The 71,060-nt window shown below is 34.1% G+C and overlaps 7 protein-coding genes across 14 annotated transcripts; 2 read left to right on the forward strand and 5 right to left on the reverse strand.

Moving 5' to 3' along the window:
• Positions 1-1,271: 1,271 nt before the first annotated feature.
• LOC108980248 (probable WRKY transcription factor 57) lies at positions 1,272-5,121 on the forward strand. Of its 2 annotated transcripts, XM_035686672.1 has the most exons (4): positions 1,272-1,836; positions 3,207-3,350; positions 3,853-4,314; positions 5,038-5,121. In XM_035686672.1, exons 1-3 carry the CDS (start codon positions 1,439-1,441, stop codon positions 4,307-4,309), a joined length of 999 nt encoding a protein of 332 aa, XP_035542565.1. In that variant the 5' UTR covers positions 1,272-1,438; the 3' UTR covers positions 4,310-4,314; positions 5,038-5,121. The 2 variants fall into 2 exon arrangements, with proteins under 2 accessions (XP_035542565.1, XP_035542564.1); XM_035686671.1 differs by lacking the exon at positions 5,038-5,121 and having other exon boundaries at positions 3,853-4,369.
• A 9,732-nt stretch (positions 5,122-14,853) lies between these two features.
• Positions 14,854-18,874, reverse strand: LOC108989350 (zinc finger protein 37-like). 2 transcript variants are annotated; one of them, XM_018962908.2, is made up of 3 exons: positions 18,486-18,874; positions 16,913-18,405; positions 14,854-15,434 (listed from the first exon to the last, which is right to left on the reverse strand). In XM_018962908.2, the coding sequence occupies exons 1-3, from the start codon at positions 18,507-18,509 to the stop codon at positions 15,356-15,358; spliced, it is 1,596 nt and encodes a 531-aa protein (XP_018818453.1). In that variant the 5' UTR covers positions 18,510-18,874; the 3' UTR covers positions 14,854-15,355. The 2 variants fall into 2 exon arrangements, with proteins under 2 accessions (XP_018818453.1, XP_018818454.1); XM_018962909.2 differs by having other exon boundaries at positions 16,913-18,410.
• A 2,416-nt stretch (positions 18,875-21,290) lies between these two features.
• On the reverse strand, positions 21,291-24,428 carry LOC108989381. Its single transcript, XM_018962951.2, has 3 exons — positions 23,692-24,428; positions 23,120-23,267; positions 21,291-22,991 (listed from the first exon to the last, which is right to left on the reverse strand). The coding sequence occupies exons 2-3, from the start codon at positions 23,259-23,261 to the stop codon at positions 21,556-21,558; spliced, it is 1,578 nt and encodes a 525-aa protein (XP_018818496.2). The 5' UTR covers positions 23,262-23,267; positions 23,692-24,428; the 3' UTR covers positions 21,291-21,555.
• A 916-nt stretch (positions 24,429-25,344) lies between these two features.
• Positions 25,345-27,948, reverse strand: LOC108989380 (UDP-glucose 6-dehydrogenase 4). Of its 2 annotated transcripts, none has more exons than XM_018962949.2 (2): positions 27,721-27,948; positions 25,345-27,075 (listed from the first exon to the last, which is right to left on the reverse strand). In XM_018962949.2, exon 2 carries the CDS (start codon positions 27,053-27,055, stop codon positions 25,613-25,615), a length of 1,443 nt encoding a protein of 480 aa, XP_018818494.2. In that variant the 5' UTR covers positions 27,056-27,075; positions 27,721-27,948; the 3' UTR covers positions 25,345-25,612. The 2 variants fall into 2 exon arrangements, with proteins under 2 accessions (XP_018818494.2, XP_035542566.1); XM_035686673.1 differs by lacking the exon at positions 27,721-27,948 and adding an exon at positions 27,656-27,714 and having other exon boundaries at positions 25,370-27,075.
• Positions 27,949-31,671: 3,723 nt separating this feature from the next.
• On the reverse strand, positions 31,672-37,054 carry LOC108989392 (50S ribosomal protein L19-2, chloroplastic-like). 4 transcript variants are annotated; one of them, XM_035686674.1, is made up of 7 exons: positions 36,700-37,054; positions 36,358-36,415; positions 35,071-35,257; positions 33,155-33,406; positions 32,985-33,071; positions 32,737-32,870; positions 31,672-32,026 (listed from the first exon to the last, which is right to left on the reverse strand). In XM_035686674.1, exons 3-7 carry the CDS (start codon positions 35,233-35,235, stop codon positions 31,921-31,923), a joined length of 744 nt encoding a protein of 247 aa, XP_035542567.1. In that variant the 5' UTR covers positions 35,236-35,257; positions 36,358-36,415; positions 36,700-37,054; the 3' UTR covers positions 31,672-31,920. The 4 variants fall into 4 exon arrangements, with proteins under 4 accessions (XP_035542567.1, XP_018818513.2, XP_018818515.2 ...); XM_018962968.2 differs by having other exon boundaries at positions 33,155-33,409; XM_018962970.2 differs by lacking the exon at positions 36,358-36,415.
• Positions 37,055-56,802: 19,748 nt separating this feature from the next.
• Positions 56,803-63,520, reverse strand: LOC108989391 (beta-glucosidase 40-like). Its single transcript, XM_018962966.2, has 13 exons — positions 62,819-63,520; positions 60,730-60,796; positions 60,447-60,505; positions 60,280-60,355; positions 59,911-59,982; positions 59,580-59,667; positions 59,242-59,497; positions 58,830-58,945; positions 58,454-58,677; positions 57,933-57,964; positions 57,594-57,696; positions 57,378-57,486; positions 56,803-57,197 (listed from the first exon to the last, which is right to left on the reverse strand). The coding sequence occupies exons 1-13, from the start codon at positions 62,966-62,968 to the stop codon at positions 57,026-57,028; spliced, it is 1,524 nt and encodes a 507-aa protein (XP_018818511.1). The 5' UTR covers positions 62,969-63,520; the 3' UTR covers positions 56,803-57,025.
• Positions 63,521-66,118: 2,598 nt separating this feature from the next.
• Positions 66,119-70,668, forward strand: LOC108999465 (protein KTI12 homolog). 2 transcript variants are annotated; one of them, XM_035686675.1, is made up of 2 exons: positions 66,119-66,503; positions 69,505-70,668. In XM_035686675.1, exon 2 carries the CDS (start codon positions 69,551-69,553, stop codon positions 70,457-70,459), a length of 909 nt encoding a protein of 302 aa, XP_035542568.1. In that variant the 5' UTR covers positions 66,119-66,503; positions 69,505-69,550; the 3' UTR covers positions 70,460-70,668. The 2 variants fall into 2 exon arrangements, with proteins under 2 accessions (XP_035542568.1, XP_018831904.1); XM_018976359.2 differs by lacking the exon at positions 66,119-66,503 and adding an exon at positions 67,089-67,636.
• Positions 70,669-71,060: the final 392 nt, after the last annotated feature.

Genomic DNA, 71,060 nt, shown 5'->3' on the forward strand with positions numbered 1-71,060 from the left:
AGTTGGGTAGGATAATTTTAAAAAAATTATTCTCATCAATCACTATTCATTATCTTATACCCGACATCTTATTAAAAAAATTATCAGATATTAAGTGTGGAGATAAATAGTGATTGATATATAATATTTCTCTAATTTAAAGTACTATCTTTTCTCATATAAGTAAAGTTAATTAGATTTACCTGATTTTTGGATGAAAAATGTTATTTTGTTGTAAATTTTATTATCCAATCATAGTGTTAATATATCTCATTCTAAATAAATATTAATAATATAATTAAATTAAATTAAAAATGTTTCTTTCCAGATATCTTTAATATGATGCTGTTACTATGTCGTTCATGTGTGTACCGTTGGACTCATAGTGTATTTGCACTTTTTATTATTTATTTTATATATTTTTTAAACATATTTAAATATTTATAAAAAATATAAAAATTTATTAATAATTATTTATTTAATTATTAACAAATTAAAATAAATCAGGAGAAATCCAATGGCATAATATCATTTTCCTCTCTAAGAGCATTCTTATTGGATTAGCTAAAAGTTAAATCAAATGAGAATTTAGCTATTAGGTCATAAAATCTCTCACATTGAATTAGTTATATTCCAAATATTTGGAATATAGCTACAGTAAAGTCTAAACTAATTTCTAAATTTAGAACACACTATTCATTCATCAAATCCCTTTTATATTATTTCTTTCTCTCTCCTTTTAATATCAATTATTTCTCTTTCCATTTTAAATGACAATTGAAAAAATATAATTAGAATACAATTACTAATTAATATATAATATTATGAATAATAAAATATGATAAAATAAAATAAATTCATAATTAAAAAAATTAAAAAATTTTTAAAATTATTAATTACTCATTACTATATAATGAATAAATGGATAATCTAATTTGAAGATTTGATGTGAATAGTTAAAGTTAAATTCAATCTTATACTATTTTATTGTCATATAATGAAAAAATGGCTATTCCAATATAGAAATTTATGTAAATGTAATAACTAAATATTAAATTCATCTTGTATTTATCAAAAATATATTTTAATTTAGCTAATCCAACGTAAGTGGTCTAATGCGAGACTCACTCGTTAACTCAAGCGCGTGGGGCCTCCGCCACTCCATGCTCAAATAACAGCCTCCCGTGCCATTTTTAGACTTAACGGCGATTTTTCTTACTTTATCTCTTTTCCATTCATATCTCTCTCTCTCTCTTTCTCTCTGATTACAATACGATAGCTTTCAAGAATACCTTCAAAAAGTTCGTAAACTAGCTAGCGTCCTTTCCGGACCCGAATGAACGCCAAAACCCTAGCTAATTAACTTCTCCCCATCTCTCTCTCTCGACGGAATTCAGCTGAATTCCCACTCGAAATCCGATTTTCGAGCACTCGGAATAAGAAGATCATATTTTGTATTATGGACGATGGAGATCAATCCGATACAACGATCGTGTTTGCCGGTGACTCAAGCTGGGCTCTCAGGTCTGACTCCGATGGAGTCTACTTCTTCACCAACCACCGAGAAACCAGCATATTCAGTAAGTTCAACTGGAATCTTCATCCGGATGATCAGAACCGGAATATTGGCTTATACGATGGATCTGATTTGGCGGGAGGCTTAGGATTCCCGGACGTCGATAACAAGTGCAACAACAGCAACAGCGCCTTGCAAAGCTCCGACCCGCCCCTTCGAGTTCGTTCAGACAGTAAAGCGGGTGGAACCACAGCCCCGAGCAACCCTTCGGTGTCTTCCTGCTCAAGCGAAGGTCCGCCGGAGAAGTCCACGGGCTCCTGCAGAACACCACCCGTGATACCGTGAGTTAGGTTCCGTGAATACATATACATATACATACATCACTCCATGTAACATACCTAATCCGCACTTTAACTTGATTTGGCATGGGTAAATCAAAATGGCAGGCTTTGAGTTCTAGATTAATAGGGGAAGAAAGAAAAGATTCCATATCCGATTACTGTAGGTTTTCTGTTTGGAGTCAGGAGGGAGCCAGTGCAACTCCGCTACCGTACCGTCTAGATACCACCAACTTGTTCATGCAAGCAAGTTGGGTCTAGGTAGGCCCGTACGTAGTCTCTCACCGAAAACTTGGGGTCTTCTACCGGGAAATTGTGCAAATTTAAGGGGCCTTTTGGCACCACCGCTAGCTATTGCAGCTGGAATGGCTTGCCATCACTTTTTCTTTGTCCAGTTCCTCATTTTTTTTTCACTCTCTTTTGGCAAATAATAATGAAAGATGATATTCATAATTTTAGAGGGTTTAAAATTATAAATTTCACATTTTTTGAAAAAAGTAAATAAATATAAGATTTATATAAAAAAATTAATTTTTTAATAATTAATGTCACTCTTTTTAAAAAAACAAAAACGGTGCGTAAAAATTAAACACCCTAAAACTATATCAACATTACTCAATAATAATGTGTCCTATTTTTACAACCTAATAATCATTACTTTGCTTTAATTATGTAGAGTTTTTTTTTATTATTATTATTGTTCTTCGTTCATATATTTCCTAAAGTACTTGTCTGCATTGTACGGACATAATTACGCTTCCCTAGAGGAACTCTGTGTTAGGTTGCTGTTTCAAATTAGGTGGGATTAATTTATGTTTACACATCATCGAGATCATTTATTTTTAGCAGCAAATTAATTAAATGTAGCTCCAATTAAGTACTCTAAGAATGATATATATAATATTAATTGTAGATGATCTTACAAAATCAACATTCGATCGTTTCAAATGCATGCATGATTATTGTAATTAAAGGAAATATTCCATCACTGCTTGCATATTGCCTCTTAGGTATAGAATATTAGTGTCTTTCTTTCTTCATTTTTCTTCAGTTGCATGTTTCTTAATTAAGATCTGAATCCTCAACAAGAGAAAATAATATCGTTAATATTTTATTAATTCCCTGTTGAAGAAATTTCCTATGAAAAACATCATTTGAAAACAGTTTGATGTACGTACATGAGGTGAATTACAGATCATGATATATTGGGATATATATATATATATATAGTTTCATCATGTTATAAGTTTACAACATCGATCGCATGTTCCTCCTTATAATTCATATATATGTTTTCTTTTTTCTTAATATATACTAGTAATGCTTCACAGCTTGTTTATATATATTTTAATTGTAGATGAAATATTTTGTAGGAATAAGGTTAGAAAGAAAGGGCAAAAGCGAGTCCAGCAGCCACGTTTTGCGTTTGTGACGAAGAGTGAGGTTGATCATCTTGAAGATGGCTACCGATGGCGCAAATATGGACAGAAGGCTGTTAAAAATAGTCCATTTCCTAGGTGGGTCATGTGTAGCTTATACTTCGATCTCTTCAGTTAAAGAAATAGAAAATTTTCAGTCTTTCCCATGTCTTATATATGTTTTAACTCTCGTTATTTTATAATGCATTAATAATGAAACAAAAATAAATTAATTAAGATTTCCGTTTACAAATTACAGTACTTCCTATTTCCTAGTACTTATTAATGTCATCGTTTCTAACTTGTTCTGATCTGTTTATTTCAGTTCATAGATTTTGTTTTGACTTCAGTTTTTATTAGGTCCAAAATATGATCATGAACCCTTATCTTCTCATGAGAAGATAAACATGACTTGTATTGCATTCAATATCCCATCACTATGCCATGTACGCAATCATGATTGTAGTACTGTAGTACGTATGTACGTTTGAATTCATTTTCTCACATCATACAGAGAAGAGCTATATATATATATATATATATATATATATATATATATATATATATAGCTAGCTGATGCACCGGACGTAAATGCATGCAGGAGCTACTACCGCTGCACAAATAGCAGATGCACCGTAAAGAAGAGAGTGGAACGCTCATCTGAAGATCCCACTGTCATAATAACAACATACGAAGGCCAACACTGTCATCACACAGTACTTGGATTCCCCCGATCAGGTCATGGAGTCATTAATATTCATGATGATCAGAACTTTATAAGTAGTACTAGTACTACTACTGCTGGGCAGTTGGGCGCAGCTCCTCCGGTCTCACAACTTTATTATCCAAAAGTTCTTCATGAGTTACCAAAAGATCAAAATCCTTTTAGCACGATACAGTACAACTACTCGACTCATCATCATCAACAGAGCATACCACATCATGAAGTTGGTAAAATATCCCATGCAGTTCCCGAACCGATCCCACTACAGCTGGCTCCTACTGATGAAGGACTACTTGGGGACATGGTGCCTCCTAACATGCGCAACAGATCATAAGAAAGGTACGTACGTAATACCGTATCATGTTCTAATTCTGACAATTTCTTTCTATCTACACTAAATATATATATATATATATATGGTACTACTCTCAATATTTTAACATGCATGTGTGAATTTAGTTTCTTTATAAACCTATATATTAATGTGCTTTTGTGTCGGGATACTGAGTATAGTAGCTAGCTGCGTCTTTGAGAGAGAGAGAGAGAGAGAGAGAGAATCCATTTTGAAACCATGCATTGGATCTAGTTCTAAGACTAGTAATATTAGCACACTAGCCGGCCATGCGGATCAGCCAGCAAGTATTCATGAGCCTTAGTTCTGAGGATGTCGAAGTCATGTACGTACCGTTTAAAATGTTCATATGTTGGTCAGTTTAGAACCTTGAGAGCTAGCACTTGTCCTTCGTACATTTAATTCGTAGAATAACGCCCGCCCGCCCGCCCGCGGCCTACGTACCAAAGATTTACATTTTTCAGTCTTATTCACACGACAGTACGTGCAATAATTTCCTAATTGGCTTTACGAATCATTCCTTAAATATGATTCATAGAAAATGAGTGTGTCGGTTAAAAGTTTTCTACCCCATATCCACGTGGCAGACTTTGAGCTAGCCAATGAGTCATTTAAATAACTATTTTATTATTTGTTTTTGTTTCGGTTATTATTGTAATAATTACAATCATCATTATTATTATGACTCTGATCATTGTGTTTATATCCAGCTTGCCAGCGCGAGATGCTTAAAGAAAACTTCAAATAGAAAAGGAAAGAAACTACAATGCATTGAAATGATTAACCTAACCGACTACAAGAAAATTGGGTTAATTATTTTCTACAAAAATAATTATTTTTTATTAAAATAAATATATTTATATTATAAATAATCATTCTCATCAAATTATAATCTGTCACAAATATTTACTTTTTTTTTTTGTAATGTAGTTTTATTTCTCATATTTAGATTTACTTCTATGTTTGAAAAATCTTTTGCCTTTTTTGTGGACCGATATCAGTGCGAGATGCTTAAAAAACCCTTAAAATAGAAAAGGAAAGTAATTACAATGCATTGAAATGATTAACCTGGAAGTTGACCTGTTCCTCATCATGTTTAGGTTTACTTCTATATATGTTGAAAAATCTTTTGCCTTTTTTTGTGGACCGCTGACGTCTGACATGACATAACCCCATTCAACAGCATCATGAACTATGAGAAATGGTACTTTGTTTATTTATTTTGTCTATTCATTTTTATACTTCTTGTATTTTATTTTTTTATTTAATAATTAAAAAAGTGATTATTAATATATTAATATTTTATTTTATATCTTTTAAAAATATTTTAAAATAATAAAAAAATATAAAAAAAAAATAATAAATTTGATCAAGTAGTCAACTTGAGCAGACTATTTTAAACGATAGAGTAGTCCGACTCCATGGACTGAATATATGGATGACATTTGCTAGCCCTTAGAACAATTACTTGTATTGGAGCACTGACGAGAGCCATCCACGCGTAGTAATGGATATGGACATGAATGCTATGCTAATTCTGATTATGATACATGAATAGTACTGTACGTGAACTTATTCATATAATTTTCTGATTGATTAATTTCTGCAAATTTATCCGCTACTACTTTAGTTTTGGAAATTTTCCCACTTGATGTCAGTTTTAATTATCATGAATCCAAAACAAAAGGGCTGTGGTTGGAAATATTAAAATATGAAAAAAAAAAAACAAACAAACACTGATCATCATGATCAAGAGCTCTCTAATAACCAGGTGAATGTACATGCTGTCAAAGACTCAAATGACTGATTTCACGTTAATAGAACAGCTTTTACGATTATTTTTTTATATTGATATCTCAGTACTCATATTTTTTAAGGATGATGACGATATTGATGAAATCATTAACTATAGAGGACGTAGCTAGCGTGATGTATATGGGTGATTAATATCCCAAACTGACACTATAGACTATAGAGTCAAAAGATCAACTTCATGATCAGCTGTTGATATATATATATATATATATATATATTATAAGTACTGCTAACCAACCCGATCTTTCTCAAATTTCTATCTCGAATTTCAATGATTAAACCCTGTCGATTTGTACGTACAGGCCAGACGTGCATGTAGTACGTAGATGGTATAGAGCTAGCGGACAGTACTATATCCATCTTCAAATTAGACATTGTAATGACAAAAGCAATTTTCATGACGGTAGTTAATGAAACCAGCTTTAATCCCCAAAACCTTTTGTTTTTTTTTTTTTTCCTGTCATACATTTAGCGCCTGCATGCATGTATATTCATGGGCGCCGTACGTACGTACCATGGATTGATCATAAATAATTAATAGATATTACGTATCAAAAGACATATCAATCCATCTTTGTAATTACTTTCTTTTCTTTATATAGTAAAAGTAGCCAAATAGTACTGTAAATTAAGAAAAGATAAAAAAGAACGTGAGAACTCTGAAATGGTACTGTAAATTAAGAAAAGATAAAAAGAACTGGACCAGTGGTCGGACCGGTTGCATGCGTGAACTTCGATGTTGCTTCAGATCTGTAGCCGACATTGCCTTTTTTGTGATTTTTTATTTTTTTAAATTAATTCTTAGGGTGAAGTTACGTTTCACCGTGATGAGCGCAGCAGTGCGGCTTTTCTGTAGTCCTTTTGTCTTTGCATGGCAAGTGTCCTTACGGCTTACCCTCTCTTCTGAATCTGTTGAGACCATGATAAACCCTCTCTTCTGTTGCAAGCGCTGTCTCGTATTGCAATGTATGAAATCGAATGCTATTTGGTTCAAGCTGATACGTTGGATTTAAAGAGGAGTTTTGTTACTCATTATTTAACACACTATATATTATATTTATTTTTATTTTTATTTTTTTATTATATTTTTTCTAAACTAATTAAGTTTTTTATACTCATGATCATTCATACACTACAAATATTTTTGTAAGGAAAAAAATTAAAAATTAAAAAAAAATCTGGTATGTGATGTAGTGATGATGAGTTTAATTTTTCTTTAGAAAAGATTTCACTGAATGTTTTGTAAACGAATAATTTTTCATTGACTTCCATTTCTAAATCGCATCTAAATACTGGAAACAATGAGCAAAAGATATTTGCTAGCCAGAGAAATTTAACTATTTTCTCATTTCCATCAAAAAAATAAAGTTGTAATAATTAGTTTGAAAAAATTTTAATAATTAGTTCGAACGTATTTATGTTTAAGTGATATTTGAGAAGAAAATTAGATGAGATGAGATGAGATGAGAATTATGAAATAGAAACTTTTTCCAAACAAGCAATGTCCAAGTTAGTCATATGCATTTTATAATCATAGATTATACAAGTCCCATGCAATACTCGATACTTTTGAAAAATATAGATAAATTTGGAATCACATGAAAAAATCTACTTTTATTAAGGCCTCGTTTGGTTTCAAAGATGGCCTCAACCCATTTCATCACATCACATCACATCACATCGCATCTCATTTCATCTTATCAGTTATCCCAACATCCAAACATCATTTAAACACAAATACTTTTTAAATTTAAATTTTTTTCATTTAATCATTACCTAGCTAATCATTTCAAGTTTTTCAAACTTACAAATAAAATACAAAAAATAATTCAATTTTTTCAAATTTTAAAACAAAAATTATAGTAAAAATTTATATTCTAATAAGATTTTAACTTTACAATATTTTTATTACATTTTTTTCCTCTCATTTCTCAAAATGAATTCCAACCCATAAAATATCTTAACTCACACTACTATTTACAAACTATTATACTATTATTTAAAAATTTCTCATCTCATCTAAGTAACGTCCTGATACTTGACTCCACTTTTCTTTTAAAAAAAATTACAAAATTTATAAATTATAAAATTATATATTTTAGTAGTACTTAATATATATATTTGTATTATATTATATGTATGCATGTAAACACGAGAGCTCATAATTATTTATAATAATTAAGCGAAGAAGCCAAGCTACATATATACACGTACGTTGATCGATCAGGGCGTGGAAACTGGTCAATGAATGCAATTAATATTGTACACATATTTTTAGGGCATAGCTTTTCGACCCAGTTACCAGTTATCTGTTTCAGCGGCGCCTTTACCCGGCCCCGGTCTACCCCTATATATATATATATATATATATATATATATATATATATATATATATATATATATATAGATAGATGTATAGTATGCATCATTCGATCCTCTTGACGCATCAAATAAAATTTTGAGATTCTCACGCGCGATGTTTGATTTGGGGATTTGGAAAGCAACCCAACAATTCCTACAATTGCATTGAAACATTGATCAGTTCAATAAGGTATCGATCTATTACTATATATAAAATTAGACATTCTATTTATTAAATTTAAAATGTTATATTTATAAATCGATAAAATTTTTAAAAATAATGTTTAATTATGAATCATTGTAATTTTTAAATTTAATTTCTTTTCTTACATATAAAAATATAAATCGATTCAAAATTCTATCCAAAAGTATTAATTCAATATTTATATTATTTTATATTTTAAACAGAGTTATATGATTCTGATGTGACATTCTACCCATTAAACTTGAAGTGTTATGTTTATGGAGCATGAATCATTTTAAAAGCAATGTTTCATTATGAATTGTTTTAACTTTTAAGTTTCATTTCATTTCTTAGAAATAAATATATAAACCGATTCAAGTCTCTACCCAAATGCATTATTTTAAGCTTTATATTGTTTTGTCAAATAAGCTGTCATATAAACCGTTTCGAATTTCTCTATTATAAAATTCAATTTCTCTCTAAATCTCTCTCTCATACACAACAATCCGTGCATTGTGCGGGTTATAGCCTCGTAATTATAATTTATATATATCCCTTATATTTTAAAAGTGGCTATAATGTAATGAATAATAATTAGAGTTTTTTTTCCTCCATTGTTTTCATTTATGCCCCTATCTTGCTTGGTCTTATTACGTTTTTGTCCCTTTTGAAAAATCTGGTTTTTTCTCCATTTTTTTTGTTTTGCCGGTTTGTGTCAGTGTCTCGTTTGTTTTCATAACTATTCTCATATCATCTTATCTAATCTCATTTAATCATTATAATTTTTTCAAATTCTCATAAAAAAAAATAAACAATTCAACTTTTTTCATTTCCCAAGACAAAAATAATATTAAGAAAATATATTCTAACAATATTTTATTCAACTTTCAACTTTTATCTCAATTCATCTGCGAAAACAAACTAGGCAATGGGTTATCTGTATTTTTGTTCATGCATGTGAGTAGTTCATGTTGTGTGGTATGTCATTTTTACCCTTATATTATATTCTTTGTGTCCGTTTAAGTGAGGGTTTATTTGTCTTTTGGTGTAAATGAGTCAGATATGGCAAAAACATTTTAAGCACATATATATTGCTTAAAAGGATGTCAGTCCTGAAATTCCACACACACACACACATATATATCTTCACTAATAATATTATATCATGGCTCTAAATATAATATTGATGTTCTTGCTTCAAAGCAGGTACATGTTGTTCTTTTGAGTGAAAATTGAATTAATCCTAAATGACATGCTTATTTAAGCTATCTTTAGCTTTCATAGCTATTGTCTGGTTGTTTTCTGCTTCGATACATTAAATTACTTACTAATCGGTTTTAAGTAAAAAATCATATTATTTTTACTTTTTGTAGACATTACTAATTTCTAAAAAGAATTTCTCCCAACTAGATAAAGGCACGTTGCTCCACTGCTAGTGTGTGTGTATATATATATATATATATAAGGTAGTCTTTAAAAAAGAAATGTTATATCGATCCTAGCTACGTGCTCACAACAATCTATTAATGCACTACCAAATTTGATGGTTAGAAGTACAAGTACTTAATCTCATCTTAGCTTTGAAACTATAAAAATCCCATAAAATATAATTTAAACATGAGTTAACTGAGAAAGATCAAATGTAAGGCAATCATTACCTATGATTTAGAATGTAAAAGAGATACATAAAATAATCCTGTAATATTTATTAAATATTTAATACTATACGAAAAATTTTTATTGATGTATTAATTCATATATATTCGAGCAAACGGAAAAGCTATAAAATGTGAATAGACTCATAAAATGAGAATCATAATAAAAATGAGTAATATTTACTCAAACAGCTATAAATGTACGTAGTGGACTTGCTTGTTGGGTCTATTTCTCCCATTTCAGGCTTGTAGAAACTCTAGAGGATTCAAATCCTATATTTTTTTAATTATCATTTTGTAATAATAAGAAATAAAGTAACAGGCACATTAAAAAAATATAAATAATAATAATAATAATGAATAAGTTACTCATTAACATTAAAAAAATATATTTTACATAGCATGTATCCAATCCGAATGCCAACTGGCAATCAAGCATCTGGCACTCGGGACTCTTGAGTTGTGGGTCCACTTGTAAGCACCTTAATCTAGGCCCATCGTAATTATGGCAATCTGACTAATCTGCCTCCATTGGTCCAGTACAGTTTAGCTCAACCGTTATTTCTGAAAAGCATCTTAACCGAGCCCAACTACTTTTCCCTAACAAGTAACAACAAAGGGACTTTTTTTTTTTAATTTAATTAAATTTAATTTTTTTTCCTAAATTAATTAAATTATTCAACTCATCATCTATATATCACATATTTAATAAAATAAAAAAATAAAATAAAAAGTGTGGTGTGTGGAATACTAATTAAATGATTTTGATTTAAGATATTTTATTGAATTTTATAAAATGAGAAAAAAATTAAATAAAAAATTTAAAATTTGTTTGAATATAATTTTTTACCATTATTTTTATTTAAACTTTAAAAAAATTGTATTATTTTTTTTTGTATTTTTTTTAGAGTTTGAAAAAGTTGTAATAATAAGGTAATGATTAGATAAAAAAAATTAAAAATTTGAAATTAAAAGTGTTTTATGTTTTAAGTTTTATGTTTTTTTTTTTGGTCTTTTAAAGTATTTTATGTTTAAGAATGAAATATCTGAGAATATATAAAAATGTCATTTTACAAGTTTCATGTTTCGTATGTAAATATATTATTTATTTTGAATTTATCGTTTTAAAAAATTTAATATTTTTTTTTATCTTGACTAATGTATTAGGCCTTCATATTTATCATGGGCTAATATTAACAAATTTATAAATAGAATTATTCGGCCGAGTGGTTACAAATTCAAACTTTTATTTAAAAAAAAATCATGTAATTTTCTGGTATTGTTAATTATTAAAAAAGAAATCCTTGACAAGCTGTTAATTAATTGCAAAGCAGTAGTTGAGTTTAGTATATGTATAATATATTAATTCTATGCCCACAAACTTCGAAGAGTATAGATTATGTATATTTTAAATACTTAGAAAATGCATTTTTAAATAATTAATGTTCACAATGATCTAACGAATCGAATGAGATCACTGTTTTCAAAATTTGTCGACGGCATGTTCTATTCTATAGCTTGTTCAAAATAAATACATGTTCCATTTAACTTGTTTTCACAAAATTAATATCTCAAAAAAACAGATCCCTTACAAGAAAAATGTAAAAAATAGAAATAAAAAAAAAATTTAGAATGGCCACTCAACTTATAGCGGCGGTCTTTTTAAGTGTCGATCATTTGGCAATAAAAAGAAAGCCGTTTTATATAATTTTTAAGAAAAATTCTATACACCATACTATTATTTCACTTTTATCTCACTATATATGTAAGATGTGGCATATTTATCACTTTTGAATGATCTTTTATTAGATGATTATTTATCATCCAATAGTGATAAATGTGTCACATCTTATGTAATAGAATGAAAGTGGAATAGGATATAGCATTACTCGATTTTTAAATATCATGAATTTGGATCGTATATAGTTTTTGTTTTTCCAAACTTGAATGTTTAGATGGGAAGAGAGATAAAAACATAAAAAGTCATACAACATTTTATAAATGTCTGTGCTATAAAACTTATTTTTCTTCAACTTTAGACCTTATAATTCGGACAAGAATTCTATATATCTATTAATTGTTTTTATGTTTTTTTGTTGAGGATATCAGCAAGCAGAACCCACAGCTGCATGCCGGTAGAAAAGATTTCAAGCATTTTCTCAGGTAGCGGACAGAAATCGTGATTACAACGTCAGCAAAGTAGAAAAAAAGTTCCAATATACACTTTACTGTCTTGCCGTCATTTGGTCCCAACTTGCAAATATTTCGCTAGATAGATATATCGGCCGGAGTGAAAAATCCCTCCTTTCGTAAAAGACATCCTATGGATTCTTAAAGATTTTTCATCTCTCAAGATATACGAAAGTGTCAGTTTTATCAAGCAGAGTCTTGTAAGGTATTCTCATTCCAACGATCCCACTCCTCATTTTCAACCCAAGTTTCGTTAATTATTCTTTATGTTTCTCCTTTCCTAATTATTGCTGGGCGGCGATCTCTCGCGATCCAACCTATCTGGCCAGTAGGGCTAACAGGCAAAAAATCTGCTCGTTATCCTAGACGGGCAGATTCATTTAAAGATAAAAGTAAGCGGCCGGCGGGTGGCGGGCATGGATACCAACCCACCTGCATAAGTATATAAGGCTGAAAAACAAGGGAAAAAAAAACCTATTTCTATTCTCTCACTCTCTCTCTCTCTCTATATATATATATATATATATGCTTATATACTTGTGTTTTACTTAGATAGTAGTTCCTCGCCATGACTGGAATGCATTGTTTCTCATTAGCAGTCTTATTATAGCTATTTAACTTACTTATGGTTTCGTTTATCGGAATAGTAGACTTTGATGTAGAGGTAGCCCTAAAAAAAAGTTCCTAAGGAAGAAGGACTCAACCCGCCCGAGCGATAGTAAGGGAGGCATGTCGCTTTTAATAGTTGTTTGTATTATTTGGGAGATGTACTATTTAGTCGAGCGAAAATCATGTTTGGTCTGTCATACTCTGATGTATGAAATGAACAAACAGTAATGTGTAATATTATTTAGAAAGTGATAGTGACATATGCATATTTGTCTTAATGAATGAACCTATTTCCAATTTAGACCTCTATTATAAATAGCATTTAGTCTCTAACAAAACATTTTCTTATTCCACTGCAATATAGATGTTTATCTACTTACACGTGCACTTCCTTGCAAAAATTGTACTCTTATTCCGGATCAAATTTTGAGGTGTTGTCGATTGGTTGGCACCCTTGACACTACAAATCTCACCAGGTCCTTATCGAGGAATGGAGCACCACACACACACACACACACACACACACTCTCTCTCTCTCTCTCTCTCCACGCACTAGAGTTTGATTTTGGATTTTTTTTTTAGGTTGGTTTTAGGTGGTGGTTTGGGCAGTGGGGGTTTGGACAGGGTGGGCAACGACTGTGGGGGCCAATCCTCCCCCATGCATTCAGACAGGGGCACTGACGCACGAAGGCGAGGTCAGGCCTTGCGGGCCCAACTCTCCTCACCCACCCACAAAGGCGGCATTAGGCCCTGGGGGCCCAACTCTCCTCTTCTCGGGCCAATGCAAGGGCGGGGGGTGAGACCAGGGTGGCCCAGACCACTGGAGTTTCTCTTCTCGTCAATTAACGCGTGCAACATACGTGCCCATATAGTCCCTCATGCTACTGGTGTTTCATCCTTCTCCAAATCTGTCTTATCCTCTCTCTCTCTCTATGTTATTGATTTCCTCTAAGACCAAAGTCACCATACAACTTTCTCCCCAAACTTTCATCCATGACCTAAGTCATCGTACTCCTCTGTTTGAGAGAGTTGATAACCACAATATTCGGTTCCATAATAACAATCACAAATATACGTCAACAACAATAGCACAACTTTACAATGGACATTGCTACCCCATAACTTAGGAAAGCAGTCCCATCATGAGACCGTACAAAAACCACCAATCAAGGTGGCTCTTCTCTTAGGCATCGTTTGAGAACTCATCTCAACTCATATTATCTCATTTTATCTCCTTCACAAACATCACTCAAACACAAAACACTTTTCAATTTCAAATTTTTAACTTTTTCATCTAATCATTACCTAATTATTACCACTTTTCCAAACTTATAAACAAAACACAAAAAATAATTCAACTTTTTTAAATTCTAAATTCAATTTTTTTTCTCCTTTCTCAAACCCAATAAAAAATCAAACTATTTTATTATTATTCACAGATTTCTTATCTCATCTCATACTTCAAACGAGGGGTTAAAGCTTTAGGCATAGAGCAATAGAACAGTCCCTATAGATCTATTTCCAAAATTTTATTCTCTTTTGTAGCTTGGTGGAATTTAATTTGGAGAAGTTGTTGGGGGGTCTCCACCCTCTTATATGTTATTTTGAATTTCTAATGGTATTAATTGTTTGTCAAAAAAACCCATGTTTCATAATTTTCTGTTTTTATTTCAATCTTTTGTTTGTATTCTAGCTCATAACACGAAAAAATAAAGGGGCATTCCAATTTCCAAATGGCTAAAGCTTGGGGGGATAAGTGGCAAAGAAAAAGAAAAATGAGTGTAATTCCAATGGCTCTCCCACCGCAGACAATAAAGTATAACCCCACGTACATGTCGAAGTAACATGTCGGTGTACTTCAAGCGAAGCCGTATTACGCCTTGGAGCTGATTGGATATAAAGTTAAAAAGTCTTTTAAAAAAACTGTTTAGTCCCAGCAGCTGCAGCAGCAGCACTTTCGTCGAAATGGCAATGGACTTGGACATTGCTGCATAATGGCAGACCCATTAAAAAGTCCCTTTATTAAATTGCTTGTCTTCTTTTCCCATATAGTTTCTGAATTTTTGAGAGCAACGAGGACAAACCCATATTCAAAACCCACTTTAATCAGCAGCACCTTGCTTGCGTGAGAGTTTCTCCTTCACAGCTGTTCCTCGATTCAAATGATCGTGCAAGCAAGCAAGCAAGCAAGCTGACTCCAACCCATTTCACAGATTAGGAGAGCTGATTCTCTTCGAGTGCTTCTTGATTCTGCCTGATGCAAGCTGACCTGAGCCCCATGAAAAAGTTGTCCCTTTCCAGACCCAGAAAAAAATAAAAAAGAATAATTAGAATAGGACAGGAAGCAGATGCAGAAGATAAATGGAATGATGCAGATCGATCAGTAACAGCCACCTCCTCCTCCTTCCACTCACTGTTTCACCCTGGAATAATGATAAGTGCTTCGACTTTAATTCCTTTCATAGATATTAATTATCCCAATCAAGCCTTTGAGCTCGAGAAATTTACTCAACCACTCAAAAATATTCCCCTTTTTTGCCGACCCATTTAAGTAAGTGAAATGGAGAATCTTCAACAGACTTGCTGTTTCACAAAGATAACTGAATTGCAGCCCTTGTCTACACTAAATACAAGGAATTTGGTTGAATACAGGAACAAGAAGTAGGGCCATTACCATTAGAGACATCACTAATCCAGCCAAATTTCTGTGGGAAATTCTGCCCGTCAGAGTGGGATAATATCAGATGCGTTTCAGGCAGCAATTGCAGGGAATAATGAGCTGGGACTTCACCAAAATTGACAGTGTATTATGAATGTGAAAACACAGTGGTAGACATCGAACTTCAAGAGGAAACTTCCCTTACAACCTTAAGAACGAAACTTTATAAACCCCCCATCAAAAGCAGGTGCTAGGTGGTCCTCGACTCTCTATTACACTTTAGAAAAGTATTTCAACAGTGAAATTTGTTCAAGTGATCATATGTGTGTGTGTGTGTGTTAATAGGGGATTGACGTCAGACCCTTTTTATGGGAAGCTTTTGAAACCAGGGCCTAGCTCAACCCCATCCCCATCCAAAGTATCACGCACGCTATCCAAGATCCAAAGCTGAGAAATGTTCAGAGATTTTTGCAACATATGGAAGTATATATTTTTTTTTTTGATACATTTGGAGAGGTGGATTTCGAATCAAGACCTCCGTTTTGGAGGCTGAAAGTTTATGCCAATCAAGCCACAGGCCTTTGGCGAAAGTGTATTTCATTAGACGAGGCTAATTAGAACGAAAGAATTTGAAGAAATGAAGAAACTAATTCAGTACACATATGTAGGGTTTGTGCTGCTGTAGACGAATGAACACAACATTTCCGGAGTTAATAACATCAACAATAATGCCTCTCTTGCTCCTAAATCTTGTCACCTTCGACCATACTTATAGCACATCTTAAATGATTTCAATTTACCAACCAAAGCACTTAAATTGTGCCACGTTACGTGTGTGATTGAGATGGCATAATTTAGGAGGAATCGCACTGCTCTAAAAACATTAAACAACTAAAGAAATGATATTCAAGCGCAGGAAAGAGTGCTGCTTACAGTGAAGAAGCAGTAATGGAACATTTAGCTCTACCTAACACCCTTGAATTTGAAGCAAAATGAAAAACCAAAAAATCTGGCCAACTTGTCTGTACACCCTCACATCATAATGGAAGTATGACCAAGAATTTAAAAGCTAACCACCAGTAAAGTCATGCTTATGGCTGCTTGCAACCTACCATGGCATGAACTCAGCCTGTCCATCTGCCTCTTCCTCGATGGGTGCAGGAAGATTAAGATCAATTAGGCCAGGAAACTCAGGGAGCTCTTGTTCGATGATAATAGTTTTTTCTTCAGAACCTCCGTAAAAATGAGACCTCTTGTGACCACCTAAAGCTTGTCCCGACCTGAAAACTCTGAAGCAGATTGGGCACTCATGCCCTTTGCTTTTCTTTGGCTTCCCAGAATGGCCAGAGATGCTTTGATTATTTGAGATTTTGACACCGCAAGACTCGAGGGTTTTACTGCAATGCTTTGGAAGAGGAAGAGAATGATCAGTGTCTGTGTTGTTTTCGCCCCTATCATACATGGACTCCCAGCACCCATTGATCTGTGTATGGCTGGCTCTGTGCGCTCCTAGAGCCCGACGAGAATGGAAGAACATGTCACAATTCTCACACTCATATTTCTTTCTCTTCTGAGCATAAGAACCATTTTTGGTTCTCATTCTCGAATTACCCACCACGAAAGCTCTCCCCACTTGATCACATCCTTCATTTCTAAGCAATCCCCCAAATTCAGACGTCACACAATTGAATCTGTTCGAAGTTTTAGCCAATTCAGCATTAAAGCCTCCAGCTCCAGATCTATATTCCACTTTGGGCTTCTTCAATTCACCACTCGTAAGAGATCCATCCACAGAAACATCTGATTCAGCCTTTTTGGGTCCATTCTTAAAATACCCAGAATCAGAATTATCGGAAAAACTAATCTCAGAAGTTTTCAACTCATCTCTTTGCTTCTTCAGCTTAACAGACTGATTCATGTCAGATGCATAATTCCCACCATTCTTCATTGTAATTTTCACCTCGATAGACGATGATTTGGCCTCTAAAACCACTGAATTGTTATTGGAATATTCCACCACCGAACTGAAACCAGCTCTACAACCAGAGTCCCTTGAGAACATCATCAAACACATAGCCGCCTCTTCTTGTTCTTGTTCAATCTCCGAGACAGATGAAGAACCGTTGGCCAAAGGGTAATCATCAAGAGTCTTGTACCTCGTTCTGTTCGATCTCCTAAGCTTCCCCGAAGCCGATGTCCCGATAACTGATTGACTATCAATTTCGGGTTTCTGGTTCTCATTCATCTTCTCTTTCTCGGAGTGACAAGCCATGTGACCACAGAGAGCTTTCAACGACTGAAAGCCTTTGCCACATTCTTTACAAAACCTTTCATGCAATGAACTAGAACTCGAATCCACAAACCACCGTGTTCTCTTGGGCTTCTCTCTAAGACCGTAACTGGAATTCCAACCGCCAGTTTCAGACCCCGAATCTCTCTTGTTCTTGCTTCCGCCATCCATAGATGGAAACTTCATTCCCTTTCCATTACCTTCTGCTTCTTTTTCAGCTGAATTCTCATTCATGTGGGTTCTGATGTGCCCACCCAAGGCCTTCCCGGATGAGTACCTTTTGTTGCAAAACTTGCACACAAACTTCTTCCTTTGCTTTTCTTCCATAGATTAATCAGACCACTTAAACCAAAGATACCCAGCAAGCAAAACAAAATGAGAAAACAAAGTCTTACCTCAAATCTGCAAGAACGGTACATTCCATAATCTTCTTCCTCCAAGAGCAGAAGAACTGAGAAAGCAGACCCAGATCGAGGAGTTCAGCGACAGATCACGAAGTTTCTTGCTTTATACCATTGGCGATAAAGAAGAATCATAAAGGACTAGGATGTGACAGTTTGGTGAAGTACGACACCCGACCCACAAAAAGGGTACCTTTAAACTCCATTTCCATCTACTCTATCCCCTCTCGAATGTTCAAAATGTAATGGATTTGAAAAGAAAATTCGAAATTGTGAAGAAATGGGTCGCCAATGATGGAGACGAACAGGCATAGGAAGAAGTAAGAACAATCAAAGCAAAGGCTAGACTCTCTCTCTCTCTCTCTCTCTCTCTCTCTGTGCTGTTGTTGGAGGAGAATTCCATGCATGGAAGCAAAAGACTAAAGAAGGGAATAAAAGATAGGCAGCACGTGTACTCCGTTGAGACCCTTTCGCTGATAGATTGAACGGTCAGGATTCGTGGGTGTTCAGAAGATCTGACGGGGTAAGGAGTACCAGATATGGCAAACTGAAACTGAAACATCCAAACTATTCCTTAATTTTGTCTTTGCTTGGGAGAGCTCCAACAAGTGAAGGGTCATATGTATCTCCAACCGTTATTGTTTTGAGCTCCCCCATTTGGTCCCATCGAAAGGGATATTTATTTATTTAGGATAATATTGTCGTCACCTTCTCTTTGTTTTGCATCAGCTAGAATGCCCATCTCCATCTTTTCTTTTGACCTTTGGAAAAAAAAAAGTATAACAAAAAGTTTCATCAAGATTCAATATAATCAACATCCCGTTTAAAAATTAATCTGATATTTTTACAGATAAAATGAAATGAATTGAAATTTTTTATAAAAATGAACTAAGCATAACATTTCCCCATTTTTGCTGCTTGAATGTTATTAATTTGTAGCATAAATGGAGCCATTTTGCAGCCATTGATCAAAAGTGCTTTCATTGTCAAAGCTTAAAGCATATTTAGCCACATAGAAAATAAATAAAGTGAAAAGGGTATGGAGGGCTATGCCTATGTAAAAAGTCTTGTCCACATAAAGCCTATGAGCTATAGATTCATCCAAATTCCCACCGGTTAAGAATGCTCGGATTGTTGAATAGCTTGAGCTGTTTGCAGTTCTATCAATTTAAGCCCACCACTGTAATAATTTGTTTATTGAATCTGCAATGCTAACTTTTCAGAGGTTGACGTCTGTTGTTGTTGTTGTTATTTATTTTTTTTTTTTATGCATTAAGGAGAATTCATTTTCTATGTTGAAAAAGAACGTTTACACCCTATACAACATAAATATAAGATATTTAAAAATTATTAAACACTGAATTTAATTGATTATAATTCTACTTATCATATTAATACACCACATACTATACTTATTTTAATTTTTTTTTATTCTTCCTACAATAAATATGTGGTATATGGATGATAAGTAGAACAACTCAATTAGTTTAATAAGAATAAAATAAAAAATAATATTAAAATATATAAAATGTGTGATGTGGAATAATGAGTAACATCCCTCTTTTAGTAATTGCACCGTTTTAGTTTACATATCAATTCAATAGTAACAGCACATGCCATCTAAATTAAAGAAAGCAAATAAGCATTTACGAGATCAGAAATGTCTTCATAAAGTGAAACCCTTTAAAATTTTCTTTAAAGTTAAAACACTCAAGGGAGACATACCAAGAAGATAAAAAAAAAAAAAAAAACTCAAAACTTACAAGTGGTTCGATTATACAACCTTTGCAACCATTCCCTACTACAAAACTTTTGCAGAGCAAAAATCCCAACTTGGCACGACCAAACAACTCAGTGTAGGCTTTTTCTTTTGAGTGCTAAAGCTCTAATCAATTCATGCCTCATGATTGAAGTGTGTATCCAGACCAGTTTGAGTTTGTGTTTGTAGTAAGTACTTCTCATAAAATTAATCTTAAAATATAATACGGTGTAAGTGACTTTTACACTTTTTAATAAAGAATTGATACATTAGTGTTAAATGATGATTAAAATATATCCATACACACTCTATCATAACACAAATTAAAAAAAAATAAAAATAAAAAACACATTTATATTAAACAAAAAAACTGCCTAGCTAGGGCGACCACCGGTTGCCACCCGCCACCACACCTGACAATAATGGTAAGGGATTTCAGGGTTTATACCTTATATTTTTATGCCAAACTCAGAAAACATGCCTTAAAAAAGTATGCAAGCATTATATGGCATATCGCCATTGAGATTGTAAAAGCCACTTCCATACCACATCTTGTCCATTTTGTTTGTTGCATCTAGTTCACTAGAAGATGCAGGGCTAAGCCATTTTGTCAACTAGAAGCGGGTTTGAAGAGCTTAGGATATAAGCAGGATGGGCGATATTTTATATTTCCTGAAAACTTCATGAAAATAAAGTTGCGAGCGAGATGACATTGAGGTAATAATAGGGCTTGCATGTTCTTTCCACGCCACTTTCTTCTATAGACCACGGCTTCTATAATGCAATAGTATATGGAACAATACCTCCTTCGCAAAGCTCTGTCCCATTGAACCTAAAGTTCAAAGTTGTATGCTCAACTTTGATGTATTTAACCAACGAGTCATGTGATGTGGTTCCCGTTACAACACGAATTTACATGTAAAGATTGAAATAGAACAAAACCTGGATTCTGGCCTCATTAAAGAGGCAGGAACTTAATGAATGTTACAAGAAAATAGCAGTTCACAAAAAAGAGGTATTTTTGTCGAGAACATAAAACATGCCAACAAATAGTAGATTCAAAGAAGGATGTATACAGAGCATTTCAACATGCTAAACCCCCCTTTCTTGCGACTCTTATTTACTCTGAGGGGGTAGAAAGGATTTACATAAAGGAAAATGGGAAAATCAGATCACCAATGCTTTAGAAGAATTGTGTTCTTGCAAGACGATTACACCTGCAAAGTCTCAAAATCTTGGCGGTCGCAAAGGCCACACCAGATATGATATGTACTAAGAAATTGAAGGGTCGCTAGTCGATGCCTTTTAGTCACCCATCATCTTTTTATCCGAACTGTCTTGTCCAAAAATCTCTTCCATCATGTTCCATGTGGATATAAGATCAAAACCTTTTAATGATGCAGATGGGCAATTGGCATCCCAAACTTCAGCATCATAGGGCTCCAGTACATTAAACTGACCCTCTGCATCACTACACCAATCGGCTTTGCTCTGCAAGCATTTGCCATTCTCACTTTTAACTCCACACACTTTAAAAACAGTTTCGCTGTTAACAGGACCACAAGTACTAGAAGCCATATTGGCTTGACAATCGAATGACAAGCATGAGTCGTCCTGTGCATTGAGATCCTCCTGATCACTCCCTTTATCCACATGCTGACCTAAGGAGTCAAACTTCCTCTCGTCAAGAGACTTGAAAACATCTGCATCTGACATGAGATCCATCCCACCATCTTCATCAGAAAAATTTCTACCAGGTCCATCACCACGGAAGTCATCATCATCACTGCCATCATCTTCTTCAGAGGAATCCACCTGATTATGCCGGTCAACAAGAGACTCAATAGCAGAGTCTTCATCTTCTTCTGAATCTCCAATGACATAGGAGTCTCTATTGCTTCCATGCCATTCGTCATCATCACTGTCTATGTCCAGCAAATTAGATCTGTTCTGAGCAGCACGCCTCCGCAGCATGAATACATTGAAATAATAGCTTACAAGCTCTGTTCTACTTCGAGAAGGAAATGCCAATGACAGGTGTTTCCAAAAATTCCTACCCCGGGATGCAGGATTAGAGTAAACAACCTCATGAAAGATCTGCTCTTCTTCTTCAGTCCACCTGTCTGCCACCTCTTCGCCCATGTCAGACAACCCTAAACTCACAAATTTTTCATTCCCAATGGTTTTTTTTATTTTTTCCCGGGCTTCCATGACATGCTGGTGTGTGCATCTAACAGAGCCAGAATCCAAACAGTGACAATCTGTCCTACCATTTCCAGCATAGTCACCCATGCCTGTAAAGAAACCTGAATCAGGCATTTGAATAACACAATCCCCCATCAGCTTCTCCTCACTGTCAGTATCATCTATGTTTTGATTATATTTCTCTGTCAGGTCTAACTTGTTCTTATTTATATGTTTGCCCCACAATGGAATGCTGGCTTGATAATTTGTGCCAATTGGAACCTGTTTTCTACGAGAGTGATCCCAGAAAGAAGAATAGGTGTCCTCATATGGAACAAATCTTCTGGATGGGAAATCTAATTCAAAATGTTCTGTCGAGAGGGACGAGTATGCTGATGTCCCCGACCCAGCATCTTCTTCACTTGAACTGCTGGAAAACCATGACAAGGGATCATTGGTCTCAAGACCCTTGTCAACCAAATTTGAAACATCTATGGCAATGTGTTTTTCAAGTGCCTCATGCCTCTGAAAGTTATGGAAGCCATCATTTTCCTCCCCTGATTCATTAAAAATTTCAAACCTCAAGATACATTTCACTGAATGGATAGTTCAGTCACGTTAATGGCACTAGATACCAAACACGCTACACGACATATAATAAAATATTGAATCCACCCATTTCTACCTGAAAAAATAGGTTCCTGTGGGGCATTCTCACAGGGAACAAGTTCAACAAATGGATTAGGTGTATTGCTATGCTCAAGCTTCCTTAGGTGCTTACAGGGAAGCTCTGGGAACTCTTCATCAAAACTCCTTTTAGATCCCATCCTAATCTGCAAGAAGCACAAGTAAAGATTAAAGATTATCATGAAGATACAAAATCTGTACGTGCACTCAAAGATACAAAATCTGAATGTACGAGACATGCAGCCATGCATTACATGCTTTCCAGTTTCTATACATATGGAGGAAACCCAGAAAATCAACAAACTAATCTACCTATTTTAGGTTTAGTTTTTTTCACTTTTCAAAGAGTATTCCTCTAATTAATTAAGACATTTTATAGTAACTAAACCAGCTGAAACTTACGATTGAGAAGCATTTAAAACCCAAAAATAAATTTTTATTTTAAATAGGTAAAACCCAAAAATAATCATACTAATGACGACAGAAATTGATAACTAAAATTAATAATATGAATATAACAACAACAACAACAATAATAGATTCATGGAAATAGAAATAACAATATTTTACCTCCAAATTCTTCGAATTCAAACTTCGTAGCACCACGAAAGAAAAATGACAGAAAGATGAAGGTACCCTAGAAGCCTTAATTCAGATAAAAGATCACTGAATCAAACACAAAAGGTAAGTTCCCTATGCCTTTGTACGTATCCCCAACTTAATTCCACCAACTAGAGATGTCCAAGTCTTTCCGAAACCCTAACCCTAGACGAAACAATTAGACACAAGAATTGCAGGTCAAACCCCAAAATAACAGCTAAAAAAGGGTGGAAACCAATCACTAATTGGAAAATGAACGAATACCCTCTACTAATTTAAGGAACGAAGAAACCCTAGCGAATCGAAAGCTTCGAAACCCTAGAAGTCGAAAGGGACAAGACAATCGAAAAAATCAGGACCATATTAGACAACGGGAATTGATGAAAACACGAAATAGAAGAGGGATAAAGGATTGGAGGATTAGAATTGATCTAAAGGTCCGATTCGGAACCCTAACCCTAGAATCGGGTACGATCAACGGCTGCAGTTAAATTTGGGATCGATTAGCAGAGAATAGAAAGAATTGAAAAATAATCGTTGCGATTTGAAGATTATAAAAGCTATCAGAGGAAGATCTGAGGTAGATCAAAGGAAAATCGAAGGGGCAGAGGCTGAAGGTCGAAGGGTACGGTCCGTGGTTTTTGTAGACTTGACGGTCTGAAATTATTAGGAGAAAAACAAAAAAGGAAAAACCGGGTTAATCAGATACCCGACATCGTTGTCTGGTCTAGGCTAAATAGCCAAAACCGGCTCGCTTATGGAATTACGATAAAGTCCTCATAGGGAGTAAGGTTCTAGGAAAGTAAACAAAGTAACAAACAACTTTTTTTTTCAGAAAAAAAATTATTCTATGGTTTATTTTATAATCAATCGGTATTTAATTTCAATCCATGAAAAAGAATGTTAAAATAATTTTTAAAATGTTTTATCATTTAAAATAATTTAATTAATATGATAGTGCTATTTCATAAAATAATATTTAAATTTTGAAATTTTCATATTCAAATTCTGAATTTTATAATTGCTTTCCGTTTTTATACGAAATTGTAAAGGTTGATTTAGTTACACAAAATTAAATTATCTCATTTTATCTTATCTCATATAATCATTACAATTTTTTCAAACTCTCATATAAAATATAATAAACAATTCAATTTTTTAAATCTTAAAACAAAAATAATATTATAAACTTATATTATAACAATATTTTATTCAACTTTCAACAAAATATCTAATCTCATTTCATCTTAACTGCATAACCAACGAAGCATAAAAGAAGTGTATATTTTTCAGCCCGCCCGCCCTTGGCATTGTTTTTTTTTTTTAATGCAAGTTCAAGGTTAAATTATACTCGCAAGTGACCACATAATCTTGACATACAAATTTCAAATACATACTTCTATGGTTTAACCAAATTATGTGTTTGAGAATTATCAAGTTGATATGAAATCCAAATTGCATGATCGTTTTAACCTTGTCATGCAGTGGAGTCCCTTTGCAATGTGAAAAAATAAATAAAAAATAAATAAACTTGATATCTTTCATTATTATTTGATTATTTCTTATTTAAAAAAATAAATAAATTTAAAAATTGATGGAGGCTCTTGTAATTTGAATTGCAAATTAACATGATAACGAGGGAAGACAATTATTAATTAGAATGGCACTAAAGTTTCGATTTATTACAATTTTATAACATACAAAAAGTACATATCCGATTTCCTACTCACTAAAGACAGATTCTTCAGAGTTCCGACAGTAGAGTGTCTTAAAACCATCTAATTTGAGAACAAAAATAAGAAAAAAACCCGAAACAAGAAAGAACATTTTAAAAATATTATAGGATCTCTCACCACAAGACCATATGGATTATGCTTCTCCATTATTATAGTTATGCCACAGCGGGCATGTCCTTGAGCCATGAATCTAGCGGCTTCCCAATGGAGTAAACAATAAACCCAATTTCCCTCAACTTCTCAACATCCACAACATTGCGTCCATCAAACACAAATGCAGGCTTCTGCATGTTATAAAAAATCCTCTGGTAATCAAGCTTCCTGAACTCATCCCACTCAGTCAGAATGCAGATTCCATGAGCACCCTTTGTGGCCTCATAAGCATCCCCAACCACACTAACTTGTGTGATGGAGGTAGGATCTGCTGATTGAAGATGAACTGGATGATCCCAATCAAACTTCTTCATCGAAAGATCCCTCTTGATCTGATCCTCAGACACCTGTGGATCGTAAATGCTTAACTGGGCTTTGTCCCCCAACAGTCCTTTACACACATCAATGGCTGGGGTCTCCCTAGTATCACCTGTGTCCTTCTTGAAGGCAAACCCAAGAATTGCAATCTTCTTCCCTGAGACTGTGTTGAACATTGAGGAGACTACCCGATTCACAAACCGTGTCTTCTGGTAGTCATTCACCTTAATAACCTGCTTCCAGTAGTTTGCAACCTCGGGAAGGCCATTGCACTCACAGATGTAGACCAAGTTCAAGATGTCCTTCTGGAAGCAAGACCCTCCAAAACCAACACTGGCATTCAAGAACTTGGGCCCAATTCTTGAGTCCTTGCCTACAGCATGGGAAACTTGGGTGACATCTGCACCGGTGGCTTCACAGAGTGCTGACATGGCGTTCACAGAAGAGATCCTCTGTGCCAAGAAGGCATTGGCAGCAAGCTTAGAAAGCTCGGCAGACCAAAGATTAGTACAAATTATTCGTTCCACAGGGACCCAATGTGCATAAACATCTTTCAAAGCTTGTATTGCCTTTGCACCTTCTGGGGTCTCCCTACCTCCGATGAGAACCCTATCTGGATTGAAGAGGTCTTGAATTGCAGTTCCCTCAGCAAGAAACTCTGGGTTGGAGAGAATTTGGAAGTTTATCTTCTTGCTATTGTGGGTCAGAATCTTTTCTATTGCCTCAGCTGTTTTCACTGGCACTGTTGATTTCTCAACCACAATTTTGTCAGATTTTGATACATCAGCAATCATTCGAGCAGCACTCTCCCAATATGTCAGATCAGCTGCTTTGCCAGCTCCAAGGCCCTGGGTTTTGGTAGGGGTGTTAACTGAAACAAAGACTATATCAGCCTCTGAAACATGTTTCTCCACATCGGTAGAGAAGAAGAGGTTCTTTCCTCTGCACTGCTTTACTACATCTTCAAGGCCAGGCTCGTAAATGGGAAGCTGCTCACTGTTCCAGGCATTTATTCGCGATACAGATATATCGACCACAGCTACTTCAATTGCAGGGCACTTCAGCGCAATCACAGCCATGGTAGGTCCACCGACATAGCCGGCTCCAATGCAACAAATCTTGACCATTTTTATTTGTTCTCAGATGCCTACAAAAACAACAGATCAAAATAAACTGCATAATATCAAAAAGAGAACCTTTTTTTTAAGCTCTTGAAGTTCAAAGTGACCATTACTTGTATGCTTGATCCAACAATCAGGGTTAGATATCAACAAATATAAATATACTAATCAGGTAATTACTAGATATTAACGAATATAAATAAGATAATTAATCATCTAAACAACAGTAATCATTACATATATGTAGTCTTATCACTAATTTCCCGCAATAAACATGTGCTCTAGAGGTAATACAGAGGGAGATCGTTTCTATAGATCCCAATGTAGAAGAAGACAGCATAAAAGTTGCAGATCCAGGAGATCTAGTGTAGAAGCAAATGTAATTGAGTTGCAAACGCTTATCTCAGCCGACAACTAAAAAAAGTGAGAAAAAACAAGTTCAAAAATCATATTTGCACAGAGAGCATGACAAAGAGCAACAGATCTGTCCATAAACAAACAGATACACCCACAACAACAAAAACCCAACGCTTCACCAAATATCAACACGCGAAAAAAACAATGATACTAATATCTCTCAAAGAAGAAACCCAAGTCAAGCACAACCTACGATGGAAAAACAGAGAGCCAAACCGCCCACAATCCAATTGACTATTAAAACAAATAATTACCTCTTCACAGAGAGAGAGAGAGAGAGAGAGAGAGAGAGAGAGAGAGAGAGAGACTTGACGCAGAAGAAGGGAATGAGAGAGCTTCTGCCGAAGAATGAGGGGGAACTAAAGACCCTCCCTTGCATATATTAATTGTACGCCCACCACCACTACCCAGGCTTTGTATTTCTCGGATTTCCGTGACCAATTCCTCCTACCACCCATCAATCATGATCCTACATCTGACTACCAACCATTTTAATTTCGTTTAGATTCTCAAAACTTGTATTAAAAGTTTCGTCAGAAAATTCAGAAATAATTCAAGCTACTGTAAAGAAGTGCCATTCAATGAATACCAAAAATATATTTTACTAAATTGTTTTATATCGTATTTTGCTACTTTAAACATATTATTTATTATAAAACTATAATAAATATAAAATATAATTATTTTTATATGCGACATACTTTAATAACAATATGTTTTTAGGTGGAGTTTGAATAGTGAGATAAGATGATACGGTTTTAAATGACATTTAAAAGTTAAATAAAATATTATTATAATATTATTTTTTAATATTAATATTATTTTAATTTTTAAAAAATTAAATTATTTATTATATTTTATGTGAGAATTTAAAAAAATTATAATAATGAGATGAGATGAAATATTTTTTTAATTCAAATCTAGTAATTTATTAATAAATAAATTTATAAATAGAATTTTTCTGCGATATATAGCATCCATTTCTATTTTATCATATTTCTCATTATTCTGAATTATATTTTAAAAGTAAAAAATTAAAAAATAATAATAAATAATATCATATCAATATAATAAAATAAAAATTAATGAAGTAATTTGTATAATATTTTTTATATAAATATATTTTTTTAAACTCATAAAACATGTGTAACTACTAATTAGTGTACCGACAAAATGCATGGACTGGACTCCCATAAATATTGAAATTGATATTTGTACAGAGAAAGCTTTAAATCACAGAAAGAATAAGCTGGTGGGTCCAAATTGACAGAGGGATTGAGTGAGATAAAAGCAAATTTTAAAATAGGAGAAACTTAAATAGAATAAACAGCTTGGCTTGAATAATTTTAGAAAATGAGTGCTGCATTAAAAAAAAATTTATAGATCTAATTTATCTTATAAAATCAGTTTAATAAAAGAGAATTATTCATTTTTTATAAATATGCACAAGATCTTATTCACAGACAATATGATATTATTTCTCAACACTCTCCCTCACGTGCAGTCTAATATTTATTTTTTATTCTTATCATGAGATAAGTAGTGTGTGCATACATTCGTCATATGACAGGTTCTGATATCATGAAGAAATTCATAAACTTAATTCATTTCATAAAACCGGTTCAACAGAAAAAGATTGTTCATTCTTTATAAACATGTCCAAGACTTTATTCACAGAGAATGTGTAATTATATAAAATAATTTTATATAATATGTTAAATTTACTCTATGATAAAAATAACTTTACAATCTAATAAATTATATCAGGTCATACTAATTTATAGAATTAATTTATATAATCATTTTGTACTAGAGTATTTTTCATTCTGATTTTAGAATGGTTTGGTGGACCAACATTAATAAATTATTATTATTATTATTATTATTTTTCATATTCGGAAGATTATTGCTGTAATTATTTGGCAGACGCGTGTGACACTACTGCATGAAGTTCATCGATTTGAAGGTTGTTTAAAATTATTAATTTTATTTGATTACTTATATATAGAGTATAATGAATAACTTCAAATTTCAATAATAATAATAAATTATTTTTTAGATATATTAGAACCAATAATATCCTTTTTACAAATGTAAGAAAATCTGTGATATTCGTTTGGGTTTGTATGTTCAATATGTCAGTATGATAGGTTGGAGAAGTTTTTCAAACTTTTGGAGGGTCCGGTCATGACCGCCGCCTAATCTAACGGATGAAATTAAGTTTGATAATGAAATGAAATGAAATAATTTTAAATAAAAATTATTTTTTAATATTATTATTATTTTAAAATTTAAAAAAATTAAATTGAGATTTAAAAAAATTAAATTTTTTATAAGAATTTAAAAAAATTATAATAATAAACCAAAATAAAATAAAATGAGTTGGTAGTTTCTCAATTCAAACAAGATTTTTCTTCCATATATATATATATGATTTTGTCTGTTTTGTTGGCTTCTTTACCGGAGGGCAAATGGAGAATATGTGAAGCTTTCTAACAAAAATTTCATTCTTTTTTCCTTAGAACTAGGTATTCTAGACTCTCACGACGTTATCACGGAGGATCATATGATATGATCGTGTCATCACAGGGTGTATCTACTATTCTTCATGCAAAAAGAAAATGATTCTTATAATTTTAAGCTATGAAAATATCACACATTTTTAAAAAAAAAATTAAATAAATTTATGACTAACTTAAAAAAAATCTATTTTTTAATGACAGGTTCCACTTCAATAAAAATAGGCGAGCATCCTAAACTGCATTTAGTATTGCTGATGCCAAAGGCAATTCTATTACTGTTTTCAAAGTTGGTTCTTTTTTTTTTTTTTTTTTGTCAATTCCATTCGAGAAAACAGATCAAAAAGTCACTCTCTCTATGCAGAAAACTTGCTTAATTTGTCTATACAACATGATAACTGATGCGCTATCTGCGGCGTTACTTGGGATATAGAAATCTTTAGGTCGGCCAATGATAGTCAAACCCTATTAACCAAAGATGCATTGCTTGGATTCAAAATCCCTTCTCCAACGATTAAATATTTACCCACTTGGCTAATTGCAAGTTTCTATCCAGTGCGAGGTCTCTCTATAATTGAACCAAAACTCTCTATTCTCTACTAGAATGGATAAAATATATCAGGTCTAAAGTGAATTTTAAGATCCAATCTAATGGGAGATCTCATCAAGAAAGGAGTGAGAAAGGAAAGAGGAATGAGCGTCAATGTGTCGGGAGAAAATAAGGAGGGGACATAAAGGAAGCATGGGCATAAGATAAAGGGAAGAAAACTAGACGATTTCGAAGACTTTTGGCTAGACTTCTTCTTCAGATTCTTCAACCTCACGAGAGGGACTCGAGCGATGAGGGCTCCACCAGAAAATAGAGCTCTAATCTCCATTGTATAGAGATGATAAGAGACCATGAGAAATTCTAAACCAAACATATTATAGTAGATTCTCCCCTCCTCAAACCCCTGTAGACACATGCCTAGTGTCGAACTACGTAAATTTGTCTCCCTCTATTTATTTTCTCTGCATTTATTTACTGTTCACTGTCATGGATGTATACACGGACACTGTACAGTTGCACCGGACCACCTCTAGGGGCTCTACACAACATCGATCGAGGCCCATATTCGTCATAGCGGGCCGAGAATAACTCTTTCTACTCTTATGGCCTGTTGTGCTATTTTTAAACGTTAACATCTACAATTTCACTATAGTGCCCACCTCCAAGACAAAATGAGGGCCTCCGAGATTGGCTCCTTTCCTATCCCTCCTTGTCAGATGCATCAATTTGCCTCGAAGAGATCTTAGCCTCCGTAGCCTCATAACTTTCAATGCACCACCCCTTTGCGACCCTCCCATCGTCCCGATGAATCTAGCTTCATCCCATCTGGTTGGCATGGGAGCCACAACTGCCACGCATGGGACTCACGCAACCCACTTACCTCCCAAAGAGTAGGGGAAAAAAATAAATAAATAAATAAATAACCTCTCAGACTCAACATCATCTCACTCGGCTATCATAGCAATTTTTCTATAATCATTTGATATATGAGTTATAGCCACTGCCAAAACTCCCCATCTGGGAGCTGTAATCAGATGACTGATGTTGGGATACAATTCCAGATATCATATTTGACCAACGTCAGAAAATTTGAAGGCAAACACTCCGGCCAAGAAGAAAAATCACCGCACAAAATCTCAAAGAAGATAAAACTGAATTCGAACACATTGGTGACAATTTTGCTGGATATTAAGCGAGTATCTTTCTGTTCGATGAAAGGGTACCAAAAATCAATTTGAAAACATGAAGAGATGAGTCTGGGTACAAAATCAAATATGAACAGCCTTTATTCAGCCAAAAGAAAGGGGAAAAAATATCGGCCGCCTTCCTTCCACGAAGCTCTAGGCAAAATCTCAAACTTTGATCTCCACCTAAGTATGAAGCTGCTATTGCTTCTTAAGTGCGTTCATTTTGTCTCTGAGATAGTAAAGCTTGGCCCTTTTCACCTTCTTCTTGTCCAGCACCTTTATCTCCTTTATGTTAGGTGAATACCTGTCATGAACCCAAACCTTTGGCCATTACGTAGATGTAGACATTATCAACATAAGATTTAATAAAATAAAATAAAACTATGACAGAAGAATTAATACATTCAGCAAGTACAGTATTTAATATCCCAGCATCCAACAAAGCCAAGCAATAATTATAAATTAGAAACTTATAGATTTGAATTTTACCACAAAAGAACTGCATATGCTAATATCCACATAAGAATTGTTCAAAGACAGCCTTACATGATCCTTTTTTAGAAGATCAAATACAATTTTTTATAGGTAAAATAAAAATTAGAAGATTAAATACAAATCACCATGTTTATCATTGCTCAGAGATCAGTGCAAGACTCATTTTCTTTTCGTGAAAGGTAAAGATGAACATAACATAAAACAGAATAAATGCTTGGATGTACCAAGATACACAAGTTCAATTGGATACACCTGTGTACAGGATTTCAAGATTTAGTCAACACCATATTATGAATCTAGAAATAACTGTTTGCACTATCTCAAGTTGACTATATGAAAAGATGCCGCAGTGGAATGTTATGTAACCATAAATCTTATATGCCAAGATATTAGTGTCCTATTTTTGCTGCTGGGCCATCCAGCAGAAAAACAGGAAGTTTCATTTCCAGTTCAAAGCATAGAGAAGCCCTTTTAGTTAGAGAGAGAGAGAAAGAGAGAGAATGAACTTTAACTACTCACAGAGGGAAGAGAGATTCAACTCCAACGCCAGCTACTAGCCTCCTTATTCTAAATGTAGTATTTAAACCAGCATTACGTCTTGCTATAACAATGCCTTTCAGAATTGAAACACGTCGCTTGTTCTCAGGCACTTCCTGTTAATACAAAGGATCATATCAAACAACTTTGGATAATTTCATTCAGAAGCCTCCCATCTGTAACCAATATAACTACATAAACCGCATCCCCTTCCAAAGAACTTGTCATACCACTTTGAGTTGGACAATGTAGCCAGGTTTTATATCAGGCATTTCTTTCTTTGACCTCACTTCTTCTACAGCTTCCTTATCTAGAATCTGAGAAGTAAAATAATGACTATATTCAAAATGACAAAAGTAGCTATTACTTAAACATATAATACCAATGCAAAGATGCATGCCTGCATTATGTGCTTGGCAGTCTTGTCGAGCCTTTTAAATTTGATGCGGGGAGCTACATCGGAGACAGACGCAGAATCTTGTGAAGCCGATTCCACAAGATTTTCAACGGTTGAAATGCACCGGCTACGGAAAGAAGGTATCAAACCTCCCGATTGATACAAACCCAGCCGAGAACTTATGCATGATGTTGATACCAACGGCATACCATTATTAGGTGGTGTTGATTTCTCAGCTTGGGAGCCAATTCTTGTCTGCTAGAATAATTTTGTAAACATATTATAAATATAGTCATTTGAGTGAAAATGATACCTAATAATCAAACTAGGGGAAAAAATTTCCTTCTAAATGAATATAAGAAAAACATAAACATCGAATGTTTTATGGCCCTGAACCTTCGTAATTCAGGATATGAAACAGACAAGGCTCACTGGTTCAAAGTTAATACTCTCTCATTTCAGTAACCATATGCAAGACTAACATGTAAGAAGCTATGCTAACATCATTTCTCTAGATGTTAAAGTGGGAGAGGTGGAGTAGAAGGTAGATAACCAGTGAATACAACTTTGCAAATCTACAGAAATGACAACAACAAAACCATCCTTTATCAGAGTCAGTTTTGTGGGCAACTGTCAATGGTAAATCTCTCTATTGAGTCAAAGAGCCAAAATATTTGGCTCTTTAACCCAAGATGGAGATGCTATATATCTTAAAATAACCAATCATTTTATCCCGGCTATGGAAAATCTACATATTGGATAGACCTCAGAGGATTGGTGACATCCACCTTTATGATTCCACCCATCAAGCTCTATTCATTAAATTAGCCAATAAAATGTCATTTGAGATGTCCAGCACAAACCTTTATAATAAGCCATTATCTGAAGAGCACGAATGGCACATACCATAACGAACAAAGAAACATTTTCCGTGCATATCTCAAATATTAAGAAAATTCAAGAACTGAAAGGAACGGAGAAGCACAGCATAATTCTGTTTCAAAACTCTATGTGCCAGCCTATATTTTACAAAATTTACCCATAATCAACCTTGATTTAAGATTATAAAGTCCAATCAATCACAATAGTCAAACGAAATTGGCTAATTCCAATATACATACAAAAACACAGGGCCCATTATCTCCTTCTCATCTCAGAAAATCCACACTCCTATTGATTGATTTATCTCCTATGGTTCCTACTCTCTTGACTTGAGCACGAGTCCACGTCTAACAATATTGGATCCGCACGAATATCCCAAGACGCATAGGCCTTTCATCCTACAAATCCGATCCCCTCCCAACCATCCCTTTCTTCAGAGTATCAATCCTAGTGGTCGTCCTCTTCCAGATTGAAATCCAGAAAGAGTCCCGCAATGAGCAGGCATATGATTAAAGTTGACCTCCAATACCTAGCTCGAGAGGGGACTGAAGTAGAGCTCGACTGAAAGGGAGAGATTCACTTTGTTTCTTTGATTACGGAATGCGGAATGCCTTTCTAAATCTAACCTACAATAAATGGATTTTCAAGAAGAACTATTTCATGAGAAAAGTTCAGTCTGCTGCGTCTACTAGTCCCATCATCGTCAGCTAGTCACATAGCGTGGAAAAAGAACCCATTATGGGCGATCCGGCTTAGTAACAGATGGTTCTTAGTTACTCAACAGCGTATGGCATTCAAACGAGCTGTTGGGAAAAATTCACAAATATTTACACCTTGGCAATTAAAACTGCATCAAAGACACAATCAGTCTGCACAAAAATGCCCAGACCAGATAAGGAATTATAATAAATGACACAGATTTAAACATCCAACAAATTGAAGTTTGCTACAAAGACAACCTATTCACCATTTTCTCAATTAATTAAGCATAAAACTTTGATTCTTGTCAAATAGAGCATAAGGAATCAGAAACAAACATATGCGAGAGCCGGCCGATAAGTGAACTTGGAGGAAGACCCGACTAAGCTCCCATGAAATTTGGCACCAGCAAAGCGAGAACCATTTGATTTGAAATCAACATTGTTTAAGCTGTCAAGTCCTTGCCTCCGGACCAATCGGATACACCCACGCAAAGATTGCATTTTTCAGCAAAATAAAGGAGATCTGCATATTGAATTCAAAGGAACGATTAAAATTTCAATAAAATCTCATTTCAGATATGCCGGAAAAAAATGATTTCATTTCTTGAAGTTCCATAGGAAACCAAAAAGATGTTGAATTAGAGAAATTTTTGCATCGTATTACCAGCGGGAGTTGAGCAATTACTGGCAACAACTCTCACTCTTAAGGGTGTAACCGGTCCGGTTCGGTTTTGGACAAAATTTATGACCGAACCGATATGTACCGGTTTTGCATTTTCAAAAACCGATTACGCATCGGTTACCCCCTAAACCAGTACTTCCGGTTTTAGCCGTTCCGGTCCGGTTCGGTCTGGTTTTCCGGTTTTAATAAAATGCAAATTTGTAAAGGAAATCTGTTTATAAATATATATATTAGAAAAAAAAAAAACCTGCTTTAAAATAATCTGTTTTATACTTTTATTCCAAAATCTGATCAGTACAAAAAACTCAGAAGATTGATGTTTAAAAGAACTCAGAAGATTGCAATATAAATGACAAGAAAAGAATTGCAATATAAATGCATGATCAGTACAAAAAGTCAAATCTTATATATCATATGTTGTCTAAACATACATACATATATATATTATATATAAGCAAGCTGCAGGTTTTAATTGTTAGGGGAATAGATGTTAGCTTATCCTGATAAATCCAAATGAATAGATCCTCTCTGTGCAATAAAACATGTTAGCTAGATCCTCTCTATGAATTGGTTTGAAGACCAAGACTTGTTGAGACTGTTGAGCGCCTATGTTGTGTATGGAAATGGATGGAGGGAATGGAATGAGTGTTATTTTGTAATCTGCACCGTACATAGATCTTCTCTCTATCAGTAAACTAAATCCAACAATCATGTTATGGTTTAACATTTGCTACTTGAACCTTAGAACTTGTAGAAATTAATTCCTAGCAACCTCAAAATGTTGTGCATTGCTACTAACATATTTAAGTAAAAAGAATAATATTCATATAATTATTTTACAACTGAATGTGATACTTTCATTTCATTAAAAACATTAAAATTCAAATTTTACCCTCCATTTGGAACAGGGTTGTAAAAAGAGTTATAGCAAAAGAACTTACCTCTATAACTAAATATAGGCAGCCTGCAATCTGAAAATTTGAAGGGCTACCATGCAAACTACATCGGATTAACACAAACATTTATAAAAAGTTGCATCCAAGTTCATGAAAAAGTACCAACACTTACATATATATATATATATATATATATATATACACATATATATACATACAAATACAGATATTACAGATCACTAGCTATATATAAAGTCTGATTATGGTATGAGATATACACATCCAAGATTGTTCCAAAGCTTGTTCATATGATTCATACCAGATTTCAAAGTAATTTCAAATAACTTAAATAAGTGAAATGAAAAAAAAATAAGTGTGAAAAATTACCGTCGAAGACAGAGAGACGTGAGAGAGGGGCTGCCGGCTGGGTGAGAGATGGGAGGGCTGCGTGAGAGTGAGACGGTGTGAGACAGAGAGGGCAGCGCAGCGTTGAGAGAGGGGCCGAGGGGCTGTGGCGCGATGGGAACGGCTCGAGAGGTGAGGCCGTGAGGGGAGGCGCAACAGCGAGAGAGCGGGTCTGTGTTTCTGAGGGGGCGACAGCGAGAGGGAGGGGACTCAGGTTGAGGGGTCGACGGCGAGATGTGCACAGTGCAACGGCGTGGGCCGTGGCCGCGTGAGAGGGCCGAGAGGCTGCGAGGCAGAGTGAGAGTGAGGAAGAGGGGCGGGTCTTGCACTTTGGGGTTTTTACAATTGGGAATTTGGGATACTGGAGAGGAAACGGCGCCGTTTCCTAATATAATAATGTATTTATCAAAATTATTACTAATAGTCTAATACTATAGTGATAATATACTATAGTCTAATACTATAGTGATAATATACTATAGTCTAATAGATTATATGATAGTATTAATATTAGACTATTAGTATAACTATATATTAGTATTAATTATGAGTAATTCTAAATACAACTATGAAATGTGTAAACGTCGTGTAATCGCTTTGAAAAATAGAGATCTATTATTAAAAAATTAATTTTTTTCATGTGAGTTCTATATTTTATTCACTTTTTTCAAAGCGATTACGTAACGATTGCATAATTCATAGTTTCAAATATTTTTTCTCATTAATTATAATGATTTAGTATAACTATATTAATATAACTATAGTCTATATTAGACTATTAGTATTAGTTATAGTGATTTAATATAACTATATTAGTATAAGTATAACTATAGTCTATATTAGATTATTAGTTTTAGAATAACTATATATTAGTATTTGTTATAGTGAGTTTAATTTATTATAACTACATTATTGATAGACTATAGTGATAGTATTAGTATACTAATACTAAATTACTAATAGTATTACTATTCCTATGTCATTATTTAGTATAGAAATTTATATACTAATTTACATATAGACTTAAAGTATATTACTAATAATAATATAGTCAGTGTTTTTGGTATCGTACCGTACCGGCTGGTATATGCCGTACCGGCCAATCGGCTTGTACCGGTGAAATGAGTGTTTCGTTTCGGCCGAAATTTCGGCTGTACCGGCCGGTACATGACTGTATTGGCCGGTATTTTATGTTTCGGTCGAAACACAAATTTCGGCCAGTATGCTTTTCAGCAACTGTGTTGATGACATTTTTGTAATTTTCGCAAACTCTAAAGGGCAAGTTTGGACTTTCACCACAAAATGAAAACCTACTTTGGCCTTAAGTTTTGGTCCTTCGGAATTCTCAGACTCAAACTTCATTTTCGGCGCCCAGCATCTCACAACTTCACGCAGCTGCAGCGCACCCGAGTCCCAGACCAGCCAGCGGCCAGCAGTCCACCGCCGTCTCGTCGCACCGCACGTCGCCGACCACCACCCTCAAGGCCTCATCTCGGTATTTTATTTTTACTATTTTTTTTGTTTATATTTATAACTTAATTTAATTATTTTTTTGTTACTTTTTTTTTATAAACAAATCAGAATTGTATTTTGATAGATGTTTTAGATTATATTGTTATAGTGTTTGTTTGTATTTTTATAGATATTTTAGATTATATTGTTATAGATATTTTGGATTATATTTTTATAGATGTTTGTTTGTATTTTTATAGATGTTTTAGATTATATTTTTATAGATGTTTGTTTGTATTTTTATAGATGTTTTAGATTATATTTTTATAAATATTTTAGATTATATTGTTATAGATGTTTGTTTTTATTTTGATAGATGTTTTAGATTATATTTTTATAGATGTTTGTTTGTATTTTTATAGATGTTTTAGATTATATTTTTATAAATATTTTAGATTATATTGTTATAGATGTTTGTTTTTATTTTGATAGATGTTTTAGATTATATTTTGATAGATGTTTTAGATTATATTTTTATAGATGTTTGTTTTTATTCTTATAGATGATGTTTTAGATTATATTTTTATAGATGTTTGTTTTTAATTTTTATTCTTATAAATGTTTTTGATTATATTGCATAAGTAGTTTAGATTTGATGAGTTTCTTCTTAATGACTTACTTATAAGTGTTAATTTTTTATACTTTAATAGTTATAAATATCTAGTTGTCAATCAACCGGTGGTATGACTTCAACTCTAACACTTGCTCCTGTAAGATCAGAAGATCCAGTATGGGCCCATGCACGTGCTGTGCCAGGGGCAAGAAATAATACTGAATGTTTATATTGTAATAAAGTAATTAGAGGTGGCGGGATCACTCGGTTGAAGCATCATCTAGCTGGAATTCCAGGCGATGTAGAAGCATGTAAAAAGGTGTCTGAAGATGTAAAATGACAAATGAATGAGTTGCTTAATGAAATGAAAAAAAGCAAAGAGAAGAGATGGAGAATAAGGTCAGAGATTGGAGGCGATATAGATTTAACATCTGATGATATTGATGATCGTAATAGTATGGAGGGACAGTCTCAGCTTTCAAAATGTAAGGGGAAGTCGAAAGAATCTGAAACTGGAGAGTCAGTGGGGGGATTAAGTAGATTTTTTGCTTCAAGAACAACTCATGGGGCCCAACCTTTAATTAAGAGTTCTATGTGTTCAAATGAGATGATTGTAAAAGCAAAGATGGCTGTAGCACGTTGGTGGTATGATGTTAATCTGCCTTTTAATGCTGCACAATCTAAGTTTTATCAACCAGCTATCGATGCTATGACTGCCATCGGGCCAGGATTCAAGGGCCCATCTTTATATAAGTTGAGAGGAAATTTGTTAAAGATGGCTGTGGATGAGGTTCAAGATTATTTACAACAAATTAAAAAGATTTGGAATGAGACCGGTTGTTCACTAATGGCAGATGGTTGGACAAACCAGAAGCAACAATCAATAATCAACTTTCTTGTTTATTGTCCGAAAGGTACAATGTTTTTGAAATCTGTTGATACATCTGGTCTTAGAAAAGATGCTGAAACATTGTTTAATATCTTTGATGAGGTTGTTCAAGAAATTGGAGCTGAGAATCTTGTACAGTTCATAACGGACAATGATGCAAGTTATAAAGTTGCGTGAAAAAAGTTACAACAGAAGTATGGCTCTTTCTACTGGTCCTCATGTGCAGCTCATTGCATAGATTTAATGTTGGAGATTTTTTCTGATCCAAGATATTTTCCCCTTATTGATGATACCATAAAAAATGCAAAAAAGATAACAAAATTCATCTATAACCATGGCTGGGTTTTGGCATTGATGAGAAAAGACTTTACCAAAGGTCATGATTTGTGTTGTCCTGCAGTTACAAGGTTTGCGACAAATTTTTTAAGTATCCAATGTTTGCTCTTGTTTAAGAAAGAACTCAGACAAAATTTTACTTGTGATAAATGGATTGCATCAAGTCATTCTAAGAGCAGCATAGGGAAAGAGATAGTTGAGATCGTTTTAGAAGATAAAGAGTTTTGAGTTCAATGTCAATTCATTGTTAAAGTTAGTGAACCTTTGGTTCGTGTTCTACGACTTGTTGATTGGGATGAGAAGCCTGCAATGGGATACTTGTATGATGCAATGGAAAGAGCCAAAGAGAACATAAAAGCAAGATGCAATAACAAAGTCAGTTTATTCAGTCCATTTACCATGATCATTGATTCCAGATGGGATAGGCAGTTTCACAGTCCATTACATGCGGCGGGTTGTTTTCTTAACCCTGGAATTTACTACAGCCCCAATTTTAAAAATAAAAATGATGTTATAAGAGGTTTCAACAGCTGTGTTATGAAAATGGAACTTGATCCAGATAATCAAGACAAGATCATTGCAGAACTTGACTTGTATAAGAATGCAATAGGTGAGTTTGGACATTCTTTAGCAATCCACCAGCGTGATAAGATTAATCCAGGTATTATCATTTATCAATATCATTTGTTAAATAGTGTGACTTTGTACTTTAAATTTTATCTTATTTTATTTTTACTTGTATTTAATTAATAATTTATAATTGCATTATTGTTATAGTTGCATGGTGGACCCAATTTGGTTGCGAGGTTCCAACGCTTCAAAGGTTTGCTGTTCGAGTGCTAAGTCAATGTTGTAGTGCAACTGGATGTGAGAGAAACTGGAGCACATTTGATTTTATTCATTCGAATAAGAGAAATAGATTAGTGCATAAACGTTTGAATGACTTAGTATTTGTTCGTTATAACTTGAAGCTGAGAGAGAGGTAAATTTTTTTAATACTAATGTTTTCACTGTTGAAAAATATATAACATTTTCACTTATGTTTGATTTTATTTTGACAGGAGCATAAAAAAGGGAAGAGATGCTTTAGATCCAATTAATCTTGAAAACATTGATTTGATGGAAGAATGGGTAGGTGAAGAATCTGAGCTTCTTGATGGAGAAGATTTGGATTGGGCAAGTATTGAGGAGCCATTGACCTCACTAAATGAGGAAGACAATGATAATATTGGTGTTGATGTTGATGACGTTGATGAAAATATTTTGATTAACATGTCGAATCCTGATCCTTATTGTCTTTTTGATGAGGATGAATATATTTGATGACGTTGAATATCTTTAATGACGTAGTGAAGTTAATGATTTTATCATGATAATATTGGTATTTATAACTTTATGTTAGTTGTAACTTAAAACTTAGACTTGTATTGAGAATATTGAGTTTGACTTATTTTGTTGTTATTTTGGAATGAGAAATGATACTTGCAGTCGTGAGCGTGCAGTCGCCGTGCAGTCGCTTTGAAAAAAGTGAATAAATAAGGGACCCACCTGAAAAGAAATTAATTTTTTAATAGTGGACCCCACTCTTTTTCAAAGCGACTGCACGGCGTTTGCGCATTCCACGACTGTATGTAGCATTACTCTTTTGGAATACAGTTAGTGCTTGTACATATATAATTTATCCAGGTTTAAATTATTCCAAAACGGTATACAAAACGGTACCGGTACCGAAACGGTATCATGACCGAAATATTATGCCGGAACGGTACACGAAACGGTACCGATACCAAAATATTTCATTCCAGTGCCTTGACCGGTACGGTATTCAAAACTTTGAATATAGTATTAGACTATTAGTATTAGGCTCTAAAATGTAAATTGCAATTAATATACATTATATACTAATGTAGTAATGTATATTAGTATTACTAATTTACTAATGTATTATGTACTTATAAAAAATAATATATTGAAAATTTATTAGGCTACAAAAATTTAGTAATGATATTTGAGTATTTTTTTTTTTTTGGTAAATAATATTTTAGTGATCTTATTTACAACTTTGGTATATTAGAAATATCAAATCTTTTGATATTTAGGATTTGTTTTTCGATTTTAAACTGATTTTAAGGGATAAAAAAAATATTGATGTGATTTATCAATTTTAGTTTAAAGTTTTATAATTTCAGTTTATTTTTAAATTTTAATTTTATAAATTATAATAATATTATCTTATATATAATTATAATTTATATTATTATATATATTATATATATATTATATATAATATTTAAATAAATAATTTAAAATATATATTAAATGGAACTGGTCTGGTCCTGGCCTAAAAAGCCTAGAACCGGTTCATGCCAATTTTCCCATTACGGAAACCGGTTCCACCGATCCAAACCGGTTTTTTGGGTTTTTTTTTATACCCCTACTCACTCTGGTTTTCTTAAGTCGGTATTGAAAGCTAAAAACCCTTCCAACCCTAGTTGTTTCTCCCAACTACGCTTACCAGTACCTAGTGAGGGTTTATGGATTATGGATCCGGGAAGGCTTGAATTAACAAGAAAGCCCATTATTTTTATTCAACATTTCCTTTATCATTCATTAATAACAAATTGATCATCTGGTATACATTTTTTTATACTCTTAAATATTTTAAAAAAAATATAACATCATTAAAAAGTATTTTTTTAATCATTAAATAAAAAAAACACCTATCGAGACCCATTGTTGATGGATTTAGTGTTTTCCTTTCTTTTAATACAAAACATCAATTAAAGATAAATTTTTAGTCAACCTAGGTCCTAGACATCTTAGAAAATTAAACTTATAAATTGATACAGTTTGATGTTGTGTATCAAATTAGAATTAATGCTACTTAAGACTGTTCATCCGGATTCTGGACTGAGTATCCGGGTATACTCGGCTCAAGTTATGACTCGGGTCAAGACCCGGATGAATCTGGGCTTTCAAAACCCGAAAATCCAGGTTTTGCCCTGTACTCAGGTTTATTTCTTTAATTTTTTTTAATAGAAAAGTCTATATGTTATTAATTTTTTGTCAAAAAAAAAGTAATGTTGAAAAGCATAATGTTTTTTTTTTAAAACCAAAAGCCTATTTTTCAAAAAATCACGTTAAAAAAACATAATATTGATGCATTGAACATTGTCCATAATAATAATAATATATCAAAATGAAAAAATAAATTTTATGTAAAAATAACTAAAGTTAGAAACTAATTTACATTTTAACTAGATGCATGCAAAAGAAAATACATACAATATTCATCATGTAAAAATGCATACAACACAAAATGCAATTCACTAAATTATTTTGTATTTATACATCATATTATAAAATAAAAAATTACAATATATGAATTATTTTGATTTTGGAGACATCGTTTTGGTCATGGTCTTCTCGAGTTTGGCAGTAGACTTTGGTTTCATCAGGTGGAGAGGCGTTGGAGTAACAACAATCTAAGAAATCTAGATTCATCAATCAGAGAAGGAAACTATCAATATAAAAAAAATTAATTACCTATTGATTCATCTAGCTTGTACTAATATACAGTAATAAATCGACATTATAGTATATATATAAAAAAAGTAGTATAACCCATTTCAAACACAATATTTTCTCACAACCCAAATTGAAATAAAAAGCACCAACACAGACAGAGTGTGTGAAATGGAGAAAAATTGACTTTAGGATGTAGAAGTCGACGACCACAAGAAAAAAAGTTTTAATCAGCAAATGAAGAGTGACAGGAGGCTAGGATTTCGACGAGAGAGAGAGAGAGGAGAAGACGACAACGATGGAAGGAAAAGACGACTGAGAGAGAGATAGGGTTTCTGAATCCAATTTCAAGAGGAAGACAGCAATCGACATGAGTGAGAGAGAGAGAGAGAGAGAGAGAGAGAGAGAGAGAGAGAGAGAGAGAGAGATTTGAAATCAGGGGGTTTGGAAGATTTTTGTTTAGTTTAACCTTAAAAACTAAGAATTCGTTTGTTTTCGCAGATGAGACAAGATGAGTTGAGATAAAAGTTAAAAATTGTATAAAATATTGTTAGAATATATATTTTTAATATTATTTTTATTTTGCGATTTGAAAAAGTTGAATTGTTTATTTTATTTTACGTACAAATTTAAGAAAATTGTAATGATTAGATGAGATGAGATGAAATGAAAGGTTTTGTAAAAGTGAATGAGACCACGACAATGGGTAAGTTTATTAAATAAACTGGTAAAACTCTGGAACCCAGTTAAACCATTTTCTTAAGAGAAAATTTTGGGGCCGAATCGGTTTAAAAGTGGTTTTCGCACCAGCCAATAGTAATGTGCCACGTAGACATTCCAGAAAGACACCAGCTGAATCCATGTCCACCCGATCCTCATCTTATCCTCTGAATCTCTCCCTCCCTCACCCCACCCCACCCCACCCCACCCCACCCCACCCCACCCCATCATTTGCATGCAAACTTCTGTTAGAGAAAAAATAAAAATCCTCTTTCTTTGAGTTCTTCTAGGTCTATAAACTCGGATATAGTATTAGCTGATAAGTAATGAAACTCAAAATTCAAACAAAAAAGTCTGATGCGGATAAACCCACAAAGAACTAGGAAGTTGGAGATTTTCACACCACTATATTCAATTTTTTTGTAACGAGAAATTCATATATCTAAATGTTCCAACTTCGTTCTCCACAAAATAATAACGATGGCTTCTTGTTCCAGCTCCGTGAATGATTCCAGTGAAAAGTAAATAAAAATCCAACTGATTTGAAGAAAATACAGAGGTGTTTATGGTTTAAAGCATAAAAGAAAAAAGTAAACGCAAGAGATTTTCGAGGTTGGAGGAAGAACCAAGGCTTCTACAAAAGAAAAAAAAAAACAAATAAACAAACAAACGCAAGAGAAAGAGGAAAAAAAAGTACAGAACGAGAGAGAGGGTTTTTATTTTTTCTTTGAGAGAAGCTTGCGTGAGATGATGGGTGGGGGAGGGAGAGAGATTCGGAGGAAAATAAGGAAATTGGGTGGACCCGAATTCAGCTGATATTTTTATAAAATGCCTACGTGGCACAATATTATTGGTTGGTGCAAAAACCTCTTTTAAACCCAGCCGGCTCAAAGTTTTTCTCTTTTCGAGAAAAGCTTGGGCCGGATGGGTTTAAAAGTGGTTTTCTTACCAACCAATAGTAATGTGTCGCGTAGACATTCCAGAAAAATACCAGCTGAACCCGTGTCCACCAAATCCTCATCTTTTCCTCCAAACCCCTCCCTCCCCCACCCCACCCCATCATCTGCATGCAAGCTTCTCTCAGAGAAAAAATAAAAACCATATTTCTTTGAGTTCTTTTAGGTCTATAAACTCGGATATAGTATTAGCCGATACGTAATGAAACTCAAAATTCAAACAAAAAAGTTTGATGCGGATAAACCCACAAATCCGATGAGAAACATAAGGAACTAGGAAGTTGGAGATTTTCACACCACTATATTCAGTTTTTTCGTAACAAGAAATTCATAGATCTAAATGTTCCAACTTCGTTCTCCACAAAATAATAACACCAGCTTCTTGTTTCAGCTCTGTGAATGATTCTAACGAAAAGTAAATAAAAATCTGACTGATTTGGAGAAAGTACAGAGGTGTTTAAGGTTTAAAGCATAAAAGAAAAAAGCAAACGCAAGAGATTTTTGAGGTTGGAGGAAGAACCAAGGCTTCTATAGAAAATAAATAAATAAATAAATAAAGAAAAAGAAGAAGAAGAAGAAGCAAACATAAGAGAAAGAGAGAAAAAAAGTACAGAACGAGAGAGAGGGCTTTTGTTTTTTCTTTGAGAGAAGCTTGCGTGCAGATGATAGTTGGGGGATGGAGAGAGATTCAGAGGAAAAGAGGAGAATCGAGTGGACGCAGATTCAGCTGATGTTTTAATAAAAATGCCTACGTGGCACATTATTATTGATTGGTGCAAAAACCTCTTTTAAACTCATCAGGCTCAAAGTTTTTCTCTTTTTGAGAAAAGCTTGGGAAAGAGAAAAAATTTGAGCCGGATGGGTTTAAAAGTGGTTTTCGCACCAGCCAATAGTAATGTGCCGTGTACACATTCCAAAAAACCACCAACTAAACCCGTGTTCACCCGATCCTCATATTTTCCTCCGAATCTCTCCCCACCCCACCCCACCCCATCATCTGCATGCAAGCTTCCCTTAGAGAAAAAATAAAAACCCTCTTTCTTTGAGTTCTTTTAGGTTTATAAACTCGGATATAGTATTAGCCGATATGTAATGAAACTCAAAATTCAAACAAAAAAGTCTGATGTGGATAAACCCACAAATTTGATGAGAAACATAAGGGACTAGGAAGTTGGAGATTTTCACACCACTATATTTAGTTTTTTTGTAACGAGAAATTCACAGATCTAAATGTTCGAACTTCATTCTCCACAAAATAATAACGTCGGCTTCTTGTTCCAGCTCCGTGAATGATTCCAACGAAAAGTAAATAAAAATCTGACTGATTCAGAGAAAGTATAGAAGTGTTTATGGTTTAAAGTATAAATGAAAAAAATAAACGCAAGAGAACTTCAAGGTTGGAGGAAGAACCAAGGCTTCTGCAGAAAAACAAAAAAACAAAAAAACAAAAACAAAACAAAAACAAAAAAAAAACAAAAAAATAAAACAAAACAAACAAACAAAAACAAACAAACAAACGCAAGAGAAAGAGGAAAAAAAAAGTACAGAACAAGAGAGCGGGTTTTTGTTTTTTGTTTTAGAGAAGCTTGCGTGCAGATGATGGGTGGGGGAGGAAGAGAGATTCAAAGGAAAAGAGGAGAATCGGGTGGACGTAGATTAAGATGATGTTTTGATAAAACACATGGGTTTAAAAGTGGTTTTCGCACCAACCAATAATAATGTACCGCATAGACATTCTAGAAAAATACCAGCTGAACCCGTGTCCACCTGATCCTTATCTTTTCCTCCGAATCTCTCCCTCCCCCACCCCACTCCATCATCTGCACACAAGGTTCTCTCAGAGAAAAAATAAAAATCCTCTTTCTTTGAGTTCTTTTAGGTCTATAAACTCGGATATAGTATTAGCCGATACGTAATGAAACTCAAAATTCAAACAAAAAAATCTGATGTGAATAAACCCACAAATTCGAAGAGAAACATGAGGAACTAGGAAGTTGGAGATTTTCATGCCACTATATTCAGTTTTTTCGTAACGAGAAATTCACAGATCTAAATGTTCCAACTTCGTTCTCCACAAAATAATAACACCAACTTCTTGTTCCAACTCCATGAATGATTCCAGTGAAAAGTAAATAGAAATCCGACTGATTTGGAGAAAGTACATAGGTGTTTATGGATTAAAGTATAAAAGAAAAATGCAAACGCAAGAGATTTTCGTGGTTGGAGGAAGAACCAAGGCTTCTGCAAAAAAGAAAAAAAAAAACCGAATGGAAGAGAAAGAGGAAAAAAAAAGTATAGAATGAGAGAGAGTGTTTTTGTTTTTTCTTTGAGAGAAGCTTGCGTGCAGATAATGGCTGGGGGAATGAGAGAGATTCAGAGGAAAAGAAGGGAATCGGGTGGACGCGGATTCAACTGATATTTTTAAAAAATGCCTATGGGGCACATTATAATTGGCTGGTGCAAAAACCTCTTTTAAACCATCCGGCTCAAACTTTTTCTCGAAAAGAAAAGCTTGGTGCTAGGTGGGTTTAAAAGTGGTTATTGCACTAGTCAATAGTAATGTATCGCGTATACATTCCAGAAAAATACCAGCTAAACCCGTGTCCACCTGATCCTCATCTTTTCCTCTGAATCTCTCCCTCCCCCACCCCATCATCTGCACACAAGCTTCTCTTAGAGAAAAAACAAAAATCATATTTCTCTGAATTCTTTTATATCTATAAACTCAGATATAGTATTAGTCGATATGCAATAAAACTCAAAATTCAAACAAAAAAGTCTAATGCGGATAAACCCACAAATCCGATGAGAAACATAAAGAACTAGGAAGTTGGAGATTTTCACACCACTATATTCAGTTTTTTTGTAATGAGAAATTCACAAATCTAAATGTTCCAACTTCGTTCTCCACAAAATAATAACACAGATTTCTTGTTCCGGCTCCGTGAATGATTCCAGCGAAAAGTAAATAAAAATCCGACTGCTTTGGAGAAAGCACAAAGGTGTTTATGGTTTAAAGCACAAAAGAAAAAAGCAAACGCAAGAGATTTTCGAGGTTGGAGGAAGAACTAAGGCTTCTGTAAAAGAAAAAAAAAAAAAAAAGCAAACGCAAGAGAAAGAAGGAAAAAAAAAGTACAGAATGAGGGAGAGGATTTTTATTTTTTCTTTGAGAGAAACTTCCGTGCAGATGATGGGTGGGGGTGGAAGAGAGATTCAGAGGAAAATGTAATGCATATCAAAATTGAGAACAAATAATGCATTCAGGGGACTGCAGCATGTACATTCCACATGCCTTTGCTTGGAAATATAAAGTTGATGCACCTTAATTTTTTTCCATCAGGGACTGCAACATGTACATTCCACATGCCTCTGCTTGGAAATGTAAAGTTGCTGCAACTTAATTTTTCTCCATCTTCCTTCAGTTTTCTCTCCATCTTTGATTCTTGTCAATTAGAACATAAGGAATCGGCCGATAAGCGAACTTGAAGGAAGACCCGACTAAGCTCCCATGAAATTTGGCTGCAGCAAAGCTAGAACCATTTGATTTGAAATCAATGTCGTTTAAGTTGCCAAATCCTTGCCTCCGGACCAATCGGATAAACCCACGTAAAGATTGCAATTTTCAGCAAAATAAAGGAGAAAGTTTGCATATTGAATTTGAAGGAACAATAAATCTCATTTCAGATATGCCGAAAAAAAATGATTTCATTTCTTGAAGTTCCATAGGAAACCAAAAAGATGTTGAATTAGAGAAATTTTGCATTGTTTTATGGGCGGGAGTTGAGCGATTACGGCTGGGCAACAACTCTCGCTCTGGTTTTCTTGGGTTGGTATTGAAAGCTAAAATCCTTCCAACCCTAGCTGCTTCTCTCAGCTATGCTCACTAGTACCTGGAGAGCGTTTATGGATTGAGTCCTTTTATACTACCTCCACACTGTAGCTCAACCTCTACACACTAGGTGACATGGATTTATTTATTTATTTTTAAATAAAAAGTTGAAAATTAAAACCAAGAATCTGGCATTTCCCCCCCACCCCCTACGTTCCCCCTTCACGCAGCGTGAGCTTTTCTCCCACCCAACTCGAATCCATTCCGTAGGGCGCACAAGCCAAACCTTTCCATAAATTCATCTCTCTCCATAAATCCTCGCACAACCTGGGTTCTCTTCTCACTGCTCAAATCCGGATCTCTTCTCACAACATGTGGCAAATCACTTCCGCAAGGCTTCATCGACAAGATTTCCTCTTCTCACTGCTCGTCTGGGACCGCTGACATTAGTGCTGGTTCGAGTATGTTCCTGGACTTCCAATATTTCCATTTCCCAGCATCCCATATGTTTTTGTGTTTCTTGGATGCTTGGTTTTGTATTTGTTAGATCTATATTTTTTGTCTTTTAATGGTTGCTGAATTTAGGTATTTTCTCATCCGAGAATGGCATAAATTTAGTAGTTTTGTTTATGAAGACATTAGTCCGCATTTAGTCTGAACACTTTCATTTCCCAGCATCCCATATGTGTTTGTGTTTCTTGGATGCTTGGTTTTGTGTATGTTAGATTTGTGTTTTTAGTCTTTAATGGCAGCTGAATTTGCGTATTTTCTCATTCGAGAATGGCATAAACTTAGTAGCTTTGTTTACAAATGCATTAGTCTGCATTAAAGGAAAGACTCGACAACAAAAAAATCTACGGATTCGATTTCAACTTTATCCAGATTTGAAGCTTTCGAATCTCCAAAATAAAGCTTTCGAAACTTTCTCTACCATATCGAAAATAAAGCTCAGTATGATTTTGTTGTGGTAAAGCTCAGTACGATTTTTTTAGCACTAAATTGATCTAGGACACGAGTTTTTTCCTTTCCTTCTTGCTTATAATGATGGGCGTCATGTTTTCTCTACCCCTATTCATCTTGCCCCTAGACTTATTTAGTGGTAAAAAAAAATAAGAAAAGTTTCTTCCACAAATGAACAATTTTTCAGGAAGGGCAGAGAAAATATGAATGTTTATGTCAAGAAAAAGGTCATAGAGATCACAAATCTTGTCCTCTAGTGTGAGAAAATTACCCACATTTCTCACGTTTATATATCTTCTTGCAACGTTCTATTTTTATTGTCTTTGTTTTAATTTTTCATTTTGAGTATCTTCAGGATATGCCACGCTTGCCCCCAAGGAACTTAGTGCAAATCAGTCCCCGTGTTTGAGTTGAGCCTTAGCCTACTAATTATGTAAAGGGAGATGGGTAATTTCAACCTTTGTGAATTTACATCTAATAGTGTTATGTATTAGTGTCATGAGTTTTTTTTTTTTCCTTTGTTGCTATACATAGCTATTAGTGTTATGTATACATGTTATGAGTTTTTTTTTCTTTGGTTGCTCCAGGTATATACATTGAAGGTTCAACATGCAAAGGACACTAGAAGGGGAAACATGCAAAGGACACTGAGAAATTTGGAGTTGATCAATTTGAGGAATTTGATAGTTGATGGGTGTCACTATAGCTGTTTTGATAATGGTTTAATTTGTGATTGTAAATGGTTGTATGGGTTTAGTTTGTAAATGGGTTTAGTTTTTATCTATGGGTAAATGTATGCTTGTAAAATGGTTGAATGGGGTATGGAAACCATTTTTGTTGTGGGTTGCTAGAGTCGGAGGCCAGTCTTGTACAATACAAAATTATGGTGGACTTGTAAAAGTTAATATGTAAATGAAATATAAAAGTTCCTCATCATTTATGCAAGTTGATCAATCTTACAAGTTATGGTTCCTAATTTTTTCCCTTTTTCTTTTTGGTTGTAACCAACAATTAGATCCTATACAAGTACAAAGAGAAGATAAAGAGGTTTCTTGACCCTCTAGAAAAAGGTTTCTTGACCATATGAAAAATATTTATTTTGTTCCTAAAATTTTGAAGCAGATCTGACTTCATTACTGGTCTTAACTTTCTATTTTTAAAGTAACCAAGTATAGTTACTTTGATGCATGACTAAGCAATCAGTCCCCATGGTCCCAAAGGCCAGTTGCGCTACTAAATGGCCCTGCTTCCTTGTTCACAAACAAATCTTCACCATCCAGATACAACTCGTTTCTACATCCATAACCTGATCGAAAATAGAGAACTAAAATAAAGTAACACACATTCAATCATTTATTATATGTTTACACTAATGCACAGAACCCAAATTTAAGAATATTTTATAAGTTGAAAACTAGACATATATTTTGCTTCGTGCTTGGAAGCCAGCTTGCTCTGGGATTTCCACCCGAAGATCTTCATGTTCTCTTTAAAGTAACAATATTGAATATGAAAAATTCCCATTTCAATTCTCAAGAACATACTCGAATATAGATTTCAACATTCGGTTCAAATAAAAACTATTCAGCGACAATCATACAAAAAGGATGATTCGAATAGTCTATTTACACATTACACTATCCCTAAATATTCTATAGTCCGAACCAACCAAACACAATTAAAAGCGATACAATCTAGTACAAACACAATAATATATGTGCAACCCTATTCTTTATGATCCGCCTTCGAAGTTCTTTCTCTTGCTTATGAAGCTCATTCTCTCTCTATTAGTTTATCTTTTTTTAGCTTCATACTCATACAAAAATAAATCATCCTCCCTCTTCTGAACTGCATTCTTTATTATAAGAATTTGACCCTCTACCAAGTGCAATATATCTGTCCATATGAAGAATTTACATCTTGCTTCTCCCTGCGTACAATTCAAGAATATCAATGGATATCAACCAAAATAATTGTTTTAGCCTCATAAATAATTGTGTAATTGTCGCAATGCAAAAAAAAAAAAGTCCAAGATGTACTGCACTTGTAGGTCATGATATCAACCAAAAATAAAAAGGGGGGATGTGAGGAAAAATTCTCATCTGGGTTAGAAATCATTTGAACTTTGCTATAAATTAGTCACAAGAACAAATAGAAATTGGTACATTAAAGCTTGTCTGAAACAAACTGAGCATGAGCATCATATATATAAATGAGTTTTATACTTGCCTAATGAGTAATGATTTGGTACCCTGCAATTATCTTTGTCATAATAAACTGAGAATGAACATCATAAACAAGTTGGCCATGAATCTGATGATTCTCTTTAACTATATTCAGAGGATGACTTTTCCCACTCAACTGACAGAAATTAGATCAAAAGAAAATATTGCAATGCCTAGATAGAACATAAAGAAAATTGCTTGGTAGAGACAAATCAACCACTATTAATTCTAAATGATTGGTGTCCTATCACATACACAATAAACTAGAAAATCAATAGATACTCATGCAAAGCTTCTTTGTCATGTTTCTTTTTTCCCTTTCTTTCTCTCCTCGAACAAAATTATAATCACCAAATTGCACAATACAAATTCCAGAACCATAACATAACAGAACAAAATTACATTCATCAAATCTCATGCTACAATTAACATAACAAAACCTTACATTCTAGGATTAAAGCTAACAGAACCATACATTCTAGGATTAACATAATAGAACCAAACACTCTACCTGAGTTATTAATAGATGATGAACCAAACCACATTAAAACATTTTTTTCATTGCCTAGGATATTAACAAAAGTAAACATTAGATATTAGCAAGTCCCTTTCCATTTTTTCATCATTTGGGATATTAACATAATCATTTAAAACCATACATTCTAATGCTCGATGTTCCTACACAAAAAATTTACTCAAAATCAACCAAAAAGAAAACCCTCACGTAATCAGTGTTACCATGAAGTGAACAGCAGATCTGCGTCATCTGGGTTTCTCTGTGGTGCTTGGGTAAGGGGTGAGGGAGAAGAGTCTGGGTCTGAGATCTGGCGTGAGGGGTGTCAGGGTGATGGGAAAGGGTTCGAGTTTGAGAGTTCATTGAGGATTTGGGGGTGAGGGAGAAGAAGGAGAAAAGGGAGAAAAGAGCGTAAGGGTGAGGCCAACGAGGGAGAATATCACGTTGGGGGTGAGGCCAACAAGGGAGAAGAGGAAATCGAAGGCTGAAGGGCGTCAGTATGAGGGAAGCTTGGAGAAGAACCGTGACGTGGGCAATGAACCGAATTCGCCACGTGAGGAGTGTGGTGTGTGATTTGCAAACCCGGGGTTACGGATGGGTTTTTCTCTTTTCGAGAAAAGTTTGGGGCCGGATGGGTTTAAAAGTGGTTTTCGTACCAACCAATAGTAATGTACTGCTTAGATATTCCAGAAAAACACCAGCTAAACCCGTATCCACCCTATCCTCATCTTTTCCTCTAAATCTCTCCCTCGCCCACCCCATCATCTGCACACAAGCTTTTATCAAAGAAAAAATAAAAACCCTCTTTCTTTGAGTTCTTTTAGGTCTATAAACTCGTATATAGTATTAGCCGATACATAATGAAACTCAAAATTCAAACAAAAAAGTCTTATGCGGATAAACCCGCAAATTCAAGGAGAAACAAAAGGAACTAGGAAGTTGGAGATTTTCACACCCTATATTTAGTTTTTTTGTAACGAGAAATTCATATATCAAAATGTTCCAACTTCGTTCTCCACAAAATAATAATGTTGACTTCTTGTTCTAGCGCCGGGAATGATTCCAACAAAAAGTAAATAAAAATCCGACTGATTTGGAGAAAGTACAGAGGTGTTTGTGGTTTAAAGCACAAAAGAAAAAAGCAAATGCAAGAGATTTTCGAAATTGGAGGAAGAACCAAGGCTTCTGCTAAAAAAAAAAGCAAATGCAAGAGAAAGAGAAAAAAAAAGTACAGAACGAGAGAGAAGATTTTTGTTTTTTGTTTTAGAGAAGCTTGCGTGCAGATGATGGGTGGGGTTGGAAGAGAGATTCGAAGGAAAATGTAATGCATATCAGAATTGAGAACAAATAATGCACTCAGGGGACTGCAACATGTACATTCCACATGCTTTTGCTTGGAAATGTAAAATTGATGCACCTTAATTTTTTTCCATCAGGGACTGCAACATGTACATTCCACATGCCTTTGCTTGGAAATGTAAAGTTGTTGCAACTTAAATTTTCTCCATCTTCCTTCATTTTTCTCTCCATCTTTGATTCTTGTCAATTAGAACATAAGGAATCAGCCGATAAGCGAACTTGAAAGAAGACCCGACTAAGCTCCCATGAAATTTGGCAGCAGCAAAGCGAGAACCATTTGATTTGAAATCAACGTCGTTTAAGCTGCCAAGTCCTTGCCTCCGGACCAATCAGATAAACCCACTTAAAGATTGCAATTTTTAGCAAAATAAAGGAGAAAATCTATATTGAATTTGAAGGAACAATAAATCTCATTTCAGATATGCCGAGAAAAAATTGATTTCATTTCTTGAAGTTCCATAGGAAACCAAAAAGATGTTGAATTAGAGAAATTTTTGCATCGTTTTACCAGCGGGAGTTGAGCGATTACGGCCAGGCGACAACTCTCGCTCTAGTTTTCATGGGTTGGTATTGAAAGCTAAAATCCTTCCAACCCTAGCTGCTTCTCCCAGCTACGCTTACCAGTACCTAGAGAGCGTTTATGGATTATGGATCCGGGAAAGCCTTAACTGACGAGAAAGTCCATTATTTTTATTCAACATTTCCTTTATCATTCATTAATAACAATTTGATCATCAGCTTTTTCTTTTAATACAAAAAATCAAATTATAGATAAATTTTTGGTCAATGTAGACATCTTAGAAAATCAAATTTATAAATTGACATGGTTTGATGTTGTGTATCAAATTATAAAATATTTTGTTATTATAAAATAAATTTAACATATCACATCAAACTAAATATTATATAAATTTAATTTTATAAATCTTTTATATAAATCTCCACACTTTCCATTATTAAAACTGAAGTCCAATCCTCCTCCTCCTCCTCCTTAGCCCTTATAGGAAGAGTGATGATCCAGACAATCTTTTTTATGATTTTTTATATAATTATATTTTAAAATGAATGTATAAAGAATTATAAAAATGATTATAAGTGTGGCAATTAAGCAAAGGAAAGTATGCAGTCCAATGCATCACCACCATTGCGACTTTTGTCTCCTAATGAGATGGTACCAAAAATCATCTTTTATGTAATTTTATAAGTGAGGAATATAGGCCTAAAATTGGCATCATAACCTTTTTTTTCTTTTTTCTTTATTATAGGGCGGGTGGAGTGTTCGACCCCAAGTTTTCCATTTGGAGAATCGGACTATATGCTATCAAGTTATCAGGCTCTTGTAAAATGATATATATTATATATATATATATATTGTTGAGGGAAAAATGTGTTAATTGGCATATTCTTGTGAAAACCTATGTAAAGTTGAGTTGTAACAAGTGTTGATGCATTGGTACATGAAAAATATTGAAGTGTGCTCAACATGGCTCGACTGGCGCTCGACTGGCGCTCGAGCGGAACCTTCCAGAGAGGTTCGCTCGATGGGCGCTCGACATGGCGCTCGAGCGGAACCTTCCAGAGTGGTTCGCTCCATGTGCGCTCGACGAAGTGCTCGAGCGGAACCCAGACAGAGTGGTTCGCTCGAGGTGAGCTTGACGTGGCGCTCGAGTAGAACTCATCCAGAGTGGTTCGCTCGATGTGCGCTCGACGTGGCGCTCGAGCGGAACCCATCCAGAGTGGTTCGCTCGATGTGTGCTCGTTGTTGCGCGCGAGTCGAGACGCTCGCTCGACCTTCGCTCGACATCTCGCTCGAGCGGTTTCAGAAGATAACGTGCGCTCGACCTTCGCTCGACACCTCGCTCGAGCCAATGTTCAAAGACAACCTAAAATTCATGTTTTGGGCGCCGTGACTTGCTGGGACTATAAATAGAACAGATCATTTCTGTTCTGTGGTGTGGAAAAACAGAGCAAAACCTTAAGTGTTTCAAGAGCCAAAGAGAGAAACCTATTCCTCACCTTGTGAATCTCTTTTGGACAAACACAAATCCACCACACCACTCTCAAGATCAAATCTCATTCAAAGTCCATTGAAGTGGACGTTTTGTTGGCCGGAAGGTTTCCGGAGCTGCTGTTGATGCAGAGATCGAGAGGTTCTCGTGGAAAGCTATAGAAGGTCGGAGTTCCGACACTACATGCGTGTAGAGATCGAGTGGGTCACTCGTGATGTTGCAAGCCAAGTTTAGGAACTACAAAGGTTTTGTGAGTGTCTCTAAATTGGTTGTAATGAACTTTTTCTATAGTGGATTTTAGGTGGTGGCTTACACCCGGAGTGGTTTTAGAATTTGAAGACGTTCTTCAAATGAGTTTCCACTTCGTGACCAAATCCTTGTGTTGATTATTTCCATGATTTGTGTCATCTTTTATTTGCTTCTTGCCATTAAATTTTATTAGTCCACATAATTTGAACTGCACCTATTCACCCCCCCTCTAGGTGTTGTATGGGATAAAACCACTGCTTTTTTATATATATATATTGTAAAATGATATGTATCGAGGTCCCTCCTCCTTTTGTATTTATTTTTAATTTAAAGAAATGTTTGCTTACAAAAAGAAAATAATGCTCTAATAAACTAAAAAAATGTGTACCTTACCCCTCCTTTTTTATTTCTCTTTTTAATTTAATGAAATATTGGCCCATAAAAACAGATAAAGGAAAATACTACTCCAATAACACTTTTTTCTTTTAACTTTCTTGAGCCTTACACCACCACCAACAACAACAACAACAATAATAATAATAATAATAATAAATGCATTCAGGGGACTGCAGCATGTACATTCCACAAGCCTCTGTTTGGAAAAAGTAAAGTTGCTGCACTTTCATTTTTCTCTATCTTCCTTCAATTTTCTCTCCATCTTTTCAGTAGAAATCAAGCTGTCAAGAAGTTCTTAAACCAGTGAACAGAGTCCTTGGGATATCTCTTGAGATTGTCCCTGTAATCAACAAAATAGAGACCAAATCTTGAACTGTATCCAGCTGCCCACTCCCAGTTGTCCAGTAAAGACCATACAAAATACCCTTTTACATTGCATCCATCTTCCCTGCATCATAATCAAAAGCAAACCATGTCAAATCCTATCAACATACGAGACAGTTGAATGGATTCTGTCGTACTTAAGTCGGTGTGTAAATATACCACTTGTAGATGGACAAGAAAGTTATAAAATGGAAGATTTTCACATCATCAATGTTTTTAAGTATAAACAGGCATTACAGCATACTTGATTGAAGAAAGCAAGTTCGTTAGATGATCAGTGTGATATTTGATCCTTTTCTCATCCTTCAGTGCATCTTTGATTGGGGTAAAAGGGCTGTTTCCATCATCCATCCCTGTTCAACCATGACAAAGAAAATAAGCTTTGTGTTTTTTGTTACATGTGATGCACTAATGATGAGTTATAGATAGATACTAATGATTCAAGTATTAAAAGGATTACCATTTTCAGTGATAATAACCAGAGGATTCCCATACTTTTGCTTGACGTAATTCATTAAGCTTCTGATCCCATGAGGTACTATGTACAACCATATGGAATTTGCCTGCAATTTATCATGGAAAGTATATGATTAGGTAGATAGACAAATTGAACCGTAAAAAACAGATTATATTTTCTACTCTCACCAAATTCAAGCAAGTCATATAAAGGGGATGAAAAAATTGAAATTCAACCAGGAAAAATCATTCCATTATGCCACTCATCTCTACTAAAAACTATCCATTCATCTGTCATTTTAAACGGGTCTAAATTAAACATGTTTAATAATAATAACATTACCTTGCCTCCAATGGCTTTCCCATCTTTGAATGCTGAAAGCAAGAACACAAACCAACACAACAAAAGCTGAATACATTAAACTAAATGATGTAATAAGAGAAATACTAGGTCTACAAAGAGACTTTAAACAAAAAAAAAAAAAAAAGCTATGTGGCTTGATATGATGTCTTAGAGTATAAAGAATTTTTTCTTGTAAAATAGATCTGACATATCATATTAAGCCATATCAGTTTATAAACTTACAAAAAATCTACTCAACTTCCTACTATTCATACAACCTCCACACTCCACATTATTTTTAATTTTTATTATTTTTTTCTTTTATTAAATATTTATTATATAAATAATGAATAAATAATTTAAAATAATTTAAAAAGAATAAACTCAAAAAAAAATTTTAAAAAAATATTAAAAATTTAAAAAATTTGAAAAAGTGTGGAGTGTGGAGTGTGGTGGAGGTTGTGTAGCAAAGCTCATAAATTTATTTTCATCCTGTTGTAAAGGGGTCACTGTATACTTACGAAGGGTAATGACACCAGAGTCTGCAATGGAGTCGTTAAGTAGTACACCAATGAGATTAGTTGAATTATTTTTTGCATAGAATGTAGTGTAGTAATTAATGCCCACAAAGTCCAAGGAACCCTTGACAAGAGCCGCCTCAGATTTAGAAAATGCAGGCAGCCGGCTTCCTACTCTACTTCTCATCGAGCTTGGATAATCCCCAAAGATTATAGGCTCAAGAAACCTGCAATTAAAACATTACAATTTCAGTAAATAACTGCATAACTGTACTCTACTTTTCATCTCAGAACACAATTCTCTGATGACTGCAGCGGTTATTTTCACAATTCCTTGAATTCTCTGAATTAACAATGTGTGTAGATCAGTAAACGTTACCAGCCAAGCTGGAAATCTTGGGCTCTTTGAGCTGCTGCAATGTCTTCTGTGGAGTTTGTAGCTGGTTCAAACCAAATTACATCGAAAGATATCCCAACGGATCCGTGCTGTTTTGACTGCACAATGACTTGGAATATTAGGAATTAGCTGGTGTTGTTTAAATGTAGATAGCCTTTAGTACTGCCAAGAAATGCTAATGTGCATGCACAGGCTATATGGTACCCAAAAAACCAACCACTGGTTTCACCTAAGGTTTCAAGTTCAATTTCCATCAGATCTAGTTCCTACTTCTGATTTAGTCAAAGAGAATCTCGTTTTTATTTGTTTCTTCTTCCACTGTACCTTGACATATATTCCTCATCACCCAAGACAGAAATCATTCGATGATTTGATATAGTAGCTGTCATCTTACCTTGTAGTTTTTTCTGTATATTTGTGCCACCTTTGCATGAGAAAGGAGAACATTGTGAGCAACAATGTAAGGCTCGGTTGCAGAGTTTCCTGCCCTACAGAAAAGGCGGAGTAGAATGGTGCACCGTCCCGGTGCCTGAAGACCCACATCATACCCTTGGGTGGCAAATGTATGGGGCTCATTGAATGTGATCCAGTGTTTCACCCTGTCACCAAATTTCTGAAAGCATATCTCGGCATATTTTGCAAAGTCCTCTCTGTAGCAGATATGATACAAGTTATTTTGACTGCAGAAGTATTTTCTAATTGAGAGAGAAGTACAAAATAATGGTCATTTACATGATTTGAGGGTTCAACCATCCATTGTATTTGTCTTCCAGGGCTTGAGGAAGGTCCCAATGGTAGAGGGTCACATATGGTTCAATGCCTGCGCATGTTGTCTTCATATAAGCATAGCTCCTTAGTGACATATTTAGGATATGTGCAAGATAATGATGTATTGGTTTAATTCCTTTGAGAGATGCATCAAAGTACTCATCACCAATCTGACGGTTACCGACAGCCATTATAATGGTCTTGACACAGGATCATGACCCTTAGAAATGATGATTTTAGTTTGAGTTAATGGTATAGATCAATGCCAGCCTGATTTACAGATAAGTAAACGTACCTTTGGCTAGTAAAGCATTGATGAGGTTATTATAATGATCAACTCCTGCCTGATTGATTTCACCACTTCCATCTGATAGAAAGGACCCAACAGTGAAAACTTCATCTTTGATTCTCCCCTAGTAAGTAGTATTGAAAAATACACAAGATCTTGAATAACTATCACACAACAAATACACAAAGTGCGTCGAAACCGCCCCCAACATATTTAACATATGTGGCCTGCATTTCCAGTAAGCAAATCTATCCTTGAACTATCCATATTCCAAAATCATTTTGGTTTAAGCACTACAACTGTTGAATGAAGGCTTTACTAGCTTGCTGCAATTGTGCTAGATGAGCATAGATACTAACTCTAAAGAAAACTTACTAGGAAAAATCCGAGACCAAGCAATCGAAAACCTATAGGCATCCATTCCCATGTCCTTCATTAGTATTACATCTTCCTGTTTGCACAAAGAAGAATACAAAAATCAAAACAAAATGGACTACTTTTTACAAATAAGAATCATGGAAACAGCAATTCGATATTTTTACATTGTAACGGTGGTACTGATCCACAGCAACATCTGCATTACTGAAATCAGATACTTTGCCTGTTACAGAATGCATGGTAAATACAATAATCAGAGCCTTCCTTAGGAAACTGGATTCTTTCACATAGTTGACTGGCACACAGATCCGTCTTGTAATTTATATACAAGCTAGGCACATAGCTAGAGGCATGCATGCACACATGATGTATGTCATCAGTATGTGGTAGTTGATTTTAAGCTGATAGTGCAGGGGAAAACTTGATTGTAATTGATAGTATATTTACCAAAAGTATGTGAAAAAGTGTCCCAAACAGTCGGGCCCCTCCCATCTTCTTTCACTGCTCCTTCATACTGTAAAAATGGGAACTCAGAGACAGCATAAATTGTAAGTTCAATGATCCATAGAAAACACTGGACCGATCGAATGAAGTTCCAAATTACCAAATGCATTTGCTGTCTTTTTGGCTTTGCAAACAATCCTAGCTTTGGTATAAGGACCCATCATGCAATGTTAATGCTAGGTAACATAAAAATAACCATACAATTAAACCATAAAGAGACATTGAATCCAAATTAAAGAGACATACCATAAGAGAAAAAAGTGTCTTAAATTTGGTTGAGAATTTGCTATGTTTATATACTTTCTTTAAGTCCCTTCAATCTTTTTTTTTTTTCTACATATAATAATCATGAAAGAGATACACCATGAACAAATTTCAATATGGATCATAATGTAGCATACTTTAGAAAACATCGATCTATCAATGGATTGACTGCAAAGCAAAATCTCTAAGCCTCGTTTGGATAGCAAGAGTCTATCATCTTCATCTCATCTCAATATTCAAACTTCACAAATACAAACACTTTTCAATTTCAAATCTTCAACTTTTTCATCTAACTGTTACTTAATCATTACAACTTTTTCAAATTTTTAAACAAAACACAAAAATTAATTCAATTTTTTTAAATTTCAAAATAAAAATTATATAATATTAAAAAATTATATTTTAACAGTATATTAACTTTATAATTTTTTTATTTAATTTTTTCTCTTTTCTTTCTCTAAATTTTATAAAATATTTTAATTCAAACTATTTCACTCACATGTAAAATCATTTCATGTTACTATCTAAACGAGGCCTAAAACAATTTTTTCATGCATATAGTTTCGAATTAAAATCCCCGTTTGATGTTTCGATCTTAGAATTAACCAACAAATTATGAAATCCAACTCTCGATCGGCCCGTAACTGATCATTCATTGTTCATAGGATAACGGTTAGCCACCCCATGCATGACTGTCCTCAACGGTATGGCTGCCTTTGTCGTTTGGCTACGGAAGACTGCTGCTTGACGGAACCTTGAAATGTCAACTTAATTAAGTGTCACGAGCTGGTTCGCCAGTCTGACAAATTTTCGTTCTAAATTTTATGGGCCAATATATAGGTTTTAAGGGAAAAAACAAAAAGTGTGAAGAAAGCTAGGATACCAAAACCAATTTCAATCCAACTCATCTTATAATTTTTATAAATTTTTATATAAAATATAATAAATTATTTAATTATTTTAAATCTTAAAATAATAATAATATTTAAAAAAATATTCTAATAATATTTTATTTTATTTTTAATTTTTATCTTAAAAAGTAATTATATACAACACATTATACAATAATATTATAAAATAAAAATATTTTTATAAAATAATAATACTTTTATAAAGTATTTTACAAAAATATATTTAATTTAAAATATAATTGTATAAAATATTTTAAAATATATTATATATAAATTATTTTTTTATTTAAAATCATCTCATCTTATCTCATCCCATATTAATGATCAGACTATCTAAACCCCACCTTAACCGTATCCTACAGCTCAGGACGTTGCGCGTAGCCTATACCCACCACTTACTGCTTCGTAAGTCCGTATTGGTTTATGAAGAAGAAAAATCTCATATCTTAAAGATTCTTTGCAGATTGCATCGATCTGAGCATGCAAGAATCAAGAATTTCTATAGGAAATTAAATAAAATCGTCGTTTAATTAATATATTTCCAGAACTATTTATCTTTCTGTTGTTCTCTATCTTGTCAGGATTACAGTGACTGCAGTACTGCCAGTACACTTGTGAAATATGAATGAATAAAAAGCAGAGCATCGCGTTCATTAACAAGGCATTGGATTCGATCGGCGAAAAGAAATAAAGGTTAATTGATTAACACTCTTTTTACTTTTTCCTTGAACACAAGCTGGTTGCATGTTATCATGTTGGTGAAAAGGAAAAAAGAAAATAATATATCTGATAAATATATATATATAATATATTTATATATTTGAATTAATGGTACTTATAATGGGAACAATACCAACCTGGAAAGCAGAAGAGGCAGTCCCAAAAACAAAATCCTTTGGAAAGCTTCCTCTGGTAATCTGTGACAGACATGTCTGGATATTGATAATCCCACAAACCACCACGAGTATCCCCAAAACAATATTGCCTCTTCTCATCATCATCAGCATCGTAGCAACCCAATGGAATATCGAGTTGAGAGAGAAGCTGGGAAGTGATTAATATTCTGTACCGATCGATGACCTGAGACTAAGACTGGTTTGGATTTACAGGAAGAAAAAGATGGAACATTTAAACTCGATCGTAATGTTCATGAAGATCATAATACTAGCTACTAGTTAACTTGGATGTATTAATAGGAACAAGAAAGGAAGAGATGGAAGAGACAACAAGAGATCTAAGTGAGAAAACGTAAAATGGGTTGTTGAGTAAAAGCTAAAAACAATGGTGGCGCTGGCTGAGTAGTGGCGCATATATAATGTATGGGCATGGGCGTGGCTACAAAAGATGGTGGGCTTTTGGCCCTTGGGGGCCGGGGGTGCTGGGGGGCGCTGGTGTCGGTCGTGATCAGCTCAAAGACCTCAGTTCACACGTTTTCGTTTAATTTGCACCAACCATATCCATGGGATTGCTTTTTGTTGCTCTTTTGCTTCGCTTAATTTCATTCACGAGTATATGTTTTCTTTTCTTTCTTTTTTTTTTTTTTTTTTGCATTCTGTTGTGAGATTGAGAAGTTATTGGGGTTTGCATATATATTCTCTTATGTTTCATATTTTCAACGCTACTTGTGTGAGTGGGAAACGTATAGGGTTCTGGAACAGTGGTCATGCTGAGCATCGAAAGTTGCATCTAGAAATGAGCTTTTTCTCGCGTGTTGCTGTTGGGTTTTTCTGATCTGATACCCAAGACCATACTTTTCTCACGATCAATGCGCATATGCCTCGCAGTGTATTAACTCTCATCTATACTTAGCTTTCTTGTAGAAAATGAATATATGGTGGTACTACTACTGTGATTCATTTGTCACTGTCTTTTTCTTTCTTTATAGCTAAAAAAAAGTTGTTAATTATGGTATTTCTAACTGTTTGATGCTGAGTATTCGGATCTGATAATGCTGAGTTATTGGCGAATTTTATGTTGATAGCGCTAGATTAACTTGAATATGGCAAAAAAATGTGAGACTTCTCAAATTTAGACAATATTATTGTGTATGCGTCTATATTTTCGTCGTAACTTTTAAATATTGTGGACGATATTTAAGCCTGGCTTATGGGTTTCAAAATCAGTTTTTGGCTTTTATGAATAAAGTCTAATCTTAGAGTTTTCTCTCTGTTTTACATCATTCTCAATCTCAATCTCAATTTTTAATTTCTGTTGATTAACTAGTTGTTAGAATGATTTTTATTCTACCTGACATCAGTGTTGATTATATAATAATATTTAAATGTATATAATTTGAAAAATGATCAATTTGTGCATTCCCTTTAAAGAAAAGTATGATCCACCGATAAAAATGTATTTTCTTATGATGTGTCTCACTTATTTTAAAGAGACTGCACGAAATTTATACGTCCTATACTTATATAAAAAATATTACTCTTTTTTAAAATTAAAATATAAGAAAATCTAAAAACAACTCTCATAGAAAACCCAAGCATTGCGGCCCCCAAGAAATTAAATATAATATTTCTCAATCATTCTAGATCTAGATTTCAAATGATAACTCTTAAAGAATCATATCATGTGACTACTATAACTGAAAATAATAAGAATTAAATAAATAAAAAATAGTGTTTTTCTTGCGGCCTTAACTATCACAAATGTACAAAATAGCTTTTTAAATTACACTAAGGCCTCGTTTGGATTGAGAATTGATGATTCAATTTATCTCATATAATCATTATAATTTTATCAAATTTCTATACAAAATATAATAAACAATTCAATTTTTTTAAATTTTAAAACAATAATAATATTAAAAAATAATATTCTAACAATATCTTATTCAACTTTCATATCAACTCATTTCATCTCAATTTACTATTCAAATCTCACCTAATTTTCCACGCACACCTATGCAATTATGACCATTACATGAACAATGTGAACAATTAAGTAACTTAAATTTGTTGATAAAAAAAAAAATTTAAATTTGATCCACCAAAAAGTATGAGCCGCATAATTAATATTGTTGGCAAACATCATGATCACTATCCACTTATATATATGATAGATTGAATATACAAAATGTCCTTTTGATTGACTTTCGGAAAAGATAAGAAAATGAGAGATCTTCTAAACATTAATCAAACAAATTAACTACTATTATTAGTAAGGATGAATTCTACGCAAATCCAATTATATATATATATATAGAAATAATTAGTGTTCTTCACGATAAGAAAAGTACGTGATGTTGATGATGATGATCAAAAGAGAGTTGATCAAATGAAAAAAATTCCTTTAATTTGTTCGTGTAATATTACGTACTCATTCAAGCTTAAACTTGGAAGCAATGCAACATACATACCCGCCATTTGGTGGGCACCTTCCTTAATTTGGTTTTGACGTCCGACAAGTTAAAACAAACGTGTATGTTTTGTCAATCTCTCCTCTTTTGTCATTGGAAATGTTGGAGCGCCAATATTGCATGAAGATCAAGTCAAGAATCGTGTCGAGTATCAACATCGATCGAGCATTATTTAGCTTCTTAAAATATAATTTAAATACTTAAACCTTCTTATTTTTATCAGTACATGTTATCATAATAGAAGTTTTGAATTCGAACTCAAACTCTACATTTTACCTCATTTTTAATTTAGAATAATATTAGTTTGTCCACTCAATTTGCTCCATCATTTTGACTGCTCATGTATTTAAATTTTTTTTTTTACTTATTGATTAAGGAATTGATTATTAATGTATTCATATATTTTTTTATTTTTTAAAAATGTTTAAAGATGTTAAAAAATATGAAAATAAAAAATAAAAAAATAAAAATCATGAATTTTGCCTAGGCGGCACAGCCAACGATCATTGCTGGACGGCAGCCTAGCATTACCCTTTAGCCTTAATTTGGATTAGAAACTCACTTTAATTCATATCATCTCATTATTACAATTTTTTTAAATTTTTATAAAAAATATAATAAATAATTTAATTTTTTTAAAATTTTAAAATAATAATAATAATAATAAATAATATTATAATAATATTTTATTCAATTTATCTAAAATCCTCTCTAACTTATCTTAATTTGTGTTTAAATTGAGATAAAACACAGTTTTGGTTTATCAAGGATTCAGGTGATAATCAACCCAAGTACTCCTGTCTTGATTTTGTTAGTGGGCGTACGTACATGTATCGAAAAACGAATTAATGCATGGCTAACATGATTGGCAGCCTGTTCGTAGATATACGTACATAGAGGTACACTCACACTACCTAGCTATTGCAGAAGTGTTTGTCGTTCTTCCCCACCTAGACGAGACCGAAGTGCTTTCTATGCATCAGTCTCTTGTCTGTTAATATTTTTTTGGGACATATCTGTAGAAGCAAGAAAATATGTGAGGAGCAGAGACCCAAATTCGTGGCTTTCTGTGGATGGAATTTCGGCCACCTCTACAGCTCCCACTGGCAATTTCGATCTACTCTTCAATGACTTCCTCTGCATCGTCTCCGGCCCCTCTCGTTCACTCCCTCAATGTAATCTCTCTCTTCTCTCTCTCTCTCTCTCTCTCTCTATATATATATATATATATATATATCTATCTATCTGGTGTTTGGTTTCCCTTATGGTGGGTGCGGATTTTGTCTATTCACTTGCGTTTGTTTTCATAGAAAAATGAGGAGATTTGTTTCTGAATCTCTGATAAAAGGAGTCGATTTTATGTGGGTAAAAGCCTCTGGGTAAAGGAAGGCTTTTGTTTTAAACGAGGGTAAAATCGATATTTCACAGCCGCTGATGCGGAGTCTGTGGGTGTGCTAAGAAAAAATCACACAATATTATCTATGCAATCACTGCACACTATAATTTTTAATTTTTAATTTTAATTTAATTTTATTAAATATTTAATGAGAAGTGCTAGATAACATTTATTATAATGGTGCACACAATACACATTACGTGAATGTCTCTCATCCACTTTTTTTTCTTCCTTCAAACGTAGCGGCTTCTCTCTCTCATCTCTCTCTCATCAGCGTCTCTCTCTCGTCTCTCTCTCATCAACTCTCTCTCATCATCTCTGCTCTCTCTCATCTTGATCTCTCTCTCATCTCACTTTTTCTTATTTTCGCTCTTTCTCTCTCTCCTCTCTCCTCTCTATCTCATTTCTGCTCTCTCTCTTTCGTTTTTACTCTCTTTCATCATCTCTTTCATCCATCTTTAATTTTAAATTTAATAAACATGTAGTGTAGATTTTGACACATAATGTATGTAAAAATGATTACTATAAAAAGTGATTTTTATCAATAATATTTCATATTTAATATATGGATAATTAATAGAAAAATTGAATTAATTTAAAAAAAAAATTAAAAATTTTAAAAAATTGTAGTGTGCAGTACCCATGTCGTGCTCTTTTCTGCACTCGCCGCCTTCTTACTAACCTTTGCCCTTGGGTCACCCATCACTTTCCTCTTCCGGTTGTGCCAACTTTCAATTCGGCGGCCAAAATATCGAATTTCTCACCGGAGCCTGGAGCTACAAGATTGACCCTCTGGATTCAACTTTCGGGGAGGAGATAAACGCTTCCTTCTCTGTGTTTCTCCCACCTCCTTCCTCACTCTTCCCCTCTTTACGCTGAGCTACCTCTCTCGCTTGCGTCTCCACTGTAAAGGTATCTTTTTCATATCTCAGATCGTAACCTTTGGGTGATTAGGGCTACTTTTTTTCCTTTAATTAAGTTCTTCCGGAATCATATTTTACCGGTCCGGCTGATTGGAACTTACACATGTTTTATCCAAACCGTGTTTGGCTTTCCATTAGTTCTATTCAATTAATTCTTTTCTATTTTTGGTTTTCTCTCAACAATTTTTTTACTTTCGGTCCTTCGGGTTATTTAGATGCTGTATGTTATTGTTGTGCTTATTTGTTAATATTTTGTTGCTAAGAGGCAGTGGTAGAGCAGAGTTCAAGAACATGAACATGTCTCTTCTGTTTTCCCTTTTAACAAGTAGTAATCTTTCTTATTTATGCATAATATATCATTTTTTTTATAAGTTTCTTTGTACAATATATAATAGCACGAAGGTTTCCTAGATACTGTGTGTTTTCTTGCAATTGCGATCGATATAGTGATCTTTTGTGGTTTTAAGAGAGAAATAAGATAGAACCATTGACAACAAAATTTAACAGATTTACTCAATTGCATATAAAGCAATGACCCATACTCATTCTATGAGGTTTAGCGAAGAAGTATATTTATATTTCATGCTTGTAATTTCTTTTGCAATTTATTAGTAATAATTGATAAAGAATCCAGTTCCTTTGGTGCCTAGAGGGTATTTGCTGTGGCTTCACAAATTTAAGTATCTGCTTGTAATGGCCGCTTCATGAATTTAACTACCTGCTTGTAATTAAGTAACTAGTTTTTTTTTTTTTTCCCTTTCAAAATTGCTAATTCACGTCTTATAAAAGTTGTTTATTTTTTGTGGGAATTACATAATAACCTCTAGAGTTTACCTTTGGTTCAAAGTAAACCATGAGTTCATATTGAGTTGTTTTTCTATAAAATCTGTAGTTTCAAAATCAGTAGGATTTAAACCCTTAGTGGTTCTTTGTGGAATAGAGTGAAGAACAGACACTTGGACTTGAGTCCTTTATACCTACTGAGAAACCCTTCACAGGAATGCCATGCAGTATTTTAACGAAAGAAAATACACAAAAAAAAAAATCTTTATTACACTATGTTTGTTTTTAGGATCTTTTTATGTATGATGAAGTTGTTTTGCAAGTCTTTTAAGTGCATTAAAATGAAGAGTTTTAGGAATGAAGGGCAACTTGCGAGGTTTACCTCCACTCTAATTAAAAGAGTTATTATGGGTTTGTATTATAACGATTTTGAGACTGTAAGAATGGACAATCAAAGTGTGCATTTTCTACTGGTTCTATAAACTTGATATTTTGTTGTTCCAGCATGTGCTATAGCTGTATTCTACAAATTACTTTGAAGTTTTTTTTTTTAATACCACAACGGTTTATTTAAAGACTTCCTAATTTCAGAACTTTTTTATTGCATGGCTCCATTCATAGGGCAGAATAATACACCCTCTGTCCCGTATTGAGTGTCACATTCTTTTTTTTTTTTTTATATCCACAAATGAGCATCTGCTTTCAAATAGTCAAAGTATATCTTTCCATATTACCATCAGTAATCATGGAACCAATCAAGACACATCTTATTTTATCACATGGCTCTGTACATGGGGCTGAATTTTATGCCCATATCGAGTGTATTGCTTTCTTTTCTTGATGTCCCCGAATGAGGTTCTGATTTTAAGAAGTTGGAAGTATTTTCATATTACTCAGTAATCAAGGAACAAATCAAGCACGCCTTATAGTATACATTGTGTCATTAAATATCACGTTATTCTTGTTGTTTTAAACCAAGACGCTTAGATGGGGACAAAGGGGTAGATGAAAATACATATTTTAGATAATTAGAGACAAGGATCTTTATTGATGTGTTCATTGATTTTCATGCAGTAAATAGTTCTCTGGTAAGAAGCATAAACGTTCAAATTTTTGTCAAATGGCGTTGGTTGTAATCTGTGGGCAACCGTGCAGTGGGAAGTCCACAGCTGCCCTATTCCTATCTGAAGCTCTCAAAGATACAGAATCAAAGCTGACAGTTAGGATCATTGATGAAACTTCTCTTCATCTTGATCGCAATCAGAGTTATGCCAATATGAATGCTGAGAAGAACTTAAGAGGAGTGCTTAGGTCTGAAGTTGATAGATCAGTCTCAAAAGATAATATTATAATTGTAGATTCTTTGAATAGCATAAAGGGTTACAGGTATGAGTTGTGGTGTTTGGCTCGTGGTTCAGGAATAAGATACTGTGTGCTATATTGTGATGTGGAAGAAACCCATTGTAGAAAATGGAATGAAGAACGAAGGGAAAAGGGAGAAGCTTCTTACAATGAGGTGATATTTGAAGATTTGGTAAGAAGGTTCGAGAAACCGGATAAGAGAAATCGATGGGATTCCCCTTTGTTTGAGTTATGGCCATATAAAGATGGAATAGAGAAATCTTCTGCTGCCATCTTGGATGCAGTTTCATATTTGACAAAGAAGGTGGACTCAAAAACACATGATGTAAAGGTTTTGCAGCCAACAATTGCAACACAAAATGCACGATTTTCGGAGGCAAATTCTCTATACGAGTTGGATAGAGCAACGCAGGAAGTCACTAATGCTATTGTAGAAGCACAATCCCAGGCACTTGGAGGGCCTCTAAATGGGGTTTCTCTTGGCGATGGATTACCAACCATCAACATTTCAAGATCAGTTGGGTTGCCAGAACTACGTAGGCTGCGACGAACTTTTATTAAACTGACTGGACAGACGAGTTTAAGCGGGCCACCGCCACCTTCTGATGCAGATAGTGCCAAGAGGATGTTTGTGGATTACTTGAACAGGGAACTAGGAACTGCTTGAAGGAATATAATTTCGAGTATCATGTTTTATGTATCATGGAGATTGCCATTGATTTTTGACGTGAAAAGTAACAAAAATCAAGTAATTTGTTTTTCTAGATTATGTGAGACTTTTGAGTTCTTCTACGAACAAACATATATGGATGCGCTGGTTTTTCATAGGATTTGTATTACACTTGGAAAATGCTATATGCTGCATTTTTATTTCTCTATCAGTTGCTGTATCGATGTCACATTATCCATCAAGAACTTTTTCTTTTATAACTTATTCTCTTACAGAAAGTGGTAGGTCGTTTCAGATCCGTTTGGAAGATCATAATTTCGTTCTCATTTTCTTTCTTCCCTTTGTGTGAATACTTTTGACTTGATGGTTCTTGCATGACAGAACTGTAACCAGAATAATAAAGCTGTAAACGCCACCAAAAGCATTCTCATCTATTCTATCCCGGATGGCTTACTGAATCCAAATTATATCTTTGAACCACCAAGAACTCTTTATTCATTTTCCTTTTTAATTTGTTTTTCTTTTCTTTTCATTGTAATTTTTGTTTGATCTTTGTAACAGTTCTCTAACATAGAGTGATCTTTGTCGACTAGTTTCA

The sequence above is a fragment of the Juglans regia genome, chromosome 16 (genome assembly GCF_001411555.2).
Source record: "Juglans regia cultivar Chandler chromosome 16, Walnut 2.0, whole genome shotgun sequence".
Classification (NCBI taxonomy): domain Eukaryota; kingdom Viridiplantae; phylum Streptophyta; class Magnoliopsida; order Fagales; family Juglandaceae; genus Juglans; species Juglans regia.

What these genes read in the sequence shown, in the direction of transcription:
- LOC108980248 (XM_035686672.1), top strand. Translation starts at nt 1,439, where the DNA reads ATGGACGATGGAGATCAATCCGATACAACGATCGTGTTTGCCGGTGAC. An exon ending in AGAACACCACCCGTGATACC is followed by an intron (nt 1,837 to 3,206) that starts GTGAGTTAGGTT and finishes AATATTTTGTAG; the next exon opens with GAATAAGGTTAGAAAGAAAG. An exon ending in AAAAATAGTCCATTTCCTAG is followed by an intron (nt 3,351 to 3,852) that starts GTGGGTCATGTG and finishes AAATGCATGCAG; the next exon opens with GAGCTACTACCGCTGCACAA.
- LOC108989350 (XM_018962908.2), bottom strand. Translation starts at nt 18,509, where the DNA reads ATGTACCGTTCTTGCAGATTTGAG. An exon ending in ACCGTTCTTGCAGATTTGAG is followed by an intron (nt 18,406 to 18,485) that starts GTAAGACTTTGT and finishes ATGGAAGAAAAG; the next exon opens with CAAAGGAAGAAGTTTGTGTG. An exon ending in CAGGCTGAGTTCATGCCATG is followed by an intron (nt 15,435 to 16,912) that starts GTAGGTTGCAAG and finishes GGGTCTGGAAAG; the next exon opens with GGACAACTTTTTCATGGGGC.
- LOC108989381 (XM_018962951.2), bottom strand. Translation starts at nt 23,261, where the DNA reads ATGGGATCTAAAAGGAGTTTTGATGAAGAGTTCCCAGAGCTTCCCTGT. An exon ending in ACAGGAACCTATTTTTTCAG is followed by an intron (nt 22,992 to 23,119) that starts GTAGAAATGGGT and finishes TTAATGAATCAG; the next exon opens with GGGAGGAAAATGATGGCTTC.
- LOC108989380 (XM_018962949.2), bottom strand. Translation starts at nt 27,055, where the DNA reads ATGGTCAAGATTTGTTGCATTGGAGCCGGCTATGTCGGTGGACCTACC.
- LOC108989392 (XM_018962967.2), bottom strand. Translation starts at nt 35,235, where the DNA reads ATGCAATCTTTGCGTGGGTGTATCCGATTGGTCCGGAGGCAAGGACTT. An exon ending in ATCGGCCGGCTCTCGCATAT is followed by an intron (nt 33,410 to 35,070) that starts GTTTGTTTCTGA and finishes AAATTATTCTAG; the next exon opens with CAGACAAGAATTGGCTCCCA. An exon ending in GTTGAATCTCTCTTCCCTCT is followed by an intron (nt 32,027 to 32,736) that starts GTGAGTAGTTAA and finishes GGTTCATGACAG; the next exon opens with GTATTCACCTAACATAAAGG.
- LOC108989391 (XM_018962966.2), bottom strand. Translation starts at nt 62,968, where the DNA reads ATGCTGATGATGATGAGAAGAGGCAATATTGTTTTGGGGATACTCGTG. An exon ending in CAAGATTTCCAGCTTGGCTG is followed by an intron (nt 58,678 to 58,829) that starts GTAACGTTTACT and finishes TTTTAATTGCAG; the next exon opens with GTTTCTTGAGCCTATAATCT. An exon ending in CTCTGGTGTCATTACCCTTC is followed by an intron (nt 57,965 to 58,453) that starts GTAAGTATACAG and finishes TCTTGCTTTCAG; the next exon opens with CATTCAAAGATGGGAAAGCC.
- LOC108999465 (XM_035686675.1), top strand. Translation starts at nt 69,551, where the DNA reads ATGGCGTTGGTTGTAATCTGTGGGCAACCGTGCAGTGGGAAGTCCACA.